Raw genomic sequence first — 72089 nt, forward strand, 5'->3', positions numbered from 1 at the left:
ATCGGGGGTCGAGATTTCGACAATTCAAAAGGGAGTTAGATATGGCCCTTACGGCCAAAGGGATCAAGGGGTATGGAGAGAAAGCAGGAAGTGGTTACTGAGGTTGAATGATCAGCCATGATCTTATTGAATGGCGGTGCAGGCCCATGGGGCCGAATGGACTGCTCCTGCACCTAATTTCTATGTTTCTATGAGAGGGGAGATGGGGAGGGGAGATGGAGAGGGGAGATGGGGAGAGGAGATGGGGAGGGGAGATGGAGAGGGGAGATGGGGAGGAGAGATGGGGAGGGGAGATGGAGAGGGGAGATGGGGAGGGGAGTTGGGGAGAGGAGTTGGGGAGGGGAGATGGAGAGGGGAGATGGGGAGGGGAGTTGGGGAGGGGAAGTGGGGAGGGGAGGGGAGATGGGATGGGGAGATGGGGAGGAGAGGTGGGGAGAGGAGATGGGGAGGGGAGATGGGGAGGGGAGTTGGGGAGGGGAGATGGGGAGGGGTGGGGTGCACAAAACAAAATTGGGGAGGACATGCTGCACAGATAAATAAAACACTCAAAAACTCAGAGCTATGGGAAGATATATGTCTGTTCGGAGTGAGCAGCGGGGGTGGATGTCACCTATTGCTAGGGCTGGGGAAGTGAGTCAAAAAGTATTACATAGAATGTACAGCACAGAAACAGGCCATTCGGCCCAACTTGTCCATTCTGGTGTTTATGCTCCACACGAGCCTCCTCCCACCATACTTCACCTCACCCTATTTACATAATCTTCCATTCCTTTCTCCCTCATGTGTTTATCTCGCTTCCCTTTAAATGCATCTATGCTATTCGCCTCAACTACTCCCTGTGGTAACAAGTTGCACGTTCTAACCACTCTCTGGGTAAAGTAGTTTCTCCAAAATTCCTTATTGCTGACTGACATTGGCTTCCGGTTTAGCAACGCCTCAATTTAAAAATTCTCATCCTTGTTTTCAAATCCGCCCGTCCCTATCTCTGTAATCTCCTCCAGCCCCACAACCCCCCGAGATATCTGCGCTCCTCTAATTGTGCCCTCCTGAGTATCTCTGATTATATTCACTTCACCATTGCTGGCCGTGCCTTCAGCTGCTTGGGCCCCAACCTCCGGAATTCCCTCCTTAAACCTCTCCACCTCACTACCTCTCTTTCCTCCTTCAAGACGCACCTTAAAACCTACCTCTTTGACCAATTTCTCCTTATGTGGCTCGGTGTCAAATTTTGTTTTATAACGCTCCTGTGAAGTGCCTTGGGGCATTTTACAACATTAAAGGCGCTGTATAAATACAAGTTGTTGTTGTAAAACACTTTGGGATATCTTGGGGAGGTGATAAGGTGCCATACAAGAGCAAGATCTTGAAATGCCCAATTGAAGTCCGCAGCATGTGTGGTTCTAGTGTGGAGTTGAATAACACTTCATTTTTTTTTAAAGTTGTACTTTAGTAAGAAGTATTTAAAAGAAAACAAATAAAGTTGGACATTTTATTCAAAACTGCCCTGCTCCTTTGAAGGGTTAACAAGCTGCCAGTCAAAGCTGAGACACTGGGCTTGTTTGGGGAGGGCGGGGCTTGGCGTTTGGTGGGCGGGCCGGGGGCGGGGCGTGTGACCCAAGGGGCTGGGCCAGGCCCTGTTGAGTGACAGCGCTGCAGTTTCCGGGCTGTGCCGGCGCGGGAAAGTGTCTCGGGGTTCCAGCGGCCGATTCAAACACCGAGAGCACCATGGAGCCTTCTGAGGTGGAGTTTCTGGCCGAGAAACAGACCGTGACCATCATACCCAACTTCAGCCTGGATAAAATCTATTTAATCACCGTGAGTCTGCGCCCCGCTGCTGGGGGCTGGGGATCTGGGGAATGGGGATCTGGGGGAATGGGGATCTGGGGGGCTGAGGGCTGTGAATCTGGGGAATGGGAATCTGGGGGGTTGGGGAATGGGAATCTGGGGGAATGGGGATCTGGGGAATGAGAATCTGGGGGAATGGGGATCTGGGGGGCTGAGGGCTGGGAATCTGGGGGAATGGGGATCTGGGGGGCTGAGGGCTGGGAATCTGGGGGAATGGGGATCTGGGGAATGAGAATCTGGGGGAATGGGGATCTGGGGGGCTGAGGGCTGGGAATCTGGGGGAATGGGGATCTGGGGGGCTGAGGGCTGGGAATCTGGGGGAATGGGGATCTGGGGAATGGGAATCTGGGGGGTTGGGGAATGGGAATCTGGGGGGCTGGGGATCTGGGGAATGGGAATCTGGGGGAATGGGGGGCTGGGAATCTGGGGAATGGGGATCTGCGGGGTTGGGGAATGGGGGGCTGGGGAATGGGAATCTGGGGGGCTGGGAATCTGGGGGGCGGGGGAATGGGGATCTGAGGAATGAGGGGCTGGGGAATGGGGATCTGAGGTATGGGGGGCTGGGGATCTGGGGGAATGGGGATCTGAGGAATGGGGATCTCGGAGGATGGGGATCTGGGGGAATGGGGATCTGAGGAATGGGGATTTGGGGGAATGGGGATCTGAGGAATGGGGAGGATCTGGGGGACCGGGGTCTGGGGAGCAGGGCTCTGGGGGTCTGGGGCGCATATATATATATTTATATTTATATCTTATATATATATTTGTTATATTATATTTATATTTATATATGACTCAGTGGGTAGCACACTTGCCTCTGAGTCAGAAGGTTGCGGGTTCAAGCCCCACACCGGGGACTTGAGCACAAAAATCTAGGCTGACACCCCAGTGCAGTACTGAGGGAGTGCTGCACTGTCGGAGGTGCTGTCTTTCGGATGAGACGTTAAACCAAGACCTCGTCTGCCCCCTCAGTTGGACGTAAAGGATTCCACGGCGCTATTTCGAAGAACAGCAAGGGAGTTATCACCGATGTCCTGGCCAATATTTATCCCTCAATCAACATGCTAAAAGCAGATTATCTGGTCATTATCACATTGCTGTGTGTGGGAGCTTGCTGTATGCAAATTGGCTGCTGCGTTTCCCACATTTTAAGTGACTACGTTCCAAATGTACTTCGATGGCTGTAAAGCACTTTGAGATATCCGGTGGTCATGAAATGCGCTATATAAAAGCAAGTCTTTTTTTAAAAGTGCAGGAAATCTTCACCTTCAGTCTGTTGGAACCAGGATCAGGGTACAGACAGGGTAGGTAGGGAGAAACTATTTCTTTAGGTTGGGGATAAGTTGGGGATACAAGGACTAGGGGGCCTTGTCTAAAAATTAGAGCCAGACCTTGCATGAGTGAAATTAGGAAACACAAAGGGTGGTAGAAGTTTTGAACTCTTCCGCAAACAACAATTGATGCTAGATCAATTATTAATTTTAAATCTGAGATTGATAGCTTTTTGTTACCGAAGTTATTAAGGGATATAGGTCACTGATCAACCTTGATCTCATTGAATGGCGGTACAGGCTCGAGGGCTTTCAATGGCCTCCTCCTGTACCTATGTTCCTCTGAGGGCTTTCAATGGATTAGAGCATGGGATGAATTGTTTGAATCCAGATGCTCTTCAAATTAAACCCAGACCAGTCAAATCTCTCTGTTTCTGGTTTTAAATATTTTCACTAATTTTGCTGCGTGCCCTGTAAATCAGCTGAGCTACATGAAAGGGTGGTAGTGGCAGAAGCCCTCATCGCATTTAAAGAGTACAGGTACTTGGATATGTACTTGGAAGTGCTGTAACCTACAGGGCTATGGACCAAGAGCTGCAAAGTGGGATTAGATGGGAGAGCTCTTTTTTTTTAAAGCTGGCACAGAGACAATGGGCCGAATGGCCTCCTTCAGTGCTGTGAATTTCTGTGATTTTTATAAAAGCTTTGTGGTGTCTCATTCCCTTTGATCCTAAACCTCACTCCTCATCTTAAAAGCTCCAAACTGCAAGTGTAAAACTGCCAGTTTTAACCCTAACTGGCCAAATCTTGCTCATTTTATTTAAATGTGTTATCCTTGAGCACTAAACTCATGTTCTTAAGCTTGAATGGGTTTGTAATCTCTTATTTGCTGATCTTAAATATCAGTCTTAATGTTCCCCTGATGTTGACTGCCCTCCTGATCCGGGTTCAACTGACTGAAGGAAAATATTTCCTCCCTATCATCAACACTTGCCTTTTCCTACATTATAACAGTGACTACACTTCAAAAAATACTTCATGGCTTAAAGCGCTTTGGGACGTCCGGTGGTCATGAAAGGTGCTATATAAATGCAAGTCTTTCTTAGAATCATAGAAATTTACAGCACGGGAGGAGTCCATTTTGACCCATCGTGTCCACGCCGGCCGACACAGAGCTATCCAGCCTAATCCCACTTTCCAGCTCTTGCTCCGCAGTCCTGTAGGTTACAGCACTTCAGGTGCATATCCAGGTAATTTTTAAATGTGGTGAGGGTTTCTGCCTCTACCACCCTTTCAGGCAGTGAGTTCAAGACCCCCACCACCCTCTGGGTGAAGAAATTTCCCTTCAAATCCCCTCTAAATCTTCTACCAATTACTTTAAATCCATGCCCCCTGGTTGTTGATCCCTCTGCTGAGGGAAATAAGTCCTTCCTATCCACTCTATCTAGGCCCTTCATAATTTCATACTCTTCAATAAGGTCTCCCCTCAGCCTCCTCTGTGCCAAAGTTTTTTCTTAAGTCTATGAAAGAAAAGAAAAATTTGCATCTATGTAGTTCTATAACATATCTTTCAGAAATGTCCTAAATGCTTCACGTAGAACTAGTTAATTTGAAGAGTAACTGTTGTTTGGGCAAATGCAGCAGCCAATTATATTGCAAGGATCCACAAACCAATGGGATAAATGACTGGTTAATTTTTGTGTGTCAATTTAATTTGCATGTAAACTATCCATGTTGTGTTTTTGATGAACTTTGTATACAGGGAGATTTGGGACCTTTCAATCCAGGGCTTCCTGTCGATGTGCCTGTGTGGCTTGCGATTAATCTGAAACAGAGACAGAAATGCAGAATCATAGCGCCAGACTGGATGGATGTGGGTGAGTTCTCTTGGTGTGTTTGAGCCTCAGATCGGAAGCTAACAGATGTATAAATTTAAAATGCTGTTTGTTGCTACCCATGCATATTTTTGTGGGGGTGGAGTGGGGGTTTCACCAGGCCCCTCACGCTCTGTGGCAAAGCGGGTGACTTGCCTCCAATTCCATGTTATTTCTGAGTTGCCATTGGCACTTGTGTGTTGTCATAATAAGTGCCGCAGGGGGAGCAGAACTCAAAAGTCTGCACCCTCCTGCTGCTATCGCCGTTTATCTTGCTTCAAGGCTTGTTGTGGAGACTTGCGATTCCATTGCTGAAAGGGCGATAGCTTTGCGTGTTTGCGTGGAGACCAGAGATCGGCTCTGCTGTTGTCAGGTGGCAGGCGTTCAATGTAAGGTGCCTTGGGCTGCTCCTTGGCAGTGCCCGATGGTGACATCGTGTTGGGGATCTGATGTGGCTGTCCTGCCCAAAGTCGTTCCTTTCGAATGCTGCAGTCCTGAGAAAGAAAGAACTCGCATTTATATAGCACCTTTCACAACCATCGGGCGTCCCAACGTGCTTCACAGCCAATGAAATACCTCTTTAAAGTGTCGTTACAAGTTGTAATCTAGGCAAGGCTCCACAAAGAGCAATGAGATAAATAGCAAAATAATCTGCTTTAGTAATTTTGAGAGATAAATACTGGCTGCGAGGACTCCCTTGCTCTTCATATTGTGTCATGGGATTTTTTATGCCCACGTGCGGAGGCAGACAGGACCTCGGTTTTACATCTCATTGAACAGATGGCAGCTCCAGCAGTGCTCCCTCTGTTGCACTGCATTGTCAGCTTAGATTATGTGCTGATGTGGAGCTTGAACCCACAACCTTCGGGCTTGGGCCAGAGTGCGACTACTGATCAAAGTCTGCCACCTCGAGGGGATGAGGAGTCCACGATTGCCTACTTCTGTATAACATCTTTCATCAAAAGGAAAGACATTCTCATTACTGCGATAGTGCGCACAGTTGGCATTCTCCCAGGTATCAGCAGTGTAAAGACATTTATATAGCGCCTTTCACAACCTCTGGACATACCAAAGCGCTCTACAGGCAGTAAAGTACTAATGAAGCGTAGTTACTGTTGTAATGTAGTGTAGTGTAGATTTCTGAACGATAAAGGAGATCAGGGTTATGGGGAGCGGGCGGGGAAGTGGAGTTGAAACCAAGATCAGATCAGCCATGATCTTATTGAATGGAGGAGCAGGCTCGAGGGGCCAAATGGCCTACTCCTGTTCCTATTTCTTATGTTATATAATGTAAGAAACGAGGCATCCAATTTGCAAGCTCCCACAAACAGCAATATGATGATGACCAGAATCTGTCTTCGTGATGTTGCTTGAGAGATAAATATTGGTCAGGACACTGGGGATAACTCCCCTGCTCTTCTTTGAAATAGTTCCACGGAATCTTTTACGTCCACCTGAGAGGGGAATTAGAGCCTCGGTTTAAAGTCTCATCTGTCTGGGAGAAGTGATACTGCTGATATAATCTGCACTCGTACAGTCTTCAATTACAGCATAAGATGCGAATGTAAATCATATTTAATAGTATTGGAGCTATAACCATCTTATGCTGCTTTTCTTCAGAAAAACTTGAACACATTAAGGAACAGGAGCGTAAGGAAGATACCTTCACCCCGATGCCCAGCCCACACTACGTGGAACTGACTAAGTTACTGTTGAATCAGTAAGTGTTGTACAGAACCCTGCAAATATATATTGTGATATATATCAATGATCTAGATTTGAATACAATGAGTATGATTAAGAAGTTTGCAGATGACACTAAAATTGGTTGTGTGGTTGATAATGAAGAGGAAAGTCATGGACTGGAGGAGGATGAGGAGCAAAGCAGTGGCAAATGGAATTTAATTCGGAGAAGTGTGAGGTAATGCACTTTGAGAGGGCTAATAAGGAAAGGGTATACACATTAAGTGGTAGGCCACTTAATAGTGTAGATGAACAAAGGGACCTTGGAGTGCTTGTCCACAGATCCCTGAAAGTAGCAGGCCAGGTGGTTAAGAAGGCATACGGAATGTTTGCCTTTATTGGCCGAGGCATAGAATATAAGAGCAAGGAGGTTATACTTAAATTGTATAATACTCTGGTTAGGCCACAGCTGGAGTACTGCGTGCATTTATGGTCGCCGTATTATAGGAACGACGTGATTGCACTAGAGAGGGTGCAGAGGAGATTTACTAGGATGCTGCCTGGAATGGAGAATCTTAGCTATGAGGACAGATTGGATAGGCTGGGTTTGTTCTCCTTGGAACAGAGGAGGTTGAGAGGAGACCTCATTGAGATGTACAAAAGTTTGAGGGGCCTGGACATAGTGGATAGCAAGGGCCTATTTCCATTGGTGGAGGGGTCTATTATGAGGGGGCATAGTTTTAAGGTGGTTGGTGGAAGGTTCAGAGGGGATTTGAGGGGGGGTTTCTTCATGCAGAGAGTTATGGGGGTCTGGAACTCGCTGCCTGGAAGGATGGTGGATGCAGAAACCCTCATCACATTTAAAAGGTGCTTGGATGGGCACTTAAAGTGCGTAACCTGCACGGTTACGGACCTAGAGCTGGTAAGTGGGATTAGACTGGATAACCTCTTGTTGACTAGCGCAGATACGACGGTAAGTACTACAGGGAACCGAATATGGCCAAGATGATGATCTGGACTAGTTTCAATTGCCTGGATGGGTCGGAGAGGAAATTTCCCAGATTTGTTTCCCTCCCCAATTGGCCTGGGTTTTTATCTGGTTTTTGCCTCTCCCAGGAGATCACATGGCTCCGGTTGGGGTAGAGTGTAGAATGTTTCAGTGTAAGGGGTGTCGCAGTTGTGTGGGGCGGATTGGTTGGGCTGGGTGCTCTTTACCTTCCCGCCATTGCTCATAGGTTTATATGTAACCTTTAGGGCTGCTGACCGAGGGCCGTGTGGCTCTTTGTCGGCCGGCACGGACACGATGGGCCGAAATGGCCTCCTTCTGCGCTGTAAATTTCTATGTTTCTAAATGCAGTAACATGTGGGGCTGGAGGAGGTTACAAAGCTAGGGAGGGGCGAGGCCATGGAGGGATTTGAAAACCAGGATGAGAATTTTGAAATCGAGGTGTTGCATAACCAGGAGCCAATATAGGTCAGCGAGCACAGGGATTGTCGTGTATGGAGACCATGTATACTAACTGTATAGTCACATAAGGTGTGCCACCAGAGGGCACTGCGGTGGGAGACCTGAGGGTCATACGCATAGGTGCGCAGGGCCTAGTATAAAAGGCTGCCCACCATGCTTGTGCCTCACTCTGGAGTTACAATAAATGGGACTACGGTCACAACAGCTCAAGTACAATACTAGACCCCGTGGAGTCATTCATAAGAGTATTAAAGACACAACAGTGGTGATGGGTGAGCGGAAGTTGGTGTGAGTAGCTTTTGGTGCTGAACTCTTTGGAATTTGCTGCTGATGATGCAATAAATTGCTGGCTTTTGCTGATTCCTGTCCTGATTAACGAAACCATATTTTCTAAAGTGTAACTTGGAACAACAGGCGGAACAGTAAATGGGATTTGCTTTTGATAGAAACCTGAGGATCCTCCCCGAGTACATTGGTGAAACTCGGTGACACATTGCAGCATTTCTATGGGTCCTGGGTTCATACTTGTATTCCCCATGTTGCTGGGTTGGTGACGTTAGCCAGGTCTCTGAGTGTAGGTAAGGCACTGCTTCCATTGCCGTTTCCCCCAACCCACGCCCACAATAGAGGACAGAACCAAGAGTATCACTCTCTGCTGTTGTGTACATCTCTCAAGTTCGAAGCAGCATGGTCTAAGGCACTGGACCAGGTCGGCTGCAGTGGGTACAAAGAATAGCTGAGTGTAAGGTCTTTGCTTCACTGCCAGTGACGTTCAGTTTTGAAGTCCATTAAGGGTCACGTCTAACTTTCATCCTTCGGAAGGGTACAGACTCCATATTCTTGGGCGGGGGGGGGGGCGGGGTGGGGAGTGAGGGGTTAATGCTCCACATATGCTTCTAATTTTTCAGAACGATCTTTAGGGAGGTGAGCATTCTTTGTGCACCTGTGAGACAGAAGACATTTGGGGATGACCCCACTTGCTCTGAACTTGAAAGCTCCCCCTGCCTGCATGGAATAGTCCAAGTGCAGGCCTGATACTTTCCAGGCAATGAGGCCTACTTTGGACTCTAACTCCAGTGCATCGTGAAGACACTTTTTTTTTAAAGTACTGAGGCAGTCTGTTGGATCTGGGTACTTTATAAAGTACCTGGACTAAAACTAAGGGCCAATAAGGGAATCGAAGGATATGGGGACAGTGCAAGAAAATGGAGTTGAAGTAGAATATCAGCCATGATCTTATTGAATGGCGGAGCAGGCTCGAGGGGCCGAATAGCCTACTCCTGCTCCTAATTCTTACGTTCTTAAATACAAGACCATCACCAATAAATCCAATCGGGAATTCAGGAGAAACTTCTTTATCCAGAGAGTGGTGAGAATGTGGAACACCACAGGGACGAGTTGAGGCGAATAGTATAGATGCGATGAAGGGGGAGGCTGGAGAAACATGATGGAGAAAGGAATAGAAGGCTATGCTGATGGGGTGAGATGAAGAGGGGTGGGAGGAGGCGGGTGTGGAACATAAACGGCGGGATAGGCCTGTTGGTCCGTATGGCCTGCTTCTGGCTGTAAATTCTATGTAATTCTTTAATGTTGTAGGAAAGGGGGACATTCCTGATGGATTCTCCGGGCATTAAGTACCCACCTGGGTAGCCCAGCGCGGCCTGCACTTGCGCGCACAGACGCAGAGCCTGCCCCTAGCGGGCAGAGCGTGAGCCAATGTGGCATAGGCTGAAGAGGTCCAGTCATGTTGCGGCTATGGTACTGGTCTACCAGTGACTCTGGTCCTGTACTTGTGTGATTGACTTTCCGAAGTGGTCGAAGGAAGCCACGACGAGAGATGGGAAATGTTGCCCGCATTCCTAGAATAAATGTTTATTTAAAAAAACACACCCAACTTGGATGAGCTTCACGATCTGGTTATCGGTTTGAGTGGTGATGCAGTGGTACTAAATGTATTTGCTCTCCCTCTCCAGTGCCTCAGACAACATTCCCAAAGCCGATGAAATCCGGACCTTAATCAAAGATACTTGGGATACCCGCATTGCCAAGCTGCGGCTGTCTGCAGATAACTTTGTCAGTCAGCAGGAGGCGCATGCTAAGGTGAGAGATTGCGATTTTAAACCTGGCGCCCCGCCCACATAGTTCCAGCTGGGAAATCGGACTCTCGCTCTCCATTTTGACACCAAACAGCAACTTGCCCTTATATAGTGCCTTTATACTGTAGAAAGAACATCCTTTGGTGCTTCAGGAAAATGAAAAAAATCTTCAGACAAAGAAGAGAGAGATTTGGAGGAGTGAGCAAAAGCGTTGTCCAATAAGAGGGTTTTAAGGCGGGTAGCATAGGAGAGGGAGGTGGACATACTGATAGGAATTAGGAGCAGGAGTAGGCCATTCGGTCCCTCGAGCTGCTCCGCCATTCAATAAGATCATGGCTGATCTTTCAGCTCCACTTTCCCGCCCGATCCTCACGTCCCTTCATTCCTTGGAGGAGAAGCAGAAGGGTTTAGGGAAGGAATTTCTAAGATGAAGGCTCAGGCACTAATAGGGGAATGTACAAGAGGGTGAAGTTAGAAGAATATATTTTTTTTAATTCATTCACTGGGCATCGCTGGCAAGACCAGCATTTATTGCCCATCCCTAATTGTTCTTGAGAAGGTGGTGGTGAGCCACCTTCTTGAACCGCTGCAGTCCGTGTGGTGAAGGTGCTCCCACAGTGCTGTTAGGGAGGGAGTTCCAAGATTTTGACCCAGCGACAATGAAGAAACAGCCGATATATTTCCAAGTCAGGATGGTGTGCGACTTGGAGGGGAACTTGGAGATAATGCTGTTTCCATGTGCCTGCTGCCCTTGCCCTTCTAGGTGGTAGAGGTCGCGGGTTTGGGTTTTCGCGGTGTTGTCGAAGAAGCCTTGGCGAGTTGCTGCAGTACAGCAACATTAGTGTGCTCGACCAGGCCAACATCCCCAGCATTGAAGCGCTGACCACACTCGACCAGCTCCGCTGGGCAGGCCACATTGTTCGCATGCCTGACACAAGACTCCCAAAGCAAGCGCTCTACTCGGAACTCCTTCACGGCAAACGAGCCTCAGGTGGGCAGAGGAAACGTTACAAGGACACCCTCAAAGGGCTCCTTGATAAAATGCAACATCCCCACCGACACCTGGGAGTCCCTGGCCAAAGACCGCCCTAAGTGGAGGGAGGGCGCTGAGCTCCTCGAGTCTCGTCGCCGAGAGCATGTAGGTACCAAGCGCAGGCAGCGGAAGGCGCGTGCGGCAAACCAGTCCCACCCACCCTTTCCTCCAATGACTGTCTGTCCCACCTGTGACAGAGACTGTAATTCCCGTATTGGACTGTACAACCACCTAAGAACTCACTTTTAGAGTGAAAGCAATTCTGCCTCGATTCCGAGGGACTGCCTATGATGAGGATGACTCATCCAGGCAAGTGGAGAGTATTCCAGCATACTCCTGACTTGTGCCTTGTAGATGGTGGAAAGGCAATGGGGAGTCAGGAGATCAGACATTTGCCGCAGAATACCCAGCCTCTGACCCGCTGGGTAGTTCAACGTCAGTGAACGGGAAGGACAGCAAGGAACTTAAACATGGGAAATTTAAATTGGAGGCTTTGGGGAAGTGGGAGCCAATGTTGGTGAGTGAAACTTGGTGTGGGATACGATACAGGGACCAGAATTTGGATGAGCTGAAGCTCATGGAGGGTGGAGGATGGGAGGCCGGCCAGGAGTGCATTGGAATAGTTGAGTCTGGAGGTGACGAAGGCAGAGATGAGGGTTTCAGCAACAGATGGGCTGAGGCAGCGGCAGAGATGGAAGCGGGTGATGATAGCGTTGGCAGTAGGTGGTCATTGTGATATGGAGGATATGGGGTCAGAAGCTCAGCTTGGGGTTGAATAAAGGTTGTAAACCGTCTGGGTCAGCCTGAGACGGTGATTGGGGAGGGTGTAGAATCTTGTAAAGCAGTTTGTGGTGCGGGGGGAGCGGGGGGGTTTGGTTCGGTGGACAAGAGGGAAAAATAGCATCGGCAGCTGAACGGACAGCATCGATCTTTGTGACTAAGAAAATACTTGGATTTATATAGCTCCTTTCACGACCACCGGACGTCTCAAAGCGCTTTAAAGCAAATGAAGTACTTTTGGAGTGAAGTCACTGTTGTAATGTGGGAAATGTGGCAGCCAACTTGCGCACAGCAAGCTCCCACAAACAGCAATGTGATAATGACCAGATAATCTGTTTTTCTTATGTTGATCGAGGGATAAATATTGGCCAGGACACCAGGGATAACTCCCTTGCTCTTCTTCGAAATAATGCCACGGGATCTTTTACATCCACTTAAGAGAGCAAACAGGGCCTCGGTTTAACGCCTCATCTGAATGGCGGCATCTCCAACAATGAGGCACTCCCTCAGCATTACACTGGAGTGTCGGCCTAGATTTTTGTACTCAAGTTTGGCTATGAGGAAAGATTGGAGATGCTGGATCTGTTTTCTTTGGAACAGAGGAGGCTGAGGGGAGACCTGATTGAGGTGTATAAAATTATGAGGGGTCTAGATAGAGTGGATAGGAAGGGCCTGTTTCCCTTGGCAGAGGGGGTCAACAACCAGGGGGCATAGATTTAAAGTAATTGGGGGTGAGGTATAGAGGAGATATGGGGGGAAATGTCTTCACCCAGAGGGTGGTGGGTGTCTGGAATACACTGCTGAAAGGGTGGTAGAGGCAGAAAGCCTCACCACATAAAAAAAATACTTGGATGTTCACTTAAAGTGCCATATCCTACAGGGCTACGGACCAAGAGCTGGAAAGTGGGATTAGGCAGGATAGCTCTTGGTTGGCCGACACGGACATGCTGGGCCCAAATTGCCTCCTTCCATGCTGTAAATTTCTATGATTCTATGATTTTAAGTCTCTAGAGTGGGACTTGAACCTACAACCATCTACTGAGTCAAGGGTGCTACCCACTGAGTTACAGCTGACACTAAGAGGGAACATTGAACATAGAACATAAGAAATAGGAGCAGGAGTAGGCCATACGGCCTAGGTAGATAAAAAAGGAAAAGAGTGGCTAAAGTAAATGTTGGTCCCTTAGAGGATGAGACCGGGGTATAGTAATGGGGAACATGGAGATGGCAGAAATTCTGAACAAATATTTTGTATCAGTCTTTACGGTAGAGGATACTCACAATATTCCAACAGTGGATAGCCAAGGGAGGGAGGAACATAACACAATCACAATCACTAAGGAGGTGATACTCAGTAAGATAATGGGACTAAAGGCTGATGGCTTGCATTCTAGGGTCTTAAGGGAAGTAGCGGCAGGGATTGTGGATGCACTGGTTGTAATTTACCAAAATTCCCTGGATTCTGGGGAGGTCCCAGCAGATTGGAAAACTGCAACTGTAACGCCTCTATTTAAAAAAGGAGGCAGACAAAAAGCAGGAAACTATAGACCAGTTAGCCTGACATCTGTGGTTGGGAAAATGTTGGAGTCCATTATTAAAGAAGCAGTAGCAGGACATTTGGAAAAGCAAAATTCGGTCAGGCAGAGTCAGCATGGATTTATGAAGGGGAAGTCACGTTTGACAAATTTGCTGGAGTTCTTCGAGGATGTAACGAACAGGGTAGATAAGGGGAACCAGTGGATATGGTGTATTTGGACTTCCAGAAGGCATTTGACAAGGTGCCACATAAAAGGTTACTGCACAAGATAAAAGTTCACGGGGTTGGGGGTAATATATTAGCTTGGATAGAGGATTGGCTAACTAATAGAGAACAGAGAGTCGGGATAAATGGTTCATTCTCTGGTTGGCAATCAGTAACTAGTGGGGTGCCGCAGGGATCAGTGCTGGGACCCCAACTATTTATAATCTATATTAATGACTTGGAAGAAGGGACTGAGTGTAATGTAGCCAAGTTTGCTGACGATACAAAGATGGGAGGAAAAGCAATGTGTGAGGAGGACACAAAATCTGCAAAAGGACATAGACAGGCTAAGTGAGTGGGCAAAAATTTGGCAGATGGAGTATAATGTTGGCAAGTGTGAGGTCATTTACTTTGGTAGAAAAAAAATCAAAGAGCAAGTTATTATTTAAATGGAGAAAGATTGCAAAGTGCCGCAATACAGCGGGACCTGGGGGTACTTGTGCATGAAACGCAAAAGGATAATATGCAGATACAGCAAATGATCAGGACGACCAATGGAATCTTGGCCTTTATTGCAAAGGGGATGGAGTATAAAAGCAGGGAAGTCTGGCGACAGCTATATATGATATTGATGAGGCCACACCTGGAATACTGCGTGCAGTTTTGCTTCCCATATGGAATTCAGAAGAATGTGAGGTGATCTTATCTAAATGTATAAGATTATGAGGGGACTTGACATGGTGGATGCAGAGAGATGTTTCCACTGATGGGGGAGACTAGAACTAGAGGGCATGATCTTAGAATAAGGGGCCGCCCATTTAAAACTGAGATTAGGAGAAATTTCTTCTCTGAGGGTTGTAAATCTGTGGAATTCGCTGCCTCAGAGAGCTGTGGAAGTTGGGACATTGAATAAAGTTAAGACAGAAATAGACAGTTTCTTAAACGATAAGGGGTTATGGGGAGCGGGCAGGGAAGTGGAGCTGAATCCATGATCGGATCAGCCATGATCTTATTGAATGGCGGAGCAGGATCGAGGGCGAGTATGGCCTACTCCTGTTCCTATTCTTATGTTCTTAATACGATCATGGACTCGGGTCCACTTCTCTGCCCACTCCCATCACCATTTATTCCCTTATCGGTTAAGAAACTGTCTATCTCTGTCTTAAATTTATTCAATGACCCAGTCTCCACAGGTCTCTGGGGCAGCAAAATCCACAGATTTACAACCCTTTGAGGGAAGAAATTTCTCCTCATCTCAGTTTTAAATGGGCGGCCCCTTATTCTAAGATCAAGCCCTCTAGTTCTAGTCTCCCCCATCAGTGGAAACATCTTTCTGCATCCACCTTGTCAAGCCCCCTCATAATCTTATACGTTTAGATAAGATCACCTCTCCTTCTTCTGAATTCCAATGAGTAGAGGCTCAATCTACTCAACCTTTCCTCATAAGTCAACCCCCTCATCTCCAGAATCAAAATAGTGAACCTTCTCTGAACTGCCTCCAAAGCAAGTATATCCTTTCTTAAGTGTGGAAACCAAAACTGTAAGTAGTATTCCAGGTGTGGCCTCACCAATACCCTGTACAATGTAGCAAGACTTCCCTGCTTCTATACTCCATCCCCTTTGCAATAAAGGCCAAAATTCCATTGGTCTTCCTGATCACTTGCTGTACCTACATACTAACCTTTTGTGTTTCATGCACAAGTACCCCTTGGTCCCGCTGTACTGCAGCACTTTGCCATTTTTCTCCATTTAAATAATAACTTGCTCGATGATTTTTTTTCTGCCAAAGCGCATGACCTCACACTTTGCAACATTATACTCCATCTGTCAATTTTTTGCCCACTCACTTAACCTGTCTATGTCCTTTTGCAGATTTTTTGTGTTCTCCTCACACATTGCTTTTCCTCCCATCTTTGTATCGTCAGCAAACTTGGCTACGTTATACTCAGTCCCCTCTTCCAAGTCGTTAATATAGATTGTAAATAATTGGGGTCCCAGCACTGATCCCTGCGGCACCCCACTAGTTACTGATTGCCAACCCAAGAATGAACCATTTATCCCGACTCTCTGTTTTCTGTTAGTTAGCCAATCCTCTATCCATGCTAATATATTACCTCCAACCCCATGAACTTTTATCTTGTGCAGCAACCTTTTATGTGGCACCTTGTCCAAATGCACCACATCCACTGGTTCCCCTTTATCCACCCTGTTCATTACATCCTCAAAGAATTTCATCAAATTTGTCAAACATGACTTCCTTTTCATAAATCCATATCGAATCTGCCTGACTGAATTATGTATTTCCAAATGTCCTGCTACTGCTTCGTTAATAATGGACTCCCAACATTTTCCCAACCACAATGAGCATGGGGTTGCCCTGCTTTTGAGGGAGGAGGGGATTGTGCTGCTGCCCAGGTTCAGAGTTAGTTCCCAAGTGTTGAGAGATTGAGTAGACTAGGTCTATATTCTCAAGAGTTTAGAAGAATGAGAGGTGATCTCATTGAAACATGCAAAATTCTTACAAGGCTTGACAGCGTAGATGGAGGGAGAATGTTTCCCCTGGCTAGGGAGTCTAGAACCAGGGGCCACAGTCTCAGAATATGGGGTCGGACATTTAGAATTGAGATGAGGAGAAATTTATTCACTCAGAGGGTGGTGAATCTTTGGAATTCTCTACCCCAGTCGGGATAAATGGTTCATTCTCGAGTTGGCAATCAGTAACTAGTAGGGTGCCGCAGGGATCAGTGCTGGGACCCCAACTATTTACAATCTATATTAACGACTTGGAAGAAGGGACTAAGTGTAACGTAGCCAAGTTTGCTGTGGAGGCTCAGTCGTTGAGTATATCAAGACTGAGATCGATAGATTTTTGGATGTTAAGGGAATCAAGGGGTATGGGGATAGTGCAAGCAAGTGAAGTTGAGGTAGAAGATCAGCCATGATCTCATTGAATGGCGGAGCAGGCTCGAGGGGCCAAATGGTCCACTCCAAATATGATGTGATTGGGATTACAGAGATATGGCTCCAGGATGAACAGGGCTGGGAACTCAACATCCAGGGGTATTCAACATTCAGGAAGGATAGAATAAAAGGAAAAGGAGGTGGGGTAGCATTGCTGGTTAAGGAGGAGATTAATGCAATAGTTAGGAAGGACATTAGCTTGGATGATGTGGAATCTATATGGGTAGAGCTGCAGAACACCAAAGGGCAAAAAACGTTAGTGGGAGTTGTGTACAGACCTCCAAACAGTAGTAGTGATGTTGGGGAGGGCATCAAACAGGAAATTAGGGGTGCATGCAATAAAGGTGCAGCAGTTATAATGGGTGACTTTAATATGCACATAGATTGGGCTAACCAAACTGGAAGCAATACGGTGGAGGAGGATTTCCTGGAGTGCATAAGGGATGGTTTTCTAGACCAATATGTCGAGGAACCAACTAGGGGGGAGGCCATCTTAGACTGGGTGTTGTGTAATGAGAGAGGATTAATTAGCAATCTCATTGTGCGAGGCCCCTTGGGGAAGAGTGACCATAATATGGTGGAATTCTGCATTAGGATGGAGAATGAAACAGTTAATTCAGAGACCATGGTCCAGAACTTAAAGAAGGGTAACTTTGAAGGTATGAGGCGTGAATTGACTAGAATAGATTGGCGAATGATACTTAAGGGGTTGACTGTGGATGGGCAATGGCAGACATTTAGAGACCGCATGGATGAACTACAACAATTGTACATTCCTGTCTGGCATAAAAATAAAAAAGGGAAGGTGGCTCAACCGTGGCTATCAAGGGAAATCAGGGATAGCATTAAAGCCAAGGAAGTGGCATACAAATTGGCCAGCAATAGCAGCGAACCCGGGGACTGGGAGAAATTTAGAACTCAGCAGAGGAGGACAAAGGGTTTGATTAGGGCAGGGAAAATGGAGTATGAGAAGAAGCTTGCAGAGAACATTAAGACGGATTGCAAAAGTTTCTATAGATATGTAAAGAGAAAAAGGTTAGTAAAGACAAACGTAGGTCCCCTGCAGTCAGAATCAGGGGAAGTCATAACGAGGAACAAAGAAATGGCGGACCAATTGAACAAGTACTTTGGTTCGGTATTCACTAAGGAGGACACAAACAACCTTCCGGATATAAAAGGGGTCAGAGGGTCTAGTAAGGAGGAGGAACTGAGGGAAATCCTTATTAGTCGGGAAATTATGTTGGGGAAATTGATGGGATTGAAGGCCGATAAATCCCCAGGGCCTGATGGACTGAATCCCAGAGTACTTAAGGAGGTGGCCTTGGAAATAGCGGATGCATTGACAGTCATTTTCCAACATTCCATTGACTCTGGATCAGTTCCTATCGAGTGGAGGGTAGCCAATGTAACCCCACTTTTTAAAAAAGGAGGGAGAGACAAAACGGAATTATAGACCGGTCAGCCTGACATCGGTAGTGGGTAAAATGATGGAATCAATTATTAAGGATGTCATAGCAGCGCATTTGGAAAGAGGTGACATGATAGGTCCAAGTCAGCATGGATTTGTGAAAGGGAAATCATGCTTGACAAATCTTCTGGAATTTTTTGAGGATGTTTCCAGTAGAGTGGACAAGGGAGAACCAGTTGATGTGGTATATTTGGACTTACAGAAGGCTTTCGACAAGGTCCCACACAAGAGATTAATGTGCAAAGTTAAAGCACATGGGATTGAGGGTAGTGTGCTGACATGGATTGGGAACTGGTTGTCAGACAGGAAGCAAAGAGTAGGAGTAAATGGGGACTTTTCAGAATGGCAGGCAGTGAATAGTGGGGTACCGCAAGGTTCTGTACTGGGGCCCCAGCTGTTTACACTGTACATTAATGATTTAGACGAGGGGATTAAATGTAGTATCTCCAAATTTGCGGATGACACTAAGTTGGGTGGCAGTGTGAGCTGCGAGGAGGATGCTATGAGGCTGCAGAGCGACTTGGATAGGTTAGGTGAGTGGTCAAATGCATGGCAGATGAAGTATAATGTGGATAAATGTGAGGTTATCCACTTTGGTGGTAAAAACAGAGAGACAGACTATTATCTGAATGGTGACAGATTAGGAAAAGGGGAGGTGCAATGAGACCTGGGTGTCATGGTACATCAGTCATTGAAGGTTGGCATGCAGGTACAGCAGCCGGTTAAGAAAGCAAATGGCATGTTGGCCTTCATAGCGAGGGGATTTGAGTACAGCGGCAGGGAGGTGTTGCTACAGTTGTACAGGGCCTTGGTGAGGCCACACCTGGAGTATTGTGTACAGTTTTGGTCTCCTAACCTGAGGAAGGACATTCTTGCTATTGAGGGAGTGCAGCGAAGATTCATCAGACTGATTGCCGGGATGGCGGGACTGACCTATCAAGAAAGACTGGATCAACTGGGCTTGTATTCACTGGAGTTCAGAAGAATGAGAGGGGACCTCATAGAAACGTTTAAAATTCTGACGGGTTTAAACAGGTTAGATGCAGGAAGAATGTTCCCAATGTTGGGGAAGTCCAGAACCAGGGGTCACAGTCTAAGGATAAGGGGTAAGCCATTTAGGACCGAGATGAGGAGAAACTTCTTCACCAAGAGAGTGGTGAACCTGTGGAATTCTCTACCACAGAAAGTTGTTGAGGCCAATTCACTAAATATATTCAAAAAGGAGTTAGATGAAGTCCTTACTACTAGGAGGATCAAGGGGTATGCGCGAGAAAGCAGGAATGGGGTACTGAAGTTGCATGTTCAGCCATGAACTCATTGAATGGCGGTGCAGGCTAAAAGGGCCGAATGGCCTACTCCCACACCTATTTTCTATGTTTCTATGTTTCCTGCTCCTATTAAGATAATGTATATCACCCATATTCCCCTTCCACCCACCAGGGTATTCAAATTTTTTGGATTTGTTTCATCCTCTTTGGTATGCCACACTTCCGATTTTTAAAGCCTGTTTATTTAAGCTGGATTTGAATTGCAAATGTCATTTATAGCTTTTTACATACTCAAATATTCCCTTCCCCCTCTTAATTGCATAAAGTTGAGGAACCCGATTTGTTGTAATTTTGCCTTTAACGTAGCAAAACGTCCCATGGTACTTCCAGTGCACATACAGTGAATACTTACAGAATTCACGCAACCTTTATTTTTTTTTAACTTTTTTGTGAATGAAAATATCCAGTTCCAAATATCCCTAAATTGATCGTCAAGAAGTTTGGAGCTTTTATGTATTTGCTTTCCACTAGAGGGCGCTCTGTACCCTCATATCTGGCACCAAACTTATGGTCTACAGGATGTCACCATCCTGCGCCTGCTTCACGATGACATGCAGACCGTGATCCTTGCCAACGGATCCATCACAGACCCAATTCACGTCCGGACCAGGGTCAAGCAGGGCTGCGTCATCGTCCCAACCCTCTTCTCAATCTTCCTCGCTGCCATGCTCCACCTCATAGTTGATAAGCTCCCCGCTGGAGTGGAGCTAAACTACAGAACCAGTGGGAAGCTGTTCAACCTTCGCCGTCTCCAGGCCAGGTCCAAGACCACCCCAACCTCTGTCATCGAGCTACAGTACGCGGACGACGCCTGCATCTGTACACATACAGAGGCTGAACACCAGGATATAGTCGACGTATTTACTGAGGCGTATGAAAGCATAGGCCTTACGCTAAACATTAGTAAGACAAAGGTCCTCCATCAGCCTGTCCTCGCTGCACAGCACTCCCCCCCCCCCCCCCCCCCCAAACATCAAGATCCACAGCGTGGCCCTGGACAACGTGGACCACTTCCCTTATCTCAGGAGCCTCCTATCAACAAGAGCAGGCATTGATGATGAGATCCAACACCGCCTCCAGTGCACCAGTGCTGCCTTCGGCCGCCTGAGGAAAGGAGTGTTTGAAGACCAGTCCCTCAAAACTGTCATCAAGCTCATGGTCAACAGGGCCGTAGTAATACCCGCCTCCTTTATGGCTCAGAGATGTGGACCATGTACAGCAGACACCTCAAGTCGCTGGAGAAATACCACCAGCGATGTCTCCGCAAGATCCTGCAAATCCCCTGGGAGGGCAGACGCACAAACACTAGTGTCCTCGTCCAGGCCAACATCCCCAGCATTGAAGCACTGACCACACTTGATCAGACCCGCTGGGCAGGCTACATAGTTCACATGCCAGACACGAGACTCCCAAAGCAAGCGCTCTACTCGGAACTCGTCCACGGCAAGCGAGCCAAAGGTGGGCTGAGGAAACATTACAAGGACACCCTCAAAGCCTCCCTGATAAAGTGCGACATCCCCACTGACACCTGGGAGTCCCTGGCCATCGACCGCCCTGAGTGGAGGAAGTGCATCTGGGAGGGCGCAGAGAGCTCCCCTAGTATCGTCGCCGAGAGCATACAGAAATCAAGCGCAGGCAGCGGAAGGAGCGTGCGGCAAACCAGACTCCCCGCCCACCCTTTCCCTCAATGACTACCTGTTCCACCTGTGACAGAGACTATGGTTCTTGTATTGGACTGCACAGCCACCTTAGAACTCGTGCTAAGAGTGGAAGCAAGTCTTCCTCGATTCCGAGGGACTGCCTATGATGATGATGATGATGATGATACCCACCCTCCTATATGGCTCAGAGACGTGGACTATATACAGCAGACACCTCAAAGCGCTGGAGACGTATCAGTAGCTGGCCCCACAAGATCTTACAAATCCACTGGGAGGATAGACGCACCAACGTCCGTGTTCTCACTCAGGCTAACATTCCCAGCATCGAAGCACTGACCACGCTCGACCAGCTCCTTTGGGTGGGCCACATCATCTGTATGCCTGACACGAGACTCCCTAAGCAAGTGCTCTGCTCAACGATAAATCTATTGCTGCAGTATAATGTGGTTGGGGCAAATGTGACCCCCACAGTTTATTCCTACATTACAACAGTCATCATAGGCAGTCCCTCGAAATCGAGGAAGACTTGCTTCCACTCTAAAAGTGAGTTCTCAGGTGACTGAAACAGTCCAATACAGGAATTACAGTCTCTGTCACAGGTGGGACAGACAGTGGTTGAAGGAAAGGGTGGGTGGGGAGTCTGGGTTGCCGCACGCTCCTTCCGCTGCCTGCGCTTGGTTTCTGCATGCTCTCAGCGACTGGACTCGAGGTGCTCAGCGCCCTCCCGGATGCTCTTCCTCTACTTAGGGCAGGGATTCCCAGGTGCCGGTGGGGATGTTGCACTTTATCAAGGAGGCTTTGAGGGTGCCCTTGAAACGTTTCCTCTGCCCACCTGGGGCTCGCTTGCTGTGTCGAACTCTGCCTACATGTCTGATCCTACCTTTAACGGTAGAATTAACAGTAACATCAAATGTTTCACCCATGGCTCCGATGGCACACTTGCTAGCCTATGTGCAACTGATTCCCTATTCGTACCAGGTTCAGTCAGCGACGGCACTCGAAAGGTCATCATTGGCTGTAAAACGCTTTTGAGATGTGCGGTGGTCGTGAAAGGCGCTATATAAATTCAAGTCTGTCCGTCAATCCTCCGGCTATAGTTCTTCTGCAGCTGTTCAGTTTCCAGCCTGGAGGGGGAGCTGGCGAGTTGGGTTTCAGTCGCTCCTGTGCACAGGGGCAGTGTGTGTGTTCTGCTCATTCTTAAAAGTTGCATTGCTGTCCCCTGCCGCCTGCTGTGTGGTCACGTGTACCCTGGTCTGGTCATCATCAGAGGCAGTCCCTCGCAATCGAGGAAGACTTGCTTCCACTCCTGAAGTGAATTCTTTGGTGGCTGAACAGTCCAATACGAGAGCCACAGACTCTGTCACAGGTGGGACAGGCAGTGGTTGGAGGGAAGGGGTGGGTGGGACTGGTTTGCCGCACGCTCTTTCCGCTGCCTGCGCTTGATTTCTGCACGCTCTCGGCGTTGAGACTCAAGGTGCTCAGCGCCCTCTCGGATGCACTTCCTCCACTTAGGGCGGTCCTGGGCCAGGGACTCCCAGGTGTCAGTGGGGATGTCGCACTTTATCAGGGAGGCTTTGAGGGTGTCCTTGTAACGTTTCCGCTGCCCACCTTTGGCTCGTTTGCCATGAAGGAGCTCCGAGTAGAGCGCTTGCTTTGGGAGTCTCGTGTCAGGCATGCGAACCATGTGGCCTGCCCAGTGGAGCTGATCACGTGTGGTCAGTGCTTCAATGCTGGGGATGTTAGCCTGGATGAGGACGCTGATATTGGTGCGCCTGTCCTCCCAGGGGATTTGTAGGATCTTGCGTTGACATCGTTGGTGGTATTTCTCCAGCAACTTGAGGTGTCTATTGTACATGGTCCATGTCTCTGAGCCATACAGGAGGGCGGGTATTACTACGGCCCTGTAGACCATGATCTTGGTGACAGTTTTGAGGGCCTGGTCTTCAAACACTCTTTTCCTCAGGCGGCCGAAGGCTGCATTGGCGCGCTGGAGGCGGTGTTGGATCTCGTCGTCGATGCCTGCACTTGTTGATAGGAGGTTCCCGAGATATGGGAAATGGTCCACGGTGTCCAGGGCCACGCCGTGGATCTTGGTGACTGGGGGGCAGTGCTGTGCGGTGAGGGTGGTCTGGTACTGAGCCACACACAGCAGGTGCATCCCTGGTGTTCTTCCCTGTCTGTGCCTGGTTAATTTGGGGGGGGGGGGGGCGGGGGGAGAGAAAGAGACAATTTGGGGTGTCAGCAGCGGAGATTTCCCAGGCTGTGGGGGACAGGAAGGGAAATGGGAATATAACACAAGGATTCCTACCCCTGAAACTTATCCAGTGACTGTGAGTGTGAGTGTGTGTGCGTTTGGTTGTGATTCCATCCCCTCCTGTAGCTGAATAGCTTGTCTGCACTCGCCGAGTCAGCGCCTGCAGAGCTGGAGGACACCTGGTGCCTGTGGGACGGTATCCCAGTGTTGGGGCGGTACCGATGTTCCCGTTAAGCTCCGGGGTCCCGCGCAGCCGGTGAACTGGCTTTTAAATTGGCGGGGGAGGAAAACCACGCATACGTGGACTTTTGAATGGGCCGCCCCGCCCAGAGAAATTACAGGGAGACATCGGTTGGTACCTTCAGGAAACGAGGGGGGGGGTTGTGGGGAAGAAATCTGAGAAAAAGCAACAAGATTTGTCAGCTTTACACCTCATTCCCACGACCCGTCGGCCCCTCCGTGATGTCCTGTGCTGATCCCCGGGATAAGGGCAGGACAGGACAGCAGCAATTGCAGAGGTCAGTGATTTAGAGTCACTGCTCTTTTCCCATGATAACTCGATGCAGCCATTACAATGTTCTTGCATTAGGTGGGCCACATTGTCCACATGCCGGGCACAAGACTCCCAAAGCAAGCGCTCTACTCGGAACTCCCACACGGCAGACGAACCCCAGGTGGGCAGAGGAAACGTTTCAAGGACACCCTCAAAGCCTCATTGATAAAGTGCAACATCCTCACTGACACCTGGGAGTCCCTGGCCCAAGACCGCCCTAAGTGGAGGAAGAGCATCCGGGAGGGCGCTGAGCGCCTCGAGTCTCAACGCCGAGAGCATGCAGAAATCCAGCGCAGGCAGCGGAAGGAGCGTGCAGCAAACCTGTCCCACCCACCCTTTTCTCCAACCACTGTCTGTCCCACCTGTGACAGATTGTCATTCCCATATTGTTCAGTCACCTCTCTACTCGCTTTTGAAGTGGAAGCAAGATTTCGAGGGACTGCCTATGATGATGACAACAAGGTCAGAGTCTGCAGTTTCCTTATTTTGTCCACCCCTCTTTATTCAATCCCCCCGCCCTCCCCTTTAAGGCTGCAGTGTTCTTGTGTCTGAGAGTAGTGGACTGCTTCAGTGGCTCTGTTTGTTGGGAACTCGGAGCAAAGGGTTACACAAGAGCACCGCATGGGTTTTAACCTCTGCTGAGGGTAAGCATTTCCCAGCTCCGAGAATCTTGTCCGTGATCTTGTGTCTCTGCACAACGCACTGGCTTGTCAGTCATCCGAGACACCTTGGCCATCCTGTGTCATCTTTCGTACAGCTCTCGTAAGAACAGAGTATTCCACCAGGGCAGCTGAGGGAATTTAAATTCTAAATCTAACTAAATCTAGAATTAAAAAGCTAGTATCAGTAATGATGACCAAGAAACTACCAGATTGTCAGGAAAAACCCAACTGGTTCACTGATATCCTTTTAGGGAAGGAAATCTGCTGCCCTTACCCGGTCTGGCCTATATGTTTCTCCAGACCCACAGCAAAGTGGTTGACTCTTAACTGCCCCCTGAAATGGCCCAGCAAGTCACTCCGTTGTACCAAACCGCTACAACAGCCGGCACTTTGGGAATACCTTCATCACACGGACTAAATGGTTCAAGAAGGCGGCTCACCACCACCTTCTCGAGGGTAATTTGGGATGGGCAATAAATGCCGGCCTTGCCAACAACGTCCACATCTTGTGAATGAATAAATAAATACATTTTTTAAAAGGCCATTCAGCCACTCGAGCCTGTTCGCCATTCAATGAGAATTATGGCTGATCTGTGATCCAAATCCATATACCCGCCTTTGCCCCATATCTCAATACCTTTGGTTAACAAAAATATAACAATCTCAGATTTAAAATTAACAATTGATCTTGCATCAACTGCGGATGGGAGTTCCAAACTCCTACCACCCTTTACGTGTAGAAGTGTTTCCTAACTTCACTCCTGAAAGGCCTGGCTCTAATTTTTAGGCCACGCCCCCTTAGTCCTAGAATCCCCAACCAGCGGGAAAAGTTTATCTCTATCGACCAATGTTTCATTGTTTAAAAAGGGAGGAAGGGATAACCCGAGCAATTACAGGCCAGTTAGTGTAACCTCGGTGGTGGGCAAATTACTGGAATCAAATCTGAGAGACAGTACAAACCTTCATTTAGAAAGACACAGATTAAAAGGACAGTCAGCATGGATTTGTTCAGAGAAGGTCGTGTCTGACTAACTTCTTTGAGGAGATAACAAGGAGGGTCGATGAGGGCAGTGTGTTTGATGTAATTTAGATGGATTTTAGCTAGGCTTTTGACAAGGCCACACATGGCAGGCTGATCAAAAAAGTAAAAGTCCATGGGATCCAAGGGAGAGTGGCAAATTGGATCCAAAATTGGCTCAGTGGCAGGAAGCAAAGGGTAATGGTGAGGGGAGTTTTTGTGACTGGAAGGCTGTTTCCAGTGGGATTCCACAGGGCTCAGTACTCGGTCACTTACTTTTTGTAGAATATAATAATGATTTAGACTTAAATGTAGGGGACATGATAAATAAATTTGCAGATGACACAAAGATTGGTCGTGTGGTTGACAGTGAGGAGGAGAGCTCTAGACTGCAGGAGGACATCGATGAACTGGTCAGTTGGGCAGAAAAGTGGCAAATGGAATTCAATCCGGAAAAGTGTGAGGTGATGCATTTGGGGAGGGGCAACAAGGCAAGGGAATACACAATATATGGGAGGATACTGAGAGGTGTGGAGGAACAGAGGGGCCTTGGAGTATATGTCCACGGATCCTTAAAGGTAGCAGGACAGGTCGATAAGGTAGTTAAAAAGGCATACCGAATGCTTTCCTTTATTATCCGAGGCATAGAATACAAGAGCAGGGAAGTTATGCTAGAACTGTATACAACACTAGTTAGGCCACAGCTGGAGTACTGTGTACAGTTCTGGTCACCACATAACAGGAAGGATGTAATTGCACGAGAGAGGGTGCAGAGGAGATTTACGAGGATGTTGCCAGGACTGGGAAACTTTAGCTCTGAGGAAAGATTGGATAGGCTGGGGTTGTTTTCTTTGGAACAGAAGAGTATGAGGGGAGACTTAATTGAGCTGTATAAAATTATGAGGGGCCTAGATAGAGTGGATAGGAAGGACCTATTTCCCTTAGCAGAGGGGTCAATAACCAGGAGGCATAGATTTAAAGTAATTGGTAGAAGGATTAAAGGGGAGATGAGGAAATATTTCTTTACCCAGAGGGTGGTGGGGGTCTGGAACTCACTGCCTGGAAGGGTGGTAGAGGCAGAAACCCTCATCGCATTTAAAAAGTACTCGGATGTGCACTTAAAGAGCTGTAACCTACAGAGCTACGAACCAAGAGCTGGAAAGTGGGATTGGGTTGGGTAACTCTTTTTCGACCAGCACAGACACAATGGGCCGAATGGTCTCCTTTGTGCAGGAATTTTCTATGATTCTACCCTATCCGTTCCCCTTTAATCCCCTAAATAGTTAGTGTAATGTCTCAAACTGCAAAGCTGCCGAGAGAATTGATCCTAGTGGGAATGCCCTTTTTGGTTGGGCACAGGACGGGAAAGGTGGTGTTTGGGGGCACTTGCGCAGGGAATGCAGTCACTGTACAAATGCGCAGCCTCTGGTAGGCATGCTGGGGTCTCCCCTTCGTTCAGAAGCCGAAGGAGCTGTTTATAGATTTCCGGCATCCGTGTGTGTGAGAGCTGTACTAATGGCTCCCAGTGGACAATGTGCACGGCTGACTTTATCTTTTGTAAAGGTTCATTCGGTATGTTTAATAAATGTTCCCTTTTTTTTTCCCTTTTCCCCCCCTCCCCCCACCTGCCTAGCTGGACAACCTTACTCTAATGGAGATTAACACAATTGGGACTTTTCTAACGGACTCGCTGAATCAGATGCACAAGCTGCGCGCGAACCTTCAGCCTGGAGAGAGGGCTCAGACACAGGACTATTGAGCTGCCTTCATACAGAAGAATTAGGAGCAGGACTCGGCCAAACGGACTGGGGAGAGAGGGGGGAGAGAAAACTACATTAGGTTACTTTTTTTTTTCAACCTTGCATGGTATTTACATAGAAATGGGCCATTGGGACCAACAGGTCTGTGTCAGTGTTTACGCACCACACAACCCTCCTCCCACCTTTCTTCATCTTACCCCATCGACATATCCTTGTGTGCCTTCCTCCCTCGTGTTTATCCAGCTTCCCCTTGAATGCATCTATACTATTCACCTTAACCACTCCCTGTGGTAGCGAGTCCCACATTCTAACCACGCTCTGGGTAAAGAAGTTGCTCCTGACTCCCTATTGGATTTATTAGCGGCTGACTTATATTTATAGAATCATAGAAAGTTCCGGCATAGAAGGAGGCCATTTGGCCCATCGTGTCCGTTGCTGGTCAAAATAATTACCCAGCGTAATCCCACCTTCCAGCACCAAGTCCGTAGCCCTGTAGGTTATAGCTCTTTAAGTGCACATCCAAGTACCTTTTAAATGTGGTGAGGGTTTCTGCCTCAACCACCCTCCCAGGTAGTGAGTTTCAGACCCCCACCAGCCTCTGGGTGAAAGATGTTTCCTCATCTCCTCTCATCCACCAACTACTTTCAATCTATGCCCCCTGGTTGTTGACCCCTCTACTAAGGGAAATAGGCCCTTCCTATCCACTCTATTGAGGCCCCTCATAATTTTATACACCTCAATAAGGTCTCTCATCGGCCTCTTCTGTTCTAAGGAAAACAACTCCAGCCTATCCAATCTTTCCTCGTCGCTAAATGGGTTCTGGTCCCACCCACAAGTGGAAACATCTCTACGTCTACCCTATCAAACCCCTTCATAATCCTCCGGTCACACCTCAGTCTTTTTAAAAAAAATTAAGATCTTCAAGTTAATTGTTCAGAAATCCAACTCCTCCCAGGGAGCCAGCTGCAGGGCAAGTCCCAAAGCACTCGTCGCCAAAGAATTTAAAAATGTTAAGCGCTCTTTTGGGGGGGAAAAATGAATTTGTGATTACTGGAGGCTGGGTAAAATCATTTGAAGCTGCTGCTTGCAGTGCTGTACTGTGCAGCCAGGGGGCGGTGTGGGGTTACCCGGTGTCACCGGGTAGGATGTGCAGGTCAGCGGCGACTGGCCAGTGAGTCGGATGGCTGTGGACCCACCTCCCGAGGCCAGTGCAGACGGTGATTTGCTCTCCTCGAAGGCTGTGAAGGGGCTGTAAATAAATGAGCTATTCTCAGTTCAGGAGGAATCTAGTCTGCAGTACAAAAGTGCCTTCGAGTTCATCGCTTGCCAGAAAGGGGAAGGGTGGGGGGCGGGGTGGGTGGTAGAGGAGAAGGGGGAAATGTATGCTGGAGATCCGAAATAGAAACAGCGAATGCTCAAAATGCATCCGGAAGGAGAAAGGTTGGTGTTTTGATTTGGACTCCTCATCGGGTACTTCTGTTTCGGATGCTGACTGACCAGTCTTGCCGTTCCCAAGCGTTCCGTTTCTGTATCCCAATCCTTTGCTGGAGGCTTAATTTTCTTTTTAACTGGTGCATAATATTTAACATTGTGGTTTAAAATATGAAAATGTTGCAGGAAAAGGGGAATTGGTGAATTCGCATTTATAAACTAGCTAATTAATTATGCGAGCTCACTGCCTGACTTGCCAGTGGATTTATCTGCTGTCCTTTTTAGAATGTACGTATGTTTACTTGTGTCTATTTATTCACGTTTTTGACTAATGCACTTCTGACAGAATTTTCTTAAAATGGTGGTTCCCCCCGGCAACGCGGGGGTACAGACAGTTTTCCTGGGCCTTACAAACTAGGAAAGTCGCGGGTTCGATTCTTGCTCGGTGCTGAGTTAGCCGCTCTCGGCCAGGAGGGCAGGCGAGGGGATGGTGCAATGAGCCACAGTGCCCTTGGGCTAGGAAGGGGAGAAGTAGCTGGGATTTGGTGCTCCAGATTGCCGTCGAGCTTCACCTCTTGGCTGTGCGCACACGTTAAGCGAGGAATGGATCGGATTTGGCTGCACTGATCGAGCTCGACTTGCTGCAGGCTCGTGTGCGAATCATCACTTGGATGATCAAGGGACAGTTGGTGCCAATGGGACTCCATGCATCGTCCGTCTACCAACTTGCACATGACTCAAAAGAAAAATAAACCAGCGAGAGTCTTCAAGGTGAGCAGTACGTCTGTGACTTCAGACGGGAAGCAAGAGGAGCGTGGAAGCTTTGGACCTTAAAATCTTAAAACGTTGAAGCTATGTCCTGAAAGTTAACCCACCGATCTTCAGTTTGTGCTTTCACCCGTCTTGCGTATTGAGGCTCATTTTATAAACCAGGACCAGTCCAGTTTCAATCAGAACATTGGCACCCTGCCTCTCTGACACACTCAAACATCGTAAAAAAGTAACGCTTGCTTGCTTGTTTACTTGTCAACCTTGGCTCAGTGGGCAGCACCATCACCTTTAAGTCAGATGGTTGTGGGTTCAAGTCCCACTCCAAAGACTTGAGCACAAAATTCTAGGCTGAGCACAAAACTCCAGTGCAGTGCTGAGGGAGTGCTGCAGTGTCGGAGCTGCCGTCTTTCAGATGAGATGTTAAACCCAAGCCCTGTCTTCCCTCTCAGGTGGACTTAAAAGATCCCATGGCACTCTTTTTAGAAGAAGAGCAGGGGAGTTCTCCCCGGTGTTCTGGGGCCAATATTTATCCCTCAATCAACATCACTAAAAAACAAATTATCTGGTCATTATCACATTGCTGTTTCTGGGAGCTTGCTGTGTGCAAATTGGCTGTCACGTTTCCTACATTACAACAGTAACTACAATTCAAAAAGTACTTCATTGGCTGTAAAGCGCTTTGGGACATTCAATGGTCGTAAAAGGCGCTATATAAATGCAAGTCTTTCTTTACTAAGTTAGCTCCCAGAAGGGTAGGTATTGTTTCCCCATTAATACCATTGTCGATAATTTAAGAAAGTCTGGCCCAATAGAAGCAAACTTCAATTTCATTGGCAGCTTTACAAAAGAAAAAAAATGAATACTGCTCCAGTTGCATTTTTCACTGCTGTGTTCCACTTTATTATACAGCTGAGTAGAGAATGAGCTGGTACATTAAGCAGGAATCCAATCTGAGCTTGACTTCCCAATTATACTGTGGGGCGTGTGTTGGGGAATGCAAGCTGTAATGGCTTATAACTGAACCTTATAGAACCTGCTCCGATAATTCTGAGATTACTCTGGTTATAAATGGACCTCTTCCCAAGCCGGAATGATGTGTATAGTGGGGGTTCTGTGACCCGGGGGTTGGGTTCTGATCCTGATTGTGTGTGGCGGGAAGGTGAAATACAGCATTGTCCTCGCTGCCCAGCGCTGCAGGACAAGCTGGCAAGGATTTGCCACGTCCAGTCCCTCCCCCTTGCATTACAACAGGGACTGACTGCACTTCTAAAGTACTTCGACAGCTGTGGGACATCCTGCAAGACTCTAATAAATGCAAGTCTTTCTGCCTCGCGCTTTCCTGCAAAAATAACCTAAAATTGTTTAATGGTTTTCAAAATCTGCTCTGTATGTAATCGATTTTCTTGTGTAAAATGTCTATTGATGCTCCCATTAAGGACCAGTGATTGAATTGGCGCCTTGTGATTTGAACCTGTAACCTCATCCACTGGACCCTGTTTTTGCCAATAAACTCTGCCGTGTAGACTTAATTTTTGAGTGATTTATTTATTCCAGTGAAAGGAAGTTCTGCTCTCCATGTGAGTGTTCCCCTAAATCTCATCATGTTGTTTAAATTGCAATCTGGGCAATCCTGAGAGCTGACAATTGGTACCCCGCTTGTTTTGGATGTAAGCAAGTAAGTTCATAATCTAGGCTGCTGTATTACTGTAGTACTGATGGACTGCTGCATTGTTTCAGGAGAATGTTGAAGAACCTGTGGTGCTGTCTATTGTAAGAGCAGAGAGTATGCTGGAGGTCCTGGACGACTCCCTAGCCTTGAGACTTGAGCACAAAATCTAAGGAAGTGGTAACAGGGCACTTCGAAAATCATGATATGATTAGGCAGAGTCAACATGGTTTTATGTAGTGTCAGCTGTGGCTCAGTGGTAGCACACTTGCCTCTGAGTCAGAAGGTTGTGGGTTCAAGTCTCACTCCAGGGACTTGAGCACAAAAACCTAGGCTGTCATTCCGTTGCAGTACTGAGGGAATGCTGCAGTGTTGGAGGTGCCTTCTTTCAGATGAGACGCTAAACCAAGGCCCTGTCTGTTCTTTCGGGTGGATGTAAAAGATCTCATGGCACTATTTTGAAGAAGAACAGGGGGAGTTATCCCTGGTATCCAAGCCAGTATTTATCCCTCAATCAACTGGTTGGCAACCAGTAACTAGTGGAGTACTGCAGGGATCAGTGCGGGGACCCCAACTAATTACAATCTATATCAACGACTTGGAAGGGACTGAGTGTAACATAGTTTGCTGATGATACAAAGATGGGAGGAAAAGCAGTGTGTGAGGAAGACACAAAAAATCTGCAAAAGGACATAGGCTAAGTGAGTGGGCAAAAATTTGGCAGATGGAGTATAATGTTGGAAAGTGTGAGGTCATGCACTTTGGCAGAAAAAAATCAAAGAACAAGTTATTATTTAAATGGAGAAAGATTGCAAAGTGCCACAGTACAGTGGGACCTGGGGGTACTTGTGCATGAAACACAAAAGGATAGTGTGCAGGTACAGCAAGTGATCAGGAAGGCCAATGGTATGTTGGCCTTTATTGCAAAGAGGATAGAGTATAAAGGCAGGGAAGTCTTACTACAGCTATATAAGGTATTGGTGAGGCCACGCATGGAATACTGCGTGCAGTTTTGGTTTCTATATTTACAAAAGGATGTATTTGCTTTGGAGGCAGTTCAGAGAAGGTTCACTAGGTTGATCCCGGGGATGAGGGGGTTGACTTATGAGGAAAGGTTGGAGTAGGTTGGGCCTCTACTCATTGGAATTCAGAAGAATGAGAGGTGATCTTATCGAAACGTATAAGATTATGAGGGGCTTGACAAAGTGGATGTAGAGAGGATGTTTCCACTGATGGGGGAGACTAGAACTAGAGGGCATGATCTTAGAATAAGGGGCCGCCTATTTAAAACAGAGATGAGGAGAAATTTCCTGAGGTTTGTAAATCTGTGGAATTCGCTGCCTCAGCTGTGGAAGCTGGGACATCGAATAAATTTAAGACAGAAATAGACAGTTTCTTAAACGATAAAGGGATAAGGGGTTATGGGGAGCGGGCAGGGAAGTGGAGCTGAGTCCATGATCAGATCAACCATGATCTTATTGAATGGCGGAGCAGGCTCGAGGGGCCAAATGGCCTACTCCTGCTCATGTTTCTTATGTTAAGTCTTTTTTTAGCAAAGTAAAATTGTGTTTGACAAATCTATCAGTTTTTTGCAGGTGTAATTAGCAGGGTAGATAAAGGAGAACCAGTTGATGTAGTATATTAGTATATCTTTCCCCATATTCCTACAATTTTCTTCCACCAAGTATTTTATCCAATTCCCTTTTGAAGGCTATTATTGAATCTGTATCCACCACCTATCAGGCAGTGCATTCCAAATCCTAACCACTTGTTGCGTAAAAAAAAATTTCCTCATGTTGCCTCAGCATCTTTTGACAATCACCTTAAAATGTGCCTTCTGGTTATCAACCCGTCATTGGAAACAGTTTTTCTTTATTTACTCTATCTGAACCCTTCATTATTTTAAACATCTCCATTAAATCTCCTGTTAGCCTTCGCTGCTCGAAGGACAACCCAACCTCTGCAGTCTATCTACGAAACTGTAATTCCCTCATCCCTGGAAACATTCTAGTAAATCTCTTCCATACCCACTACAAAGCCTTCGCGTCCTTCCTAAAGTGTGGTGCCCAGAATTGGACAATAATACTCCAGCGGGGCCTGAACGAGTGTTTTATGTAAGTTTAGCATAACTTCCTGACCTTTGTACTCTGCCTCTCTTTATAAAGCCCAGGATGGTTTATTCACTGCTTTGTTAACCAGTCCTGCCACCTTCAAAGATTTGTGGACAAACACCCACAGGTCTCTCTGTTCTTGCGCCCCCGCCCCCCATCTAAAAGTTGTACCATTTAGTGTGTATTGTCTCTCCTCATTCTTCCTAACAAAATGTATCACCTCACACTTTTCTGCATTGAATTTTGTCTGCCATATGTCTGCCCATTCCACCAGCCTGTCTATGGCCTCTTGCAGTCTATCACTATCCTCCTCACTGTTAACTACACTTCCAAGTTTCGTGTCATCTGCAAATGTCAAAATTGTGCCCTGCACCCCTCCAAGTCCAAGTCACTAATGCATATCAAAAGTAGCAGTGGTCCTTCTTAACACTGAGCCCTGAGGAACACCACTGTATACCTCCCTCCAGTCTGCAAAACAACCATTCACCGCAGCTCTCTGTGTGTTCTGACGAAAGGTCATCGGCCTGAAACGTTAACTCTCTCTCTCTCTCCACAGATGCTGCCTGATCTGCAGAGTATTTCCAGCGTTTTCGTGTTTTTATTTCCGATTTCCAGAATCCGCAATAGTTTGCTTTTGCCTCTGTTTTCAATCCTTTAGCCAATTTTGTATCCATGATGCTGCTGCCCCTTTTGTCCCATAGGCTTCAATTTTGCTAACAAGCCAACATTCCTTTCCCCCTCATGTACTTATCTCGCTTCCTCTTAAATGCATCCATGCTACTCGCTTCAACCACTCCCTGTGGTAGCGAGTTCCACATTCTAACCACTCTCTGGTTTCCATGACTTGTTCAATTTTTAAATTAAACAAAGATGTGGTGAGCAGTAACCCAAGCATGATACGAATAATGGTTTCCCCCGCCCCCCCATAGTTGTGGATTTCTCTATCCCCTGTATTTCTGACTCATGCTGAGATACAGTCCGAATGGCACCAGTCCCGACCCCCCCTGGATACCAGCCTCCCTCCCACTCTCTTGGTATCTTGCCCAAAATGAACATTCTCCCTTTGGACGCCTGGACAGTGAGTGCCGGCAGATTATTTGAGCGTGGAGGGGTTCATCGCTAAACACTTTCCGTCGTGGCCCTGAAGATGGCCCTCGGGCCTGGAAGCCCCCTTGCCCAGGGTTAGGGTGTCCAGATGCTGCCTGGCAGAGTTCAGCTAACAAAGCCCAAAGTGGGAATTCGTGGTCAATGATTACCTCGAACTTTCCTTTTGGGGCCCCGCGGCCCCTTTAACCAGCTGTGCGTCCGATTCACAATTACGCGCATGCGCGGTTTTTCCCTTTTAAAAGCCGGTGAGCCGACTGCGCAGGACCCCCTGAGCGTTGCATGGCCGCGCAGCTTAAAGGGAACATCGGTGGTGGTCTGTATGGCTCAGTGTTACAATGGCCGTGCCTTTTACCCATCAGCAATGCTCCCTGTAGACTGCACAATGTCCTGATTCTTTCAATGTGCGGTCCTTTTCAATTCCTGCGTATGTGCGGTATTGCCGATGTAAAAGCTTGTGAGTGGCCTGCTCGGGAGGACCCTGCCGATTACCTTGTGGCCATGCACGCAGCTCAGAGGGAACATTGGCCATCAGGCCAATGGAAGCGGTAACGTTTTTTTAATATATTTGCTTCTGTCTAGTGTCAGCTGTGGTTGTAGGTTCAAGTCTCACTCCAGGCACACAATCTATGCTGACACTCCAGTGCATCAGTAAATCTGAGGGAGTGCTGCACTGTTGGAGAAGCCATCTTTCGGATGAGACGTTACAATGAGGCCCCGTCTGCTCCCTCAGGTGGGTGTAAAAGATCCCATGGCACTATTTTGAAGAAGAGCAGGGGAGTTATCCCCAGTATCCTGGCCAATATTTATCCCTCAATCAACATAACAAAAACAGATTATCTGGTCATTATCACATTGCTGTTTGTAGGAGCTTGCTGCGCGCAAATTGGCTGCAGCGTTTCCCACTTTACAACAGTGACTACACTCCAAAATTACTTCATTGGCTGTAAAACGCTTTGAGATGTCCAGTGGTCATGAAAGGCGCTATATAAATGCAAGTCTGTGTTTCTGTTCTACCACTGTAAGGACTGCCTTTTTGAATGGGTGCCAGGAACAGTTTGGTTAGTCCTCTCTCTGAATAGCATCATACTAACCTCTTCGTGAACTTTCTCTTTCTCCTCCTCTCATGAATTTGCAGCCTTGGGTTGGGGCTCAATCCACCGGCCATCCTCGGTTACCTCTGAAGGTGAACACCGCCCTCAACTTCTCCGACATAGAATTTTTTCAGGCCGCCATGGGCGGGAAATCGCTGAAATACGGGCCAGAGTGCAATAGTGCGACATGCATTCGTCAGCCCACTGACGCCCTTTACAGGAGAGCAGGCCTTTGGCACTGCAGCTAAACAGCAGCGAGATACAGCCATGCTGTTTTATTGGTTTGCCAGCTGCCGCAACGCCCAGGGTGCGAGTGATGCCCTCGGGTACCCGCAGAACAGCCAATGACAACAGGATGAGCCTCCATTTCTTCAGATTGTGCGTGACCACAATACGGATGCAGAAAGTTGCACCAAGTCCCGCTCACCCATCACCCCTGTGCTCACTGACCGTCATTTGCTCCCAGTTAAGCAACGCCTCGATTTTAAAATTCTCATCCTTATTTACAAATCCCTCCATGACCTCGCCCCTCCCTATCTCTGTCATTTCCTCCAGCCCCACAACCCCCCCCCCCCCGAGATGTCTGCGCTCCTCTAATACTGTCCTCCTGAGCATCCCTGATCATAATCGCTGAACCATTGGTGGCCATGCCTTCTGTTGCCTGGACCCCAAGCTCTGGAACTCCCTCCCTAAACCTCTCCGCCTCTCTACTTATTTTTCCTCCTTCAAGACGCTCCTTAAAACCTACCTCTTTGACCAAGCTTTTGGTAACCAGCCCTAATTTCTACTTATGCAGCTCGGTGCCAAATTTTAAAATCTTATAATACTCCTGTGAAGCACCTTCGGACATTTCACTATGTTAAAAATCTAATGGGAATATTTGTTCAAAAACCTTCTCCTTTATAAAAGAATACTCACCATCAACGACTTTGATGTTTCAGTTAAAAACTCCCTATTGCCTTTATATAGCCCCTATAGAATGTGTAGCAACATAGCACAAGGCGCCACTCTGATGACCAATGGGCAGTGCCCCATGAATCCTTGGATAGCCCCTGAGTAAACAGTGGGGGCTATGACTTCAAGCCAGCTTGAAAACTGTCCCAAAAGCCAGCTATTGCTGGAAAAACATGTTACAGCCTGTAGAGTTGTACCTCAAAGACAGGCAGCTCTCAGATTTGTAGTTTTAGTTCCCTGTTATTTACTATTCAGTCACTCTGGGACACTCCCTACTGATCACATTACCAGAGTCGATTAGTGGGGAGGGAGACCTGACTTTTATGCTGGCAATAAAATACAATGCGCCATGGTTGGTTAGGTAGATATTGTATCATGATAACTTTCTTAGGAGAATCTCTCTGCACACGGTAATCAAAATAGCTTCAACCTTCAAATTTATGTCTATGTGTATAACATCAGAATAACATTCCCTACCATCCTGCTGTACCTGCATGCCAACCTTCAATGACTGATGTACCATGACACCCAGGTCTCGTTGCACCTCCCCTTTTCCTAATCTGTCACCATTCAGATAATAGTCTGTCTCTGTTTTTACCACCAAAGTGGATAACCTCACATTTATCCACATTATACTTCATCTGCCATGCATTTGCCCACTCACCTAACCTATCCCAGACACTCTTCAGCCTCATAGCATCCTCCTCGCAGCTCACACTGCCACCCAACTTAGTGTCATCTGCAAATTTGGAGATACAACATTTAATCCCCTCGTCTAAATCATTAATGTACAATGTAAACAGCTGGGGTCCCAGCACAGAACCTTGCGGTACCCCACTAGTCACTGCCTGCCATTCTGAAAAGTCCCCATTTACTCCTACTCTTTGCTTCCTGTCTGACAACCAGTTCTCAATCCACGTCAGCACACAACCCCCAATCCCATGTGCTTTAACTTTGCACATTAATCTCTTGTGTGGGACCTTGTCGAAAGCCTTCTGAAAGTCCAAATACATCACATCAACTGGTTCTCCCTTGTCCACTCCACTGGAAACATCCTCAAAAAATTCAAGATTTGTCAAGCATGATTTCCCTTTCACAAATCCATGCTGACTTGGACCTATCATGTCACCTCTTTCCAAATGCGCTGCTTTGACATCCTTAATAATTTATTCCATCATTTTACCCACTACTGATGTCAGGCTGACCGGTCTATAATTCCCTGTTTTCTCTCTCCCTCCTTTTTTAAAAAGTGGGGTTACATTGGCTACCCTCCACTCCATAGGAACTGATCCAGAGTCTATGGAATGTTGGAAAATGACTGTCAATGCATCCGCTATTTCCAAGGCCATCTCCTTAAGTACTCTGGGATACAGTCCATCAGGCCCTGGGGATTTATCGGCCTTCAATCCCATCAATTTCCCCAACACAATTTCCCGATTAATAAGGATTTCCCTCAGTTCCTCCTTGTTACCAAACCCTCTGACCCCTTTTATATCTTATCTTTCATAAGTATCTGAAGGAAAAAATTTGCAGGGCTATGGGGAAAGGGCTGGGGAGTGGGACTAGCTGAGAGTCAGCATGGGTTCGACTGGCTGAATGGCCTTCCGTGCTGTAACTACTCTATGATTCTATACTCCAGTGCCACGTGCTAGTGAGAGTAGAAATAAGAAGATATGGCAGGTTAATGTATGGCTAGGGACACAGTGCTGAAGGGAGGGCACCAAATTCATGGGACTTGGGACCAGTTCTGTGGCAGGAGGGAGCAGCTTGCACTATTGCCTGTTTTGTGCACTAGATGATTTTCAGCCCATTATTTTCTGTCACTTTATATTGTTCTGTAGTATAAATAGGTTGCAGAGTCACAGGTCAATAAAACCACCTTCATCCATTGTTAATTTTGTTGATGGTTGGCTTAGAACACAAGAGATTAGGAATAAGTCATGGTCATTCAACTCATCCAGCTCACCCTGTCGATTAGGTTCATATACAGGACTGGGACAGTTCCACAAGTGAGGAGGACTTACATTGCACTTAAGGTTACACATTAGAATATGTATCCCTCTCTATGTAAAGTTTAAAAATATATATTATTACATTGTTTTTTTCCTGCAATCACAGTAGTAAAAGTATTATTCTTTAATTTTACACACAGTAGAAAACTTTACATGACCTCCGGTACATGTTGGTAAGAAAGGTAGGCAAAATATCAAAATCAGTTCTTCACACAACCCCCAAACAAAAAGCTAACACATTTGGCAAGAAATTGGTTCTGTCGATGCACTCAAGATTGTGCGCCAGAAGCCAGAGACCCGAGTGTTGTTCGAAATTGGGCCTCTGGCATCATCAGCATTATTCTGGAAAACTGCTAATTGGGTGTCCAGAGGAAACTTGCTGGTTGACCCTCCATGAATTTGGAGCACTCCAGAAGTGGCCCTCAAGTAGGTCCTGGGTGGAGGAGGGAGGGGGGCGCAGGTAGGAGGACAGGAGGGGGCAAATGTGGATCATCAGCGGCGTTCGCTCTGGCTCTACATGAAGGTAAGTAAAAAAAAAGAAACTTCCTTTTCGTTGACGGCCTCCTGTCATCCATTTAAGGACCGCTGGCTGGGACATAGCAATAACAGGAAAAACTGAGTGGAGTATGCCTAGCACGAGGCATTAGGCCCTTTATTAGCATATGCAAGGGGCTTAATGTCTGTTTAATGCAGCTGTCAGGATTGCCAGGTTAGATGCAGGAAGAATGTTCCCGATGTTGGGGAAGTCCAGAACCAGGGGTCACAGTCTAAGGATAAGGGGTAAGCCATTTAGGACCCAGATGAGGAGAAACTTCTTCACCCAGAGAGTGGTGAACCTGTGGAATTCTCTACCACAGAAAGTTGTTGAGGCCAATTCACTAAATATATTCAAAAAGGAGTTAGATGAAGTCCTTACGACTAGGGGGATCAAGGGGTATGGTGAGAAAGCAGGAAGGGGGTACTGAAGTTGCATGTTCAGCCATGAACTCATTGAATGGCGGTGCAGGCTCGAAGGGCCGAATGGCCTACTCCTGCACCTATTTTCTATGTTTCTATGTTAAAGGCGCTATATAAATACAAGTTGTTGTTGTTCGTCCTTTGTAATTCAGCTCTCCCTGAACTCTTCAGGGAAGAGAGTCAAATCAACAGGTGGCATCCGGGTAACAAAGCCTACCCTCGGCTCCCATGGCAAGTGACCCCAATCAGAGGGGTCTGAACAACAACAGCAGCAGAGGGGTGCTACCCAACGAGGCACACTGCTCTATTGGACTGGTCATTGACTGAGCCACTCGGGGTGTCGAAAGCTGACTTTCACTGTCGGGTCCGGAGAGGCACTGCACTTTTCTTCCACATTGGGTGACAGGCATAGCTATTGCCTGCTGTGTGCTTCACCACTTTGTGCTTCAGGAAGGGCTGGACTTTGATGGCTGGCGAGGAGGCCCTTGCCCAGTTGTTAGCAGAACAACATGGAGCAGACCATCACAATGACCAGCTCTCAAAGGAATCGTCACTGGCCGCACAAGGGAACACAGATCTTCTCTTCTCTGAAATACAGTCCACTTTTGATATCACAGTCTGAGCTCCTCCCCCACTGCAAATAAAGGGACACTCAACAACTTATATCACACTCAATCAGCTCCGCTGGGCGGGCCACATTGTTCACATGCCAGACACGAGACTCCCGAAACAAGCGCTCTACTTGGAACTCCTTCACGGCAAACGAGCCAAAGGTAGACAGAGGAAACGTTACAAGGACATCCTCAAAGCCTCCCTGATAAAGTGCAGCATCCCACCGACACCTGGGAGTTACTGGCCCAAGACCGCCCTAAGTGGAGGAAGTGCATCCGGGAGGGCGCTGAGCACCTCGAGTCTCATCGCTGAGAGCATGCAGAAACCAAGCGCAGGCAGTGGAAAGAGCGTGCGGCAAACCTGTCCCACCCACCCCTTCCTTCTACCACTGTCTGTCCCACCTGTGACAGAGACTGTGGTTCTCGTATTGGACTGTTCAGCCACCTAAGAACTCACTTTTAGAGTGGAAGCAAGTCTTCCTCGACTCCGAGGGACTGCCTATGATGATATTTATACAGCGCCTTTAACATAGTACAACGTCCCAAGGTGCTTCACAGGACCATTATCAAACAAGTTGACACTGAGCCAGTTAAGGAGATATTAGGACAGGGGATCAAAAGCTTAAGGAGCATCTTAAAGGAGGAGAAAGAGGTAGGCTCAAATCACTACCTATTCTACCATATGATAACACAACATCCCTCTTTGCCCTTACATGACCATACCAGTAATTATCACCCGAGTGAAGACATCAGCACCAAATGAGTGCACCTTTACAGTAACATAGTAGCGGCAAGATACCGACTGGCCTACTCCTGCTCCTATTTCTTATGTTCTTATGACCTCACCATCGCATAAATGGCAATATTTACGCCTCAATCAACTAAAACATTATCTGGTCATTATCACATTGTGGGAGCTTGCTGTGTGCAAATTGGCTGCCGCGTTTTCCATATTACAACAGTGACTACACTCCAAAACAAGTACATCTTTGGGTGTGAAGAGATTTGGGCACATCCTGAGGGCATGAAAGGTGCTATATAAATGCAAGACTTTCTCATGGCGAGGGCTGAGTTCCTCCCCATGAGCTCCATGATTTTTCCATGAATAGGGTGAGATATTTAGTGGAGAAGAGTGTGCCAAGAGCTTGAGAGCACTTAAGTAAGATATAGAAGAAAGACTAGCATTTATATAGCGCCTTTCACGACCATCGGACATACCAAAGCGCTGTATAGCCAATGAAGTAATTTTGAAGTGTAGTCACTGTTGCAATGTAGGAAATATGTTGAGGTATCAATCATATAATCATAGAAATTTACAGCATGGAAGGAGGACTTCTGGCCTATCGTGTCCATGCTGTTTGAAGCTGAGGATGGGCTTTTAGGATTGTACATGTAAGTAATTGCTGTTGTGGGAGCTAGGTGGTCATAGTGCAAGGTCAAGTGAGAGCTGCCTGAACCGTATGAACAATGACGGGCAGGAAAAGACCCTCTGGTCCATCAAAGACTGCCCCACACAATGGTGATACTTTGTGTATCACAATACATACACTCTCCACCCCACCCGAAACCATGTGATCACCTGGGAGAGGCATAAAAACAGATCAAAGCCCAGGCCAATTTTGGGGGGGGTGGGGGGGAAGGAATTCCAAGAAATTCTTCTCCGACTACTTTTTGTAAAATATGATTAAAACATGCAGTGAAATTGTGCGAGAGTGAAGTGTGAGAGCCATTGACTTTGCTTTCCTGCTTGTCCCCTCAGTCCGCTGCTGGAATGTGCAGGCTGAACATTGTTTTTGAAGGCTGTACATGAGTTTCCATGCAATTCAGCTCCATGCACCTGTTTTACACAGGTTTTTGACCAATGCCCACTCCAATGGGTAACTCCTTCTGCAGGGTGCGTTGAGGAAGTTCTGGTCCCGCCCCACCACAATGTTCTCAGACATGATTGGCTGAAAGACCGTGCTCAAGATTTTTCTTTCAGCCAATAGGAGAGTAACATTTGACAAGCTTGGACCTGAGGTGCTGGAGAGATCGGTAAAGGTAAATTTAAGATTTAAACAGTAAATCACAGCATAAACATTTATTTTTTAAATGTAAAAAAAAAGAAGGTGCAAAGGTAAAGAAATGGCAGACCAATTGAATAAATACTTTGGTTCTGTCTTCACGAAGGAAGACACAAATAACCTTCCGGAAATACTAGGGGACCGAGGGTCTAGAGAGAAGGAGGAACTGAAGGAAATCCTTATTAGTCAGGAAATTGTGTTGGGGAAATTGATGGGATTGAAGGCCGATAAATCCCCAGGGCCTGATAGTCTGCATCCCAGAGTACTTAAGGAAGTGGCCCTAGAAATAGTGGATGCATTGGTGATCATTTTTCAGCAGTCTATCGATTCTGGCTCAGTTCCTATGGACTGGAGGGTAGCTAATGTAACACCACTTTTTAAGAAAGGAGGGAGAGAGAAAACGGGAAATTATAGACTGGTTAGCCTGACATCAGTTGTGGGGAAAATGTTGGAATCAATTATTAAAGATGAAATAGCAGCGCATTTGGAAAGCAGTGACAGGATCGGTCCAAGTCAGCATGGATTTATGAAAGGGAAATCATGCTTGACAAATCTAGAATTTTTTGAGGATGTAACTGGTAGAATGGACAGAGGAGAACCAGTGGATGTGGTGTATTTATCTTTCAAAAGACTTTTGACAAGGTCCCACACAAGAGATTGGTGTGAAAAATTAAAGCACATGGTATTGGGGGTAATGTATTGATGTGGATAGAGAACTGGTTGGCAGACAGGAAGCAGAGAATCGGGATAAACGGGTCTTTTTCAGAATGGCAGGCAGTGACTAGTGGGCTGCTGCAGGGCTCCGTGCTGGGACCCCAGCTATTTACAATATACATCAATGATTTGGATGAAGGAATTGAGTGTAATATCTCCAAGTTTGCAGATGACACTAAGCTGGATGGCGGTGTGAGCTGTGAGGAGGATGCTCAGAGGCTCCAGGGTGACTTGGACAGGTTAGGTGAGTGGGCAAATGCATGGCAGATGCAGTATAATGTGGATAAATGTGAGGTTATCCACTTTGGTGGTAAAAACACGAGGGCAGAATATTATCTGAATGGAGGCAGATTAGGACAAGGGGAGGTGCAACGAGACCTGGGTGTCATGGTTCATCAGTCATTGAAAGTTGGCATGCAGGTACAGCAGGCGGTGAAGAAGGCAAATGGCATGTTGGCCTTCATAGCTAGGGGATTTGAGTATAGGGGCAGGGAGGTCTTGCTGCAGTTGTACAGGGCCTTGGTGAGGCCTCACCTGGAATATTGTGTTCAGTTTTGGTCTCCTAATCTGAGGAAGGATGTTCTTACTATTGAGGGAGTGCAGCAAAGGTTCACCAGACTGATTCCCAGGATGGCAGGACTGACATATGAGGAGAGACTGGATCGACTGGGCCTGTAGTCACTGGAGTTTAGAAGGATGAGAGGGGATCTCATAGAAACATATAAAATTCTGACGGGACTGGACAGGTTAGATGCAGGAAGAATGTTCCCGATGTTGGGGAAGTCTAGAACCAGGGGATACAGTCTAAGGATAAGGATAAGGGGTAAGCCATTTAGGACCAAGATGAGGAGAAACTTCTTCACTCAGAGTTGTTAACCTGTAGAATTCTCTACCGCAGAGAGTCGTTGATGCCAGTTCATTGGATATATTCAAGAGGGAGTTAGATATGGCCCTTACGGCTAAAGGGATCAAGGTGATTGGCAAAAAAAACAAAGGCGAGATGAGGAAAAACCTTTTTTACCCAACAAGTGGTCAGGATTTGGAATGCACTGCCTGATAGGGAGGTGGATACTGATTCAATAGTAGCCTTCAAAAGGGAATTGGATAAATACTTGAAGGAGAAAAATTGCAGGAATATGGGGAAAAAGCGGGGGAGTGGGACATCGGATTACACAGGATATACGGCACAGAAACAGGCCATTCGGCCCAACCAGTCCATGCCGGCATTTATGCTCCACTCGAGCCTCCTCCCGTCTTTCCTCATCCAAATCTATCCACATAACCCTCTATTCCCTTCTCCCTCATATTCTTGTCTAGCCTCCCCTTAAATGCATCTATACTATTCACTTCAACCACTCCCCGTGGTAGAGAGTTCCATAATCCCACCACTCTCTGCGTAAAGACGTTTCTCCTGAATTCCCTATTGGATTTCTTGCTGACTATCTTATATTGATGGACTCTAGTTTTGCTCTTCCCCACAAGTGGAAACATTCTCTCTGTATCCACTCGATCAAAACCTTTCAAAATTTTAAAGACCTCTATTAGGTCACCCCTTGACCTGCTTTTTTCAAGAGCAAAGAGACCCAGCCTGTTCATCCTTTCCTGATATGTATACCTTTGCATTTCTGGTAGCATCCTTGTAACGAACTGGATTGCTCTTCGAAAGAATCAGCACAGACTCGATGGGCCGAATGGCCCCCTTCTGTGCTGTGCTATTTTATGATTCTATAATAATTAGTGATAATATGTTAATATTGGGCAATTGCTCAGTGCTGGTGCATTGGAGGAATGGGAAAAAAGACAGCAGACTAAGAAAGCACAGAATACCCTGAGCTTTTAGTAGTCTGAGGGTTAAAAACCTTTGGCTAAATTAAAAGCGCGGAGCTCCTGTGGGATGCTGCAACCAGATCAGGTTGCTCTCAGCTATGCAGTTGCTTCCTTTTGTTGTGAAGCTGTGCACGGCAGTGTTTGTACCACAAATACATTACACCCGAGCTAATCTGACAGGAGTCAAAGGTCAATTTGTCGGGAGCATGGGAATTTGAAAATTCTTACGGTCTTGTTGAAGCGTTCCTGTATGAACCTCAGCAACAGCAGCGTTCAAAGTGAATTTAAGTCACTGGGATTCCTGTCTGCAAGTAACAGGAACAAGATTTGCTGGATTAAGCCCGTGGTTTTCAAAACTTTTCTCAGTAAAGGATCTCCTGCAAATAATGACACGCACTCCAAGGGACCTCTCATCCTAATTTCCGAAAGACAGTGTCAAATAGCCAAAGGAAAACAATTCTGTCATCGCAGGGATATTTTTTATGGCAAGAGAAATATCTTGGCCAGTCGGCCAAGAAATCCAGAAATTTGATTACCTCAAGAAATCCCGAGAGTCGAGGCGGATAGAACCCCCGGGGTAAGGAATGTGGACACACTTAATGTGGAGAAGCAGCCAAAAGACAGCGCTGAGTTCCGCAGAGCATTGTGGGATGATGGTCATAGGGAGGCCTGGTAGCTTCAGGTCTGGCTCAGTTCATACAACCTGACACCAGAATCGGGTTTGCCTTCGACCGTTTATTTTCGATTTTCTTTTTAAAATCTATGTTTTCAAAGCCTACATTCCCCCTCTCTTTAATTTTGGAGGCGTTATCCTTGGTCCCCTCCCCCCAGCCGACAACTCCCTGGGCTCCATGAACCCCATTCACCCCAACCACTTGGCCGTGTGACATCAGTCCACAGCACTCGCTTTGCCTATTTCTGGCTGATATTTTTTCTTTTCCCTCCTTCTTTGTGAGAACATAAGAAATAGAAGCAGGAGTAGGCCATTCGGCCCCTCGAGCCAGCTCAGCCATTCAATGACATCATGGCTGATCTTCTACCTCAACTCCACTTGCTTGCACTGTCCCCGTATCCCTTGATTTCCCTTAATATCTAAATGTGAGGAAATGTTTGGCCGGTGTTTGGTGCCTTAGGTACTGTCCCCACTGCTGGTCAAGAACAGAGAGACCCTCATTAAGGACAACGAGGCAGTCAGGGCCCGCTGGAAGGAGTACTTCGAAGATCTCCTTAACCGAGACTCTGCCTTCGACGCGAGTGTCCTCGACTCCATCCCGCAGCATGCGACCTGCCACCATCTCAGCAAAACCACAGCCCTGCACGAGGTAGAAAAGGCCACCCGTCAGCTCAAGAAGAACACGGCCTCAGAAGCAGATGGTCTACAGGGCAGTAGTGATACCCGCCTCCTATATGGCTCAGAGTCATGCATTATATACAGCAGACACCTCAAAGCGCTGGAGAAGTACAACCAACGCTGCCTCTGCAAGATCCTGCAAATCCCCTGGGTGGACAGATGCACCAACATCAGTGTTCTCGCTCAGGCCAACATCCCCAGCATCGAAGCACTGACCACGCTCGACCAGCTCCATTGGGCGGGCCACATCGTCTGCATGCCCGACACGAGACTCCCTAAGCAAGCGCTCTATTTGGAACTCCTACACGGCAAGCGAGCCCCAGGTGGGCAGAGGAAACATTTCAAGGACACCCTCAAAGTCTCCTTGATAAAGTGCAACATCCCCACCGGCACCTGGGAATCCCTGGCCCAAGACCGGCCAAAATGGATGAAGAGCAACTGGGAGGGCGCTGAGCACCTCGAGTCTCGTCGCCGAGAGCATGCAGAAATCAAGCATAGACAGCGGAAGGAGCGTGCGGCAAACCAGTCCCACCCACCCTTTCCTTCAACCATGGTCTGTCCCACCTGTGACAGAGACTGTATTTCCTGCATTGGACTGTACAGTCACCTGAGAACTCACTTTTAGAGTGGAAGCAAGTCTTCCTCGATTCCGAGGGACTGCCTATGATGACAATGATGTGGTACTGTCCCTAATGTAGGTTTGCCAAATAATTATTATCGGCAACAAGACGGTTGCTACTTGCACACTTCGTTTAACCAAACTCCAAAACTACTTGTACTTTCAACCTCTTTTCATAGCATCGTGCCCTATGTTACACCACTCCTACCCTACACTGCACCAGTTCTACCTACACTGTACCACTTATGCCGTACCATATTCCACCCCGACCCTACCCTACACTATACCCACCATCTGCACCTTACATTATAGGCGCAGCAGAGCTGGTCTCCAGTCGTCTTGGTCAATCTTCACCACTGGACCAAGACCTGGCTCTGTCAAGCCTGTGTGATGGCTGATGTGCAACGGTCACCACACGTTAAATAAACCCACGCACAGACATCTTCCACCCTTTAAGATGTAACTCATTGTAGCACCTGTGAGCCCATCTTTCTTTGGTGTGAAGAGCGTCATCCTCATCACGAGGGACTGCCCAGTAGTAGTAGTATATTATATCACCTTATCCTACAAGATGCCACCTTGCTCTATGTCACACCACCTGTGCCCTACACTATCCCATCTCTGCCCTGTGCCACACTACCCAGTGCTGCATTCCATCATCCTGCCCTACACAACACCACCCCTGCCTTACAGTAACCCCTCCACCCCTCCCTATACTTCCCCACTCTGTGTTACATCATCCCTGACCTACTTGATTCCACCATTGCCCTACCAGTGGAGCCCCGGGCTCTCCCCACATGGCCCTACATAATGTCACCCTTGCCCTGTCTTATTTTGAGCAGTTTATTTTTCCCAAGCTGCTACTTGCTGATTTTACAAGCGCTATCGTTCAAACCACGCGTGCAGAGGTCGTGAAGGTTACAGACGTACACTGGGTGCACTCGACAGATCGTGAATCCAGCAGAGCATAATGACTTTGAACTAGTCTCTGGTGACGCGTGTATCCTGTGGTGTGGAACTGAACCATACGGATTGTGCAAGTCCTTGCTGTGATCTGTGCTGAGTAAGCTGATCTCTGCCAGAATGGCAGCAGCAGCATTAGAATTATCCTCAGCATCCAAGGAGGAGACATCAGCCCGGGTTCCCACTCTGTGTGTTGATCCCTGCTAGAAGGACACGTGCGGCAAGAAAGAAAAAAACCCTGTATTTACACAGTGCCTCACACGACCTCAGCACGTCCCAACGTGTTTTATAGCCAATGAAGTACTTTTGAAGTGTAGTCACTGCCGCAATGTAGGAAATGCAACGCTAAATTTGCATACAGCAAGCTCCCACAAAAAGCAATAATGACCAGATTATCTTTTTTTTAGTGATGTTGATCGACGGATAAATATTGGCCAGGACACCAGGGATAAACTCCCCTGCTCTTCTTTGAAATAGTGCCATGGGATCTTTTATGTCCACCTGAGAGGGCAGATGGGGCCTCGATTTAATGTCTCATCTGAAAGACGGCACCTCTGACAGTGCAGCACTCTCTCAGCACTGCACTGGAGTGTCAGCCTGGATTATCTGCTCAAAATCTCTGGAGAGCGACTTGAAACCATGGCCTTCTGACTCGGATACGAGAATGCTGCCCACTGAGTCAAGGCTGACACCTGTAGATGTCGGGTGGAGGAAAGAGAGAATTGAACGGGGTAGGATAAATTAAACAGCAGTAGCTGCATTGTGCTGATGTAAATATGATAGTTGAGGCATTGCTACTCACGGAGATGCGCTGTTTGTGTCCCCAGGAGAGACAGAGCTGTGTATTTTAAGTTAAATCTAAAGCCTTTTCTGAAGGAGCTGTAAAGTGGTTTGAAATTGACCGTTGCTACACTCCTCCCTCAGTCGTGTCACTTACTGTTCGGTGTGGCTGAGTGCTTTGCTGTTACACTCTCTGCTTCACTAAATGCATTTTGATGGATCTATGGATATCTTTGCCATCTGACTCGATCGGGGTGAGTACAGCTAAGCACTGTCTATCTGTGCGCAATGCAGCACATTCCCACTGACTGGCGCACTCTGATGATTGGCATGCTCACAGGCCATTCTTTTTGGTGTAGTAATTATCTTAAAAGTACATAAGAACATAAGAAATAGGAGCAGGAGTAGGCCATTTGGCCCCTCGAGCCTGCTCCGCCATTCAATAAGATCATGGCTGATCTGATCTTGGCCTCAGCTCCATTTCCCTGCCCGCTCCCCATAACCCTCGACTCCCTTATCGTTCAAAAATCTGTCTATCTCCACCTTAAATATATTCAGTCTCCACAGCTCTCTGGGACAGAGAATTCCAGCGATTCACGACCCTCTGAAAGAAGAAATTCCTCCTCATTTCCATCTTAAATGGGCGACCCCTTATTCTGAATCTCTGCATCTCCCTGTAAAGCCCCCTCATTATCTTATATGTTTCAATAAGATCACCTCTCATTCTTCTAAACTCCAATGATTATAGGGCCCAACCTGCTCAACTTTTCTTCATAAGACAACCCCTTCATCTCAGGAATCAACCTCGTGAACGTTCTCTGAACTGCCTCCAATGCAAGTATATCCCTCAAGACCAAAGTCCTTTGGAGACCAAAACTGCAGGCAGTACTCCAGGTGTGGTCGCACCAATGTACATCTTAACAGTAGGGTGTAAAGAATCCTCTTTTAAGGCAGCAACAGCCGATAGTTGGTGAAAGTCTCCCACCGTGTGTTAAGGGGCTGCCGCTGATTTGTATCGGGCAATGCGTATATATGCACGGAGTGAATATTGTCACCACTGTGTCAGCCTGCGTGGTGAAGGTGCTCCCACAGTGCTGTTGGGAAGGGAGTTGGAAGCAGGATCGGGACTTGTGGTTATCATCTACAGAATCTCCCAGCTCATGACCAAAACTACAGCAAACAGAGGCTCCCGACTGCAGCAAGATTATTGCTGCAGCAGAATACAATGAATGGAGGATTGTTACATAATACAAGTTGTGTGTTAAAATCAATCCCTGTTACTTACAGCAGTGGGGGCTCCAGGTGAGATTGTCGGGGGAATTTCGCAACCATCTCCATTCTGGCCGCGATCTGTATCACTGAATGCAGCCTTTTAAATATTGTTACTTTTCAATAGGGGTACGGTAACATAGTGGTTATATTACTGGACTAGTAATCCAGAAGCCTGGACTAATGATCAGGAGACATGAGCTCAAATCCCACCATGGCAGCTGGGGAATATAAATTCAGTTACTTAAATAAATCTGGAATTAAAAAGCTAGTATTAGTAATGGTGACCATGAAAATAGCGGATTGTCATAAAAACCCAAATGGTACACTAGTGCCCTTTAGGGAAGGAAACCTGCCGTCCTTACCTGCTCTGGGCCTATATGTGACTCCAGACCCACAGCAATGTGGTTGACTCCAATGGCGTAGTAAGCCACTCAGTTGTACTAAGTGGGAGTACCTTCGCCACATGGACTGCAGCAGTTCAAAAAGGCAGTTCAAAAAGCTTGACACCATCCAGGACAAAGAAGCCTGCTTGATTTGGCATCCACCTCCTTCAACATTCACTCCCCCCACCACCAGCGCACCATGTCTACAGTGTGTACCATCTACACGATTGACTGCAGCTTCTTCGGCAGCAACTTCCAAACCCGCGACCTCCACCACCTAGAAGGACAAGGGCAGCAGGCGCATGGGAACATCACCATCTCCACGTTTCCCTCCAAGTCACACACCATCCTGACTTGGAAATATATCGGCCGTTTCTTCATCGTCGCTGGGTCAAAATCCTGGAACTCCCTCCCTAACAGCACCGTGGGAGTACCTTCACCACAAGGATTGCAGCGGTTTAAGAAGGCAGCTCACCACCACCTTCTCAAGGGCAATAAATGCCCACATCCCAAGAACGAATAAAAAAAGCTTGTAAATAAATATGACCATTCATTTTGCGCATTGGTTTGACAATGTGATATTTGTCACCTTTCAGGACTAGTGACGGGTATCCCATTGACCTCCAAAGGTCGAAACCTCAGTGATGAGGTCATTGTTAATCCTGGGCACACGTATAATGGCACAGGTTTTGGTTCCTTGGCGACTGTGTCTCCTTATGGAAAGTGTCATGTATTCAACCAGCATTGTAACCCATGTATAATCTGACCTAAGTTGTACACTGTGAGAACACTGACCACTAGGTGGTGAACTTGTGGGAGACACTCCGAACCTAGACCTTCAGATATAAAAGGGGAAGCTCCACCCACTTCCTTCACTTGAGTGCTATGAAATAAAGGACAGGTCACAGACTGCCCTTCTCTCAAGCATGGGCCTCGTGTGCATTTATACTGTGTAGTAAGGACCTATCAATGGCGACAAGAAACTGGGATTTAAACCACGCGAGCATGGCCACTAGCAGAACAGACGAGAGGTACTGTGTTAAGGAATAGTTGGGACAGAGATTCAACATTGTTAAAGCAGCACACAGTTCTCCAGGCAGACAAGGGCAGTCAGGCATGCCCCAACATGTAGTCGAACCCAGAGGGGGAGTTCGACAGAGACAGTGGCAAGCCGAACGGCGATTCACGCCATTGCAAGGGACAATGCGGCCAGTAATGGGGCCATCAACACCTGTTAATGGCGCACTCAAGGGCAATAACAGGGGCAGTCAGGGACGATCGACTGGCAAGGGACCTTTTGTTTCAAACAGCAGCTCATGTTGGAGGCGTGGAGGCACACACTCAGCCGGAGTTTGCAGAGATGAGCAAAATAACTGCAGAAATTGCAGAAATGAACGCTGGGGGAAATCGCTGGAAGCTGAAGTTCAGCGAGTTCATGTGGAGCACGTATACAGTTCATACACCAGGACGCCACCGATAATTATGAAAGTGCTCCTCAATGGCATCCCAGTATCAATGGAGCTAGACACGGGGGCCAGCCAGTCTCTGATGGGTATCAAACAGTTCGAAAAGTTGTAGGCGTCCAAGGCCAGGAGGCCAAAATTATCGCCGATTGATGCACAGCTACGGACTTACACAAAGCAGATCATTCCGGTGCTAGGCAGCGCCACGGTAATCGTGACCCACAAAGATTTGGAGAACAGGTTGCCACTCTGGATTGTCCCAGGGGATGGTCCAGCACTACTGGGGAGGAGTTGGCTTGCTGTCATGAACTGGAAATGGGGCGATGTCAATGCAATTTCCTCTGTGGAGCGAGCATCATGTACACAGATCCTGGACAAATTTTACTCATTATTTCAACCCGGCACCGGCACTTTCATGGGGGCCAAGGTAGTGATTCACATAAACCCGGACGCCAGGCCAGTACACCACAAGGCCAGAGCAGTGTCGTACGTGATGCGGGAAAAGATAGAAGGCGAATTGGACCGCCTGCTGAAGGAAGGCATCATCTCGCCAGTCGAATTCAGTGACTGGGCCCGATTGTGCCGGTGCTCAAGGCAGATGGGTCGGTCAAGATATGTGGCGATTACAAGGCCACCATCAATCGGGTGTCATTCCAAGACCAGTACCCGCTACCGAGAGCAGAGGACCTCTTTGCGACGCTATCCAGTGGCAAACTTTTTTCAAAATTGGACCTGACCTCAGCTTACATGACCCAGGAGCTGGCGAGTGAGTCGAAGAAGCTGACCACCATCACGACACACAAGGGGTTGTTTGAGTACAACAGATGTCCGTTCGGGATTCGCTCGGTCGCCACGATCATCCAACGAAATATGGAAAGCCTCCTCAAGTCGATTCCAGGGACGGTGGTTTTTCGGGACGACATCCTCATTACGGGTTACAATACTGAAGAACACCTCCACAACCTGGAGGAGGTGCTACGCAGACTGGACCGGGTAGGGCTGCGACTGAAAAAGGCGAAGTGCGTCTTCCTAGCTCCAGAGGTAGAATTCCTGGGGATGAGGGTAGCAGCAGATGGGATCAGCCCTACTGCATCCAAGACGGAAGTGATCCAGAGAGCACCCAGACCCCGTAACATGACGGAACTGCGTTCATTCCTGGGGCTCCTGAACTATTTTGGTAACCTTTCTTCCCAAATTGAGCACGCTGCTAGAGCCGCTACACGTGCTCCTACGCAAAGGTCACGAATGGGTCTGGGGGGACAGCCAGGAAAGGGCTTTTGATAGAGCGCACAATTTGTTATGTTCCAACAATCTGTTAACGCTATATGACCCATGTAAAAAACTTGTGTTAACGTGCGATGCGTCGTCCTATGGTGTCGGGTGTGTGTTGCAGCATGTCAATGCCAAGGGTCAGTTACAGCCGGTAGCTTATGCCTCTAGAAGTCTGTCCCAGGCAGAAAGGGGCTACTGGATGGTAGAAAAGGAGGCACTCGCATGTGTATATGCGGTGTAAAGAAAATGCACCAGTAACTGTTTGGCAGGAAATTTGAGCTGGAGACAGATCACAAACCCCTAACGTCCCTTTTGGCCAACAACAAGGCCATAAATGCAAACGCATCGGCCCGCATACAGAGGTGGGCACTCACGTTAGCCGCCTAAGACTACACAATTCGGCACAGACCGGGCACCGGAAACTGCGCCGATGCACTCAGCAGGCTCCCACTAGCCACCACTGAGGGGGCTACCGAGCATGGTGCTGAGATGGTCATGGCTGTTGAAGCTTTCGGAAGCGAAGGCTCACCCGTGACAGCCCGTCAGATTAACGTCTGGACAAATAGAGACCCGCTATTGTCTCTAGTCAAGAAATGTGTCCTGAATGGGGACTGGGCAGCCACGTACAGGGCATGCCCTGAGAAATTTAAACCATTTCACAGACGCAAGGATGAACTCTCGATTCAGGCTGATTGCCGACTGTGGGGAAACCGCATAGTCATGCCCCAGATGGGTAGAGAGGTGTTCATCAGAGAATTCCACAATGAGCACCCGGGCATTGTCATGATGAAGGCAATTGCCAGGTCACACGTTTGGTGGCCAGGGATAGATGCAGGTCTGGAACTTTGTGTTCGCAGGTGCAACACGTGTGCCCAGCTGGGCCATGCGCCCAGGGAAGCCCCCCTTGGCCCGACCATGGCCCGCCAAGCCTTGGTCACGCATCCATGTGGACTACGCAGGTCCTTTCATGGGAAAAATGTTTTTGGTTGTAGTAGACGCCTACTCCAAATGGATCAAGTGTGACATTTTAAATTCAAGCACATCCTCTGCCACGGTAGAAAGTCTCCGGGCAATGTTCGCCGCCCACGGTCTACCGGGCATCTTGGTCAGCGACAATGGCCCGTGCTTCACAAGCACTGAATTCCAGGACTTCATGGCAGGCAATGGAATTAACCATGTTAGAACGGCACCGTTCAAGCCGGCCTCAAATGGCCAGGCAGAACGAGCAGTGCAGATAATCAAACAGGGGATGCTCAGAATCCAAGGGGGTTCCCTACAATGCCGCTTATAACGCCTCCTGTTGGCCTACAGATCCCGACCACACTCGCTCACAGGGGTTCCACCCGCAGAGCTGCTAATGAAAAGGACGCTCAAAACCCGGTTATCCCTTATATACCCCACCATGAAAGAAATTGTCGAGAGCAGGCGCCAGTCACAATATGACTACCATGACAGGAATGCGAGGGCGCGATATAAGATGTAAATTACCCTGTTTTTGTTCTCAACTACACTGAAGGGCCCAAATGGCTCGCAGGCACTGTGATTGCCAAAGAGGGAAATAGGATCCTGGTAGTTAAACTTACCAATGGACAAATCTGCCGCAAACATGTGGATCGAAGAAAAAGGAGGTTCAGCAACCCCATAGAAGTAGCAGAGGAAGAACACGATGTAGAGTTCACTCCACCACAGGTGACCGAACACAGGAACCAAAGGGAGCAGAGCCCAGTCACTGTGGGCAGTCCGGACAGGCCTGAGGCACCGCAAACAGCAGACACTCAGGCCAGCGCCCAACAACTGGAGCCCCAACTCAGGCGCTCTACAAGGGAGCGTAAACCACCAGGGAGACTCAACCTGTGATCCCAATAAGACTTTTGGGGGGGGGGAGGTGATGTCATGTATTCAACCAGCATTGTAACCCATGTATAATCTGACCTAAGTTGTACACTGTGAGAACACTGACCACTAGGTGATGAACTTGTGGGAGACACTCCTAACCTAGACCTTCAGATATAAAAGGGGAAGCTCCACCCACTTCCTTCACTTGAGTGCTATGAAATAAAGGACAGGTCACAGACTGACCTTCTCTCAAGCATGGGCCTTGTGTGCATTTATACTGTATAGTAAGGACGTAATTGAAAGGACATGAACACAAGACAAAAGTATTGAGAGAAAGAAAGAAAGACTTGAATTTATAGCCCCTTTCATGATCTCAGGATGTCCCAAGTGCTTTACAGCCAATTAAGTACTTTTGAAGTGTAGTCACTGTTGGAATGTAGGAAACACAGCAGCCAATTTGTGCACAACAAGCTCCCACAGACTGCAATGTGATAATCTGTTTTTTAGTGATGTTGATTGAGGGATAAATATTGGCCAGGACACCAGAGTTAACTTCCCTGCTCTTCTTCGAAATAGTGCAATGGGATCACTTACGTCCACCTGAGAGGGCAGACGGAGTCTCGGTTTAACATCGCAAATGAAAGACAATAGAAACATAGAAACATAGAAAATAGGTGCAGGAGCAGGCCATTCAGCCCTTCTAGCCTGCACCGCCATTCAATGAGTTCATGGCTGAACATGAAACTTCAGTACCCACTTCCTGATTTCTCGCCATACCCCTTGATCCCCCGAGTAGTAAGGACTTCATCTAACTCCCTTTTGAATATATTTAGTGAATTGGCCTCAACTACTTTCTGTGGTAGAGAATTCCACAGGTTCACCACTCTCTGGGTGAAGAAGTTTCTCCTCATCTCGGTCCTAAATGGCTTACCTCTTATCCTTAGACTGTGACCCCTGGTTCTGGACTTCCCCAACATTGGGAACATTCTTCCTGCATCTAACCTGTCTAAACCCGTCAGAATTTTAAACGTTTCTATGAGGTCCCCTCTCATTCTTCTGAACTCCAGTGAATACAAGCCCAGTTGATCCAGTCTTTCTTGATAGGTCAGTCCCGCCATCCCGGGAATCAGTCTGGTGAATCTTTGCTGCACTCCCTCAATAGCAAGAATGTCCTTCCTCAAGTTAGGAGACCAAAACTGTACACAATACTCCAGGTGTGGCCTCACCAAGGCCCTGTACAACTGTAGCAACACCTCCCTGCCCCTGTACTCAAATCCCCTCGCTATGAAGGCCAACATGCCATTTGCTTTCTTAACCGCCTGCTGTACCTGCATGCCAACCTTCAATGACTGATGTACCATGACACCCAGGTCTCGTTGCACCTTCCCTTTTTCTAATCTGTCACCATTCAGATAATAGTCTGTCTCTCTGTTTTTACCACCAAAGTGGATAACCTCACATTCATCCACATTATACTTCATCTGCCATGCATTTGCCCACTCACCTAACCTATCCAAGTCACTCTGCAGCCTCATAGCATCCTCCTCGCAGCTCACACTGCCACCCAACTTAGTGTCATCCGCAAATTTGGAGATACTACATTTAATCCCCTCGTCTAAATCATTAATGTACAATGTAAACAGCTGGGGCCCCAGCACAGAACCTTGCAGTACCCCACTAGTCACTGCCTGCCATTCTGAAAAGTACCCATTTACTCCTACTCTTTGCTTCCTGTCTGACAACCAGTTCTCAATCCACGTCAGCACACTATCCCCAATCCCATGTGCTTTAACTTTGCACATTAATCTCTTGTGTGGGACCTTGTCGAAAGCCTTCTGAAAGTCCAAATATACCACATCAACTGGTTCTCCTTTGTCCACTTTACTGGAAACATCCTCAAAAAATTCCAGAAGATTTGTCAAGCATGATTTCCCTTTCACAAATCCATGCTGACTTGGACCTATCATGTCACCATTTTCCAAATGCGCTGCTATGACATCCTTAATAATTGATTCCATCATTTTACCCACTACTGAGGTCAGGCTGACCGGTCTATAATTCCCTGTTTTCTCTCTCCCTCCTTTTTTAAAAAGTGGGGTTACATTGGCTACCCTCCACTCGATAGGAACTGATCCAGAGTCAATGGAATGTTGGAAAATGACTGTCAATGCATCCGCTATTTCCAAGGCCACCTCCTTAAGTACTCTGGGATGCAGTCCATCAGGCCCTGGGGATTTATCGGCCTTCAATCCCATCAATTTCCCCAACACAATTTCCCGACTAATAAAGATTTCCCTCAGTTCCTCCTTACTAGACCCTCTGACCTCTTTTATATCCGGAAGGTTGTTTGTGTCCTCCTTAGTGAATACCGAACCAAAGTACTTGTTCAATTGGTCTGCCATTTCTTTGTTCCCCGTTATGACTTCCCCTGATTCTGACTGCAGGGGACCTACATTTGTCTTTACTAACCTTTTTCTCTTTACATACCTATAGAAACTTTTGCAATCCACCTTAATGTTCCCTGCAAGCTTCTTCTCGTACTCCATTTTCCCTGCCCTAATCAAACCCTTTGTCCTCCTCTGCTGAGTTCTAAATTTTTCCCAGTCCCCGGGTTCGCTGCTATTTCTGGCCAATTTGTATGCCACTTCCTTGGCTTTAATACTATCCCTGATTTCCCTTGATAGCCATGGTTGAGCCACCTTCCCTTTTTTATTTTTATGCCAGACAGGAATGTACAATTGTTGTAATTCATCCATGCGGTCTCTAAATGTCTGCCATTGCCCATCCACAGTCAACCCCTTAAGTATCATTCGCCAATCTATCCTAGCCAATTCACGCCTCATACCTTCAAAGTTATCCTTCTTTAAGTTCTGGACCATGGTCTCTGAATTAACTGTTTCATTCTCCATCCTAATGCAGAATTCCACCATATTATGGTCACACTTCCCCAAGGGGCCTCGCACAATGAGATTGCTAATTAATCCTCTCTCATTACACAACACCCAGTCTAAGATGGCCTCCCCCCTAGTTGGTTCCTCGACATATTGGTCTAGAAAACCATCCCTTATGCACTCCAGGAAATCCTCCTCCACCGTATTGCTTCCAGTTTGGTTAGCCCAATCTATGTGCATATTAAAGTCACCCATTATAACTGCTGCACCTTTATTGCATGCACCCCTAATTTCCTGTTTGATGCCCTCCCCAACATCACTACTACTGTTTGGAGGTCTGTACACAACTCCCACTAATGTTTTTTGCCCTTTGGTGTTCTGCAGCTCTACCCATATAGATTCCACATCATCCAAGCTAATGTCCTTCCTAACTATTGCATGAATCTCCTCTTTAACCAGCAATGCTACCCCACCTCCTTTTCCTTTTATTCTATCCTTCCTGAATGTTCCCCTGGATGTTGAGTTCCCAGCCCTGATCATCCTGGAGCCACGTCTTCGTAATCCCAATCACATCATATTTGTTAACATCTATTTGCACAGTTAATTCATCCACCTTATTGCGGATACTCCTTGTATTAAGACACAAACACCTTTGTCCTTTTAGAATTTTGCTGCACAGTGGCCCTTTTTGTTCTTTGCCTTGGGTTTCTCTGCCCTCCACTTTTCCTCATCTCCTTTCTCTCTTTTGCTTGTATTTATATAGCACCTTTAACATAGTAAAATGTCCCATGGTGCTTCACAGGTGTATTTTAAGACAAATAAGTAATTTGACACCGAGCCAGTTAAGAAGAAATTACGGCAGGAGCTTGGTCAAAGAGATAGGTTTTAAGGAGCGTCTTGAAGGAAGAAAGAGAGATAGAGAGCGAGTTCCAGAGCTTGGGGCCTAGGCAGCTGAAAGCACGACCACCAATGGTGGAGCGATTATAATCAGGGATGCTCAAAAGGGCAGAATTTGAAAAGCGCAGATACCCCGGGGGGGAGGGGGGAGGGGGGAGGCGGGGATGCGGGGGGGGCTGGAGGAGATTACAGAGATAGGGAGGGGTGAGGCCACGGAGGGATTTGAAAACAAGGATAAAAATTTTGAAATCGAGGTGTTGCTTAACCGGGTGCCAATGTAGGTCGGCGAGCACAGGGGTGATGGGTGAGTGGGACTTGGTGCAAGTTAGGACACGGGCTGCCGAGACGGCACCTCCGACAGCGCGGCACTCCCTCAGCAATGCACTGGAGTGTCGGCCTCGAACATGAGCTCAAGTCCCTGGAATGGGACAATGAACCCACAAGCCTACTGACCCAGGGGCGAGTGAGCTACCAACTGAGCCACGTCTGACACCGAGGGAAGGTATCGGATAAATTCGGGGATGCTCAAAAGGGCAGAATTTGAGAAGTGCAGATATCTTGGGGGCGGTGGGATTGTGGGTCTGGAGGAAATGACAGAGATAGGGAGGGGCGAGGCCACGGAGGGATTTGCAAACAAGGATGAGAACACACCAAGGCAAACTCGTTTAATTCAACAGCGAGGAACAGCCAGACCAGCTGTGTGGCAATCACTTCCCCAGCCTGTCATTTGACTTTCATTAATAAATTGCATTAAATATCTGGAGGTGGCATTTCATCAACAGCAATCCTGAGATTAAGTTCCATTTAGCTCAGATTCTGTCAGTGAAATTTGGCTGTTAATGTCCGCCTCAAATTTATTTTGAGATTAACGTCATATACAGCTTTCTGAAAAGATTAATTATTGAAAGGTATTTCAGGGAACATTTTCACTGCAATAACCTGCATATTTAAACATGAATTGGTTATTTAGAGGGTTTTAAAGGAATCTACTTCATTGCTTTCATCTATTTGTTTATTTTGAAATGGAGTTTGACAGGCAGGGTGAATTGAAAAAAAATGCGTTCACTAAATACAATGTGACACGTGAAGCTTTCCCCGATAATTGTGAACATACCACCGCACTAGCGCCTATGGACGACCTGGTTGTTTCCCCTAGCTGGTGAGTCTAGAACTAGGGGTCACAGTCTCAGGATAAGGGGTCGGCAATTTAAGACTGAGATGAGGAGGAGTTTCTTCACTCAGAGGGTTGTGATTCTTTAGAATTCTCTACCCCAAAAGGAGGCTCAATCATTGAGTATATGCAAGGCTGAGACAGATGGATTTTTGCACTGTCGGGGATTCAAGGGATACGGGGATGGGGCAGGAAAGTGTTGAGGTCAAAGATCAACCAACGTGAATGGCGGAGCAGGCTCAGTGGGCCGTATGGCCTACTCCTGCTCCTAATTCTTAAGTCCTTATTGCCGCTCCTGCTCACGATCCAGCAGCCGCCGCTGGGAAGTGCGCTTGCAGATGTCGAGCGAGCATGGGGTCGACCTTGGGCTGTGGTGCCTGCCACAGCCGAATATTCTGTTGACAGTCACCGTCTCAACGTTAAGAATGGCCGTTTGGGTGAGGCACTGGAGGGAGTGCTACGGAACCACAGGTCAATAGGAGTCAGTTCCTCGAGGGGATAGGAGGAAAAATGTGGCACATGTTGGAGAATGCAGCAACAACAAACTGCATTTATCTAGCATCTTTAACGTAGTAAAACGTCCCAAGGTGCTTCGCAGAAGCATTATCGAATAAAATGTGACACCAAGCCACAAAAGGAGATATTAGGGCAGATGAGCAAAAGCTTGGTCAAAGAGGCAGGTTTTAAAGAGCGTCTTAAAAGAGGAAAGAGAGGTAGAGAGGTGGAGAGGTTTAGGCAGGGAGTTCCAGAGCTTATGCTTTATTTTAAAATATTAATACTATTGGCAGCTAAAGGCTCGGCCACCAAGGGTTGAGTGATTATAATCAAGGATGCTCAAGCGGGCAGAATTAGAGGAGTGCAGGCATCTCGGGGTGTGGGGGGGAGGCTTGTGAGGCTGGAGGAGATTACAGAGATAGGGAGGGGCAAGGCCATGGAGGGATTTGAAAACAAGGATGAGAATTTTGAAATCGAGGCATTGCTTAACTGGGAGCCAATGTAGGTCACCGAACACTGGGCTGATGGGTGAGCGGGACTTGGTGCGAGTTAGGACATGGGCAGCCGAGTTTTGGATCACCTCTAGTTTACGTAGGGTAGAAAATGGGAGGCCAGCCAGGTGCGCGTTGGAGTAGCCGAGTCTAGAGGTAACCAAGGCATGGATGAGGGCTTCAACAGCGGATGAGCTGAGGCGCACAGGGAGAAATATAAGTCCTGACTAAGATGTCCCAGATAATTGATCTTTTTATTATTTTGGAGAGATCGGAACACAAAAGTCAAAACGTGTTACAAGCCATGAAGCTAAAGCGTGTGCCAAGCACAAAGCATGGAACTATGAAAAATTCCCACAGGACAGGATCCAGGGCTGGACACACATGATGTAGGGCACAAATCCGTGTGCAATGTTGATACTTGAACGTGGAAATCCCATCCCGGAGACCAGCCTGGGTCCTCAACTTTTTAGTATTAACATTTTAAAATAAAGCAATTTTCTGCCGCATCTCCCAACTGATTGGGTGCTGAAGCAGGGGGGGACCTTGCTGCTCGTCTCCAGAGCCACCAGCAGAGGGTGCCACCCCATCTCAGTAACACATACAGCAGCCTGTCATTGTAATGAAGGAAGGACCTTTAGAATGGAGCTTTTATTGCTGATATTTTTTTTTAATCGTTTTTATAAAAGTTTTCATTTTCAGTATCAAAACCCAAGTTGAAATCGGGGTGTGCGTGTTTGTGTGAGTGTGTTTGTGTGTGTGTGTGTGTGTGTGTGTTTGTGTGAGTGTGTGTGTGTGCGTGTGTTTGTGTGAGTGTGTTTGTGTGTGAGTGTGTTTGTGCGTGTGTGTGTGTGTGTGTGTGTGCGTGTGTTTGTGTGAGTGTGTGTGCGTGTGTTTGTGTGTGTGTGTGTGTGTTTGTGTGAGTTTGTGTGTGTGCGTGTGTTTGTGTGAGTGTGTTTGTGTGTGTGTGCGTGCGTGTGTGTGTGTTTGTGTGAGTGTGTGTGTGTGCGTGTGTTTGTGTGAGTGTGTTTGTGTGTGTGTGTGTGTGTGTGTGTGTGTGTGCGTGTGTTTGTGTGAGTGTGTTTGTGTGTTTGTGTGAGTGTGTGTGTGTGCGTGTGTTTGTGTGAGTGTGTTTGTGTGTGTGTGTGTGCGTGTGTTTGTGTGTGTGTGCGTGCGTGTGTGTGTGTGTGTGTGTTTGTGTGAGTGTGTTTGTGTGTGTGTGTTTGTGTGAGTGTGTTTGTGTGAGTGTGTTTGTGTGTGTGTGCGTGCGTGTGTGTGTATGTGTGTGTGTGTGTGTGGGTGGGGGGGCGGGGGGGCGGGGGGTGATCCCAAATAACCAGAGAAAATGAGTCAATCAGTTTTTATTCTGTACATCACAGAATCTCAAGTAAACACGTAAGGGATTAACAAGGCACAGTGATGCTAAATGACAACCCACTATTACTAAGGCAGCTCACAGACACCGTCAGCCTCAGCAATGTCCTCTTCTCGGCCTGCCAAGAACAACACTGACCTACAAAGGATCATATCCCCAACCAGGTTCAGAAACAGACAGCAGAGCAGGCCATTCGGCCCATCGTGCCTGTGCTGGCTCTTTGACAGGTTTGTCAGTTTAATGGACCTCTCTTTTCTGAATTGCAACAAATTCTTTTGTTTTCACCCCTCCCCATCAAAGGACCTTGGCTCCATCCTTTGGGCCCACACACACGCTGGATCTGGTCATTTAAGGCAGTGTTCACAGCCCCAGGACCTCGCTGCAGGAGCTCCTCAGGGCAGTGTTCTCGGCCCACCTATCTTCAGCTGCTTCATCATTGGCCGTAAGGTCAGGAGGGAGTCTGTTGATTCTACAGTGTTCAGCTCCACTCACAACGCCTCTGATAATGAAGCAGCCCATACACCCAGGATTGGGCTGGCGTATGACAGTCACATGAGTGCCAGGTATTCACGTAGAATAAAACATCCCGAGGCATTTCACGGATTGTTATCAAACAAAATTCGACACCGAGCCACATAGAGAAATATAAAGCCCATTTGATTGGCATCCCATCCACCACCTTCAACATTCACTCCCTCCACCACCGGCGCACCGTGGCTGCAGTGTGTACCATCTACAAGATGCACTGCAGCAACTTGCCGAGGCTTCTTCAGCAGCAGCTCCCAAACCCGAGACTTTTACCACCTAGAAGGACCGGGGCAGCAGGCGCATGGGAACACCACCAGCTCCACATTCCCCTCCAAGTCACACACCATCCTGACTTGGAAATATATCGGCCGTTCCTTCATCATCACTGGGTCACAATCCTGGAACTCCCTCCCTAACAGCACTGTGGGAGCACCTTCACCACACGGACTGCAGCGGTTCAAGAAAGCGGCTCACCGCCACCTTCTCAAGGACAATTAGGGACGGGCAATAAATGCCGGCCTTGCCCACATTCCAAGAATGATTTTTTTTTAAGTTTTCTTACATAACACTCACTGCATTTCGCTGTGTGAGGCGGATTTAGATATTTTAATGTGATAAGACACTATATAAATTCAACAACAACTTGCATTTATATAGCACCTTGAGCATAGTAAAACATCCCAAGCACTTCGCAAGAGTATTATCAGGCCACATTTGACACTGAGCCACATAGAGCTATTAGGATAGGTGACCAAAAGCTTGGTCAAAGAGGAAGGTTTCAAGGAGCAACTTAAAGGCGGAGAGAGAGGCGGAGAGGTTTAAAGAGGTAATGGTGGCATGAAGGAATTCACGGGGGTGCACACGGCCAGAGTTGGAGCGGAACAGAGATTTCGGAGGGATAGGGAGGTGCGAGGCCATGGAGGGATTTGAATACCAGGACAAGAATTTTCAAATGCAGACTGTACGGTATCATTAGATGACAAACACACTTCCTGTCATGTGATCCCACCCTTCGCTTCAGATCATTTCTCCACACCTAACCCCAGTGACAAATGAAACACTGAGCGAAATTGGTCTTAACTCTTTTGGAACGTAACACTCGGAGACACAGTATGCTGCTTTATAAAGACATTGTACTCAATAGCTTTATATCGCACCCATAAAGATGATGGCTGCCGTAACATTTATCACAGCAAAGTTATCAAGGGTTGCATCGTTTGCACAATTCACATTTTACATCGAGATTACTGTTCTTTATGAGCTGGCAGTGACTGCCCGGAAAAACGCAGCTTGTTTTGCCCCATTTCCTCTCCTTCTCTTCTGAAGGGACTGATGAAATTTCTATGAAAGACTTGGATTTATATAGCGCCTTTCATGACCACCGGACGTCTCAAAGCGCTTTACATTAAGTACTTTTGGTGTGCAGTCACTGTTGCAATGTGGGAAACACGGCAGCCAATTTGCGCACAGCAAGCTCCCACAGACAGCAATGTGATCATGAGCAGATAATCTGTTTCTTTGTTCTGTTGATTGAGGGATAAATATTGGCCCTAGGACACTGGGTATAACGCCCCTGCTCTTCTTCGAAATAGTGCCATGGGATCTTTTACTTCCACCTGAGGGCAGACAGAGCATCGGTTTAACGTCTCATCCGAAAGACGGCACCTCCAACAGTGCAACGCTCCCTCAGCACTGCACTGGAGTGTCAGCCTAGATTTTTTTTGTGCTCCAGTCAAGTGGGACTTGAACCCACGTCGTTGCGTGTCCACCAACACATCTTTCCAAATGGCCATTCTTCTTGAATGACCTTGACCGTATTGCCGGCTAATTCAACAACAGTAACACGCGGGGCTGACTCCACTGACCCAATCAGGCGTTTCGTTGCCCTGTACCTAAGGATGTCGAGGCCTTAAGAGAGATTTACCAGAATGGTTCCAGGGATGAGAGACTTCAGTTACGTGGGTAGACTGGAGAAGCTGGGGTTGTTCTCCTTAGAGCAGAGAAGGACGAGGAGATTTGATAGAGATGTTGGGTTTCGACAGAGTAATTAAAGAGGAACTGTTTCCAGTGGCTGAAGTGTAACCAGAGGACACAAATTTAAGGTGATTGGCAAAAGAACCAGAGGCAATGTGAGGAAACATTTTTTTACACATCAAGTTGTTGTGACCTGGAATGCACTGGCTGAAAGGGAGGTGGAAGCAGATTCATATCAACTTTCCAAAGGGAATTGGATAAATACTTTAAGGAAAATGTGTTACTGGGCTATGGGGAAAGGGCAGGGGAGTGGGACTAATTAGACAGCTCTCTTTCAAAGAGCCGGCACAGGCACGATGGGCCGAATGGCTTCCTTCTGTGCTGTATCATTATATGATTAGAAAGTCGACAGACAATGGAAACACACCGTCATTCCAAGACCGTGCTGATGCTGATCCTCAGCCAGCTACTAGCAGGTGCACAAGAACACATAGGCACGGCTCGCCCCCTACCCTCCCTGTGGGGACGCTGGTCATTTATGTGCGTGACCTCGATTGGGAATTACTGCGGGGGACCAAAGGGACTGGTCTATTCTCGGCCCTTCCACCAGTGTGCTGCCACACCCTGGCACAGCCGATCAGATCTGTTTCTTGCTATTAGCTGGCATAACAGGATGCAACCGCCGACAAACGTATTGAAGAGACATCGATGGAGCCAGAGCGCACTTCGAGGGATACCCGAGCTTGTTACTGTGGGGCCTATAAATTTTAAATCAATGGTTCGATTCATTTGCATAAATGTCAAATGGTAAATACCAGCAGTTTCTGTTTGACCTCAGTCCTGTCCTTCCCTGATTCCAATGGTGTGAGGACCAGGTGGGCACCCATGAAAACAGCAACTTGAATTTATGTAGCGCCTTTACCTTTAACGTAGGTTCCAAAGTGCTTCACAGGAGCGTTGTCGGGTAAAATTTGACACCGAGCCACGTAAGGGAGTGCTGCACTGCGGGAGGTGCTGACTTTCAGATAATACGTTAACTGACTCTCGGGTGGAAGTAAAAGATCCCACAGCACTACTTCGAAGAAGAGCAGGGGAGTCATCCCCAGTGTCCTGGGGCCAATATTTATCCCTTGTTCAACATAACAAAAACAGATTATTTGGTCATTATCACATTGCTGTTTTTGGGAGCTTGCTGTGCGCAAATTGGCTGCCGTGTTTCCTACATTGCAACAGTGACTACACTTCAAAAAGTACTTCATTGGCTGTAAAACGCTTTGGGACGTCCTGAGGTCATGAAAGGCGCTATATAAATGCAAGTCTTTCTATGATTAAGGAGTTATTAGGACAGGTAACCAAAAGCTTGGTCAAAGAGGTAGATTTTAAGGAGCATCCTAAAGGAGAGAGAGATGGAGAGGCGGAGAGGTTTAGGGAGGGAACTCCAGAGCTCATAGAGGCAGATCGCCAGGAGTGGGGGGCGGAGGGGAGCAGTGCGAGAGAAACAGGAATGAAGCAAAATGTTGAAACCAAATACAGGTGACATTATAAAGAGTAATAAAATAAATGTACTTGTGAAAAACAAATAGAGGCTGGGCTGGAGGCTAAAGAGCAAAAGTGCAGACTGTATCTGGGCACTGATCACGCGGGTTATTCCGGGATCTTTCATTATTATTACTTCTCGGGACTGGGCGTCAAGGTCAAGGCTGGTATTGACCTGAACCGATACGTTAATTCCCCCCGCCCGCCGCCCCCCAAATCGATGCAAGCATCCATTTGGTTTCCACCTAGCTGAGAGTCAAACGCTTGGTTTTAACGCTATCCTTACTTTTGGCATTCCAATCTATTATATGGTATTTACAGCACAGCACAGAAACAGGCCATTCGGCCTGACTGGTCTATGCTGGTGTTTATGCTCCACACAAGCCTCCTCCCACCCTACTTCATCTCACCCCATCAGCATATTCATCTAAGGTGTTACCTGTGGCTCAGTGGGTAGCACACTCCCCTCTGACTCAGAACTAGTTGCAGGTTCAAGTCCCACTCCAGAGACTTGAGCACAAAAAATCAAGGCTAATACTCCAGTGGAGTGCTGAAGGGGTACTGCACTGTCGGAGATGCTGTCTTTTTGATGAGACGTTAAACCGAGACCCTGTCTGCCCTCTCAGGTGGACATTAATATCCCATGGCACTATTTCGAAGAAGAGCAGGGGAGTTATCCTAATGTCCTGGCCAATATTTATCACCGTGCACAAATTGGCTGCTGTGTTTCCTACATTGCAACAGTGACTACACTGCAAAAGTACAGGTTGGACATCTTTCTGATGTCCCGAATCTGGAAACGCCTGGGCCGGGATAAGGCGGCAGGTCCGGATTTCAGAACATTTTCCGGATTCCGGACGATGCCACGGATCGGTCCGGATTCCGGAACTCCGGATTTCAGATGCTTAGCCTGTATGTCATTGACTGTAAAGCCCGAAAGGCGCTAGATAAATCCAATTCTTTTTATTTTTTCTTTGTCCCTCCAGTGCTTATCAAGCTTCCCCTTAAATGCGTCTCTGCTCTTTGCATCAACTGCTCCTTTTGGTAGCGAGTTCCACATTCTAACCACTAAAGACATTTCTCCTAAATTCCCTATTGGATTTATTATTGACTACCTTAAATTTATGAGCCCTATTGTGGTCGCTTCCGCAAGTGGGACTGTTACCAGCGAGGCTAATTGAGCACTAGATGGATCTTGAGGGACTGTGATTACAAATCAATACTTGTTATTTGTATCTCTCACCGTTTTCTTTAGCCAGTTTCCTCTCCTCCATTTGACCTGCAGGTGTTGTTTTCTCTCTGGGTATGAGAATAACTGTGGCTCCCGAACCACCATATGGTTGAGATCAAGTAACTCAACCTAGGCTGCGAATCGGAACTGGGGCCTTCTGCTCTGTACGGCTAAGTGTGATTGCCATCCTATCTTCAAAAGAGGTGTGATAACAAAGGGGTATTCTCTATTCTCTGTCTCTATTCTCACATTTCAAAACCGCCAGACTTAAAATGGAAGCCCACGTCCCTTACCCAAATTTCAAAATGGCGCCTGCGTGACAGCTTTTCTCTCGCAATCAGGTCAGGTTGATTGTTCTAGAAAATAGTCGGGATATTTCAGGAATTTGTTGTATGATTGAGGCATTTAGCATCTGCTCATTGGCATTCTACACAATAATCTCTTTATTTGTGGCTGGTTGAAGAACTCAGACTTCGAAGGCCTGTGGACTGTATCGAAGTTCTGGAGAATTTGGGTTCTGGTTGGAGATCTGGACTCTATGGCTGGACTGGAAATTGCGAAAATCTATGGAAGGCAGTTTCATGTTAAATACTACCCACCAGGCTGTTTCATTCAAAGAAAGAAAGACTTGGATTTATATAGTGCCTTTCACATCCACCGGATGTCTCAAAGCGCTTTTCAGCCAATGAAGGGATGTTGAATTGTAGGCACTGTAGTAACGTAGGACTTCATAGAATCATAGGATCATACAGCACAGATGGAGGCCATTTGGCCCATCGAGTCTGCTTCGCTCTTTTGAAGAGAGATCCAGTTAGTTCCTCTGCCCTGTTCTTTTTCCATTTCCCTGCAATTTTTTCTCCTTCACGTATGTATCCAATTCCATTTTGAAGACTACTTTTGAATCTGTCTCCACCACTCCATCAGGCAGTGCATTCTAAACTCGTTGCGTAAAAAAGTTTCTCCTCATGTCGCCTTTAGTTCTTTTGCCAATCACCTTAAATCTGTGTCCTCTGGTTATTGACCCTTCAACCAGTGGAAACAATTTCTCCTCATTTACTCTAAACTATCTAAACTTTCATGATTTTAAACGCTTCTATCAAATCTCCTCTTAGCCTTCTCTGCTGTAAGGAGAACAACCTCAGCTTCTCCAGTCTATCCACGTAGCTATAATCCCTCATCCCTGGAACCATTCTAGTAAATCTCTTGTGTATCCTCTCCAAAGCTTCATGTCTATACTAAAGTGTGGTGCCCAGAATGGGACACAATGCTCTAGCTGGGGCCAAACTAGTGTTGTATACAGGTTTAGCATAACTTCCCGGATTGTGTTCTCTGTGTCACTATTTATAAAGCCCAGGATCCCATATGATTTATTAACTGCTTTGTTAACCTGTCATGTCATCCTCAAAGATTTGTGCACAAGCACCCCAGGTATTTCTCTTCTTGCATCCCCTTTAAAATTGTAACATTTAGCTATATTGTCTCTCCTCCTTCCTCCTACCAAGATGTATCATCTCACATTATTCTGCGTTGAATTTAATTTGCCATGTGTCTGCCCATTTCACCAGCCTGTCTATGTCCTCTTAAAGTCGATTACTATCATCCTCACTGTTACTACACCTCCAAGTTTTGTGTCATCTGCAAATTTCGAAATTGTGCCCTGTGCACCCAAGTCCAGGACATTAATGTATATCAAAAACAGCAGTGGTCCCAGTGCTGCACCTTGGGGAACACCACTGTATACCTCCCTCCAGTCCGAAAAACAGCCATTCACCTCAACTCTCTGGGGGGCGAAATTGACCTTTTTTATAGCTCCATTATCGCTCCCGGGGGGGGGGGGGGGCGAATGGGGCGCAACGAGGTTATCACCTGGGGGAAGGGTCGATAGTGCCTCCTGGGAAATTGCCCCGGAGGTTTGGGGGTGGGGGGGGGCGGTGAATCATTAGCATCGCGCCCCACGATTTGCGCCCCGGGCTGGCGCAAGCATGACGATGATGTCATCGCCGTGCACAGCGACCCTTCACCCGCCCTGCGGGCAGTTGGCAGACATCCGTCGTCAGGGCGCCCCTTAAAGGGTAGGCCCTTTGTGTCATGGGCCGCCATATTTTTCTGTCAGCTGACTCTTCTGTCGGCCCAACAAAGGCGGCCCTCGCCTCAACTGGGCCGCCAGCCTGCAGCTCGGCACTCTGTTTTGGGTGCCGGGCTGTTGTCCCGGACAAGGGCCTCCCTGGTGGCCCAGTGACGGCCACCAAAGGGACTGCAGTGTGCGCAGCGCCCCTCCCCTTTAATTGAAGTGGAGGGGCGTTCTGCCGTGTCTGCGCTACGTTGCTAGTGCGGCACTGGACGCAGCACTGCGCTAGCGCCCCAGGAGTGCCCCTCCAGGGACACAGGGCGCCTCCGATAGCGCTCCGCCTCCGTTGAGAGGTTGAAGGTCTGAATTCCACGCCAGCGGTGGAAATTCAGGGCCGGGCGGTAAATGTCCCGGCCACAGAAGGTTACTGCCTCCAAACGGGGCGCAGGGAAATTTCCCCCCCTCTGGTTTCTATCCCTTAGGCAATTTTGTATCCATGCTGCTGTTGCCCTTTTATCACATGGACTTCAGTTTTGCCAATGAGCTTATTAGGTCCGTTGCTCAGCAAAGTGTGTGAGAAATACCTTCCAAAATCCTATTTTAACCTCTGGTTCTATTTTTATTGATTTTAAGTACTGTACTTTTGGCCTCTTGATGTATTTTATTGCTTCTATTTGTTATGTACGTTAACTGGGTTTTACCTGTCACCGGAGGGCGCAACTGTCGGAGTCCTAATGGTCACTGGCAGACACGTGCAAGCCATGTATAGAAGGTTGGCAGCCATGTTGAATCCTCACTTTGAGAATAAATAAATTGGAGTAAGGTCATGCCTGAACTAGCTCACCGTACTTAGCCTCGTGGAGTTATTCTATACTTTACACTATTATTCCATGTTTAAATATATCTGGTTGCTAGTTTAGCCTGTATGCATTGATTGAACAATGTTGGAGTTCTCTGCCTTTTGAAGGGGTTAGGAGAATGTGGTGGATCTCCCATGTGATCGCCAGTGTTCAGTACTGAGTACGCGAGGGAGGGTATTATTAATCTTGGGATGTATAAAGGCAAAAGTTCCTGATCATAGGAGGCTCAGTTATGTTTATGGAAACCATCTTTGGGGTCCCACTCCAGAGATTTGAGTACATAAATCTAGACTGGCACTCCAGTGCAGTACTGGGGGAGTGCTGCGCTGTCGGAGGTGCTGTCTTTGGGATGTGTTGTTAAACCGACATCTGCTCTCTCTGGTGGACATAAAAGATCCCGTGGCACTGTTTCAAAGAACAGCAGGGGATTATCCCCAGTGTCCTGGCCAATATTTATCCCTCAATGAACATAACAAAAAGCAGATTATCTGGTCACAATCACATTGCTGTTTGTGGGAGCTTGCTGTGCGCAAATTGGCTGGTGCATTTCATACATTACAACAGTGACTACACTCCAAATAGTACTTCATTGGCTGTAAAGCGCTTTGAGATGTCCGGCGGTCGTGAAAGATGCAGTAGAACTGCAAGTCTTGCTTTCTTTTTTGCCATGAGCACAAAACAGAAGTGTTGATGGGGGTGGGGGTGGGGAATCCAGAATCATAACAAGGGCATTAGCTGAACAACAGGCCTCAATAAACGGGCATTGTACCAGCTTGTTATTGTCCCTTGGGTTTCTCGCAACCTTTAAACTTTGTGCACTTTGCACACTCTTCACTGACAGCATAACAGATATTGGAGAAAGTTTATTCGTTTCACAGCACGGCGGTACACTGTCTATTTATGCAGGAGATCACTTAGGCAACTATTTTGACACCTTGGCAGCCGTGCTGATGTGTGCAGCTGTGTTATGGTAATGCCGACACCGCACTACAAGAGATATTTGGGATGCAATATGCCTTGCATTTACTTATAGATCACTCTTTAATGTTGATGTGAATCGATTTTGAAAAGTTAAGAGGACAATCAGCTCTTCATAATCATTAACCATTTAAAAAAATTAATTCACGGGATGTGGGCGTCGCTGGCAAGTCCAGCCTTTATTGCCCATTCCTAATTTCCCTTCAGAAGGTGGTGGTGAGCCGCTGCCTTGAACCGCTGCAGTCCGTGTGGTGAAGTTGCTCCCACAGCGCTGTTTGGGAGAGAGTTCCAGGAGTTCCAACAATGAAGGAACAGCAATATATTTCCAAGTCATGATGTTGTGTGGACTTGGAGGGGAACATGGAGATGGTGGTGCTCCCATGTGTCATGTATGGAGACCAGGTAAACTAACTATATAGTCACATAAGGTGTGCCACCAGAGGGCACTGCGGTGGGAGACCTGAGGGTCGCCTGCATAGCTGTGCAGGGCCCAGTATAAAAGGCTGCCCACCATGCTTGTGCCTCACTCTGGAGTTACAATAAATGGGACTAAGGTCACAACAGCTCAAGTACAATACTAGACCTCGTGGAGTCATTCATAAGAGTATTAAAGACACAATACCATGCGCCCGATGCCCTTGTCCTTCTAGGTGGTAGAGGTTTGGGAAATGCTGCCGAACTATTATATGGCTCTCATTTAGCAGAGCCCTGCACTTGCATTTAAGTGTGTTTTTGCAATGGCCCTGATGCACCTGCATTGTGGGAGGTAAGCTGAGAGCAGTATTGAGCATCCCTGATGATAATCGCTCAACCATCGGTGGCCGTGCCTTCTGTTGCCTAGGCCCCAAGCTCTGAAACTCACCTAAACCTCGCCGCCTCTCTAC

At 47.4% G+C, this 72089-nt stretch overlaps 1 protein-coding gene across 1 annotated transcript; it reads left to right on the plus strand.

The window, feature by feature from the left end:
• Positions 1 to 1682: 1682 nt before the first annotated feature.
• On the plus strand, positions 1683 to 28714 carry gins2 (GINS complex subunit 2). Its single transcript, XM_070897024.1, has 5 exons — positions 1683 to 1815; positions 4879 to 4993; positions 6611 to 6710; positions 10115 to 10241; positions 27330 to 28714. The coding sequence occupies exons 1-5, from the start codon at positions 1726 to 1728 to the stop codon at positions 27453 to 27455; spliced, it is 558 nt and encodes a 185-aa protein (XP_070753125.1). The 5' UTR covers positions 1683 to 1725; the 3' UTR covers positions 27456 to 28714.
• Positions 28715 to 72089: the final 43375 nt, after the last annotated feature.

Source organism: Pristiophorus japonicus, chromosome 13, assembly GCF_044704955.1.
Source record: "Pristiophorus japonicus isolate sPriJap1 chromosome 13, sPriJap1.hap1, whole genome shotgun sequence".
In the NCBI taxonomy this organism is placed as follows: domain Eukaryota; kingdom Metazoa; phylum Chordata; class Chondrichthyes; family Pristiophoridae; genus Pristiophorus; species Pristiophorus japonicus.

Coding starts and splice junctions, on each gene's coding strand:
- gins2 (XM_070897024.1), top strand. CDS start 1,726: ATGGAGCCTTCTGAGGTGGAGTTTCTGGCCGAGAAACAGACCGTGACC. Junction 6,711..10,114: donor ACTAAGTTACTGTTGAATCA/GTAAGTGTTGTA, acceptor CTCCCTCTCCAG/TGCCTCAGACAACATTCCCA. Junction 10,242..27,329: donor AGCAGGAGGCGCATGCTAAG/GTGAGAGATTGC, acceptor CCACCTGCCTAG/CTGGACAACCTTACTCTAAT.